This window comes from Chroicocephalus ridibundus, chromosome 7 (assembly GCF_963924245.1).
Source record: "Chroicocephalus ridibundus chromosome 7, bChrRid1.1, whole genome shotgun sequence".
In the NCBI taxonomy this organism is placed as follows: Eukaryota; Metazoa; Chordata; class Aves; order Charadriiformes; family Laridae; genus Chroicocephalus; species Chroicocephalus ridibundus.
Genome location: NC_086290.1, coordinates 23,307,279 through 23,379,367, shown reverse-complemented (window position 1 = coordinate 23,379,367; position 72,089 = coordinate 23,307,279). Strand labels below are relative to the sequence as shown.

Below are 72,089 nucleotides of genomic sequence, written 5' to 3'. Positions count from 1 at the left end.
AGATGCTGGCTCTAGTGGAACCAAAATTAATCCCCAAACAGAGAAAAAAAAGAGACTGTGACATAATAATATGGGAATGTTTGTCCTTCACTTTGCTAGGAGCATTGCTGGAGACATTGGAAATGTAAGCTCCTAGGCAAAAATATCAAAAGCAAGACAACTCCAATGCTTTCATATAAGCTACAGCAACACTGTAGACTCCGTCTCCAGCAAAGGAAAAGTCCAGTACAGCCCTGGGGCTTTCTGTATCAGAAGATGAGTGTTAATGCAGAGGAGACAAATCTCATCTGAAAACCTTTCCTGTTATTAAAATGATAAACAGCAACGGACAGGATCAGAATCTTTCTTCAAAGTTATAGTCAGTCAATTGGTTTCATCCTCTCTTTTTCTGGCCCAGAATCTCCCGTACATGGAGGTGTACCCACCAGAGAGCTAACACCAGCTTTCCCAACAGCTGATGGCAATCTGTCAATGGATGAACACCCTTTCCAGCCTTCAGCATACCATCTCCATCCTTGCCTGAAGGCAGAAGCAGCTGCCATAATGGAAAGACTGGGTTGGGTCTTGCAGATCAAAAAGGAGGAGAACAATATCTGAAAAGAATCACTTCCATTTTTTTTTATAACCATCAAACATTTCCATCAGGAGCAAAGTGGGAAGCAAATCTAACTCAAAGCAGCAAGACCTAACTTGTCTCAAAGTAAGGCTGCAGTTTAAGAAGCTGAGGGCAACACAAGTCAGAAGAAAGCAGACTACCATTCGTAGGATCTGGGTTCCCATCGCTGCCTCTAGCTTTTTGATCTTTGGCAGGTCTCTGATACTTCCTGAGCAACTCCCCTGCCGTCAATGGGAGGATGGAGATTTCCTAACCCCCATGTCATGGAAAGCAGAGCTAGAGATGCTGAAAAGGGCACTCAGCTTTCATTCAAAAATATATTGTGGCCTTCATCCCTGGGTAGAAAACTTTGAAAGTGTGAACGGAAAGGCAAAAATGAAAGAACTAAATACATGGGTTGTTTTTAATCTGATGCTCTGCAAAATCAATTTCAGATCAGGAATTAGGGTCAGGAGAGACCTGACTCCTGATTTCCCAATGCCTATTGCTGGCAATGCTGGCATGACACTTCCTTGGCCTTGTGGCTTTGGCTGAAGGTCTCTCAGGCACAGAACATGGTTTGTTCTGTGAAGGTTCAGTGCTAGACCCAAAGGGAACAGGAATCACCCTGAACTACTGGCATTTGGATGCATCTGGGTTTTCTGCATGAGTCTATCTACACTGCACATTGCCAGGCTCTCATACTTCACTGCAAAGATGCAAAATGTCCCAAACCAGCATTTGTCTCCTGACACACCGAGAAGTCAAACAGTGAATATTTCATAGAAATCGTAGAACGGTTTGGGTTGGAACGGACCTTTAAAGATCAACTAGTCCGACCCATCAGGACATTTCAGGCAGTGCAGATCCAAGTCCATGGGTGCATCTCCCAGTGACTTGGAATAGGCCTGCTGTCTCAGATGAGGTCTGCAGTGAAATTTGGTCTCACCAGCACTAAGCAACAAACTCATACACCTGTATTAGTGATGAAAGGCTCACCGAGTCCCTCGTGGCAGCAGCTACACCTCCACCTCCTTTCAGACCCTGTGCTTTTGGAGATGCCAGACCTCACCGCTGCATCCAGCTAGGAACAGGCACCAGGATCTCCATGGTGTTGCACGTCTACGGAGAGAAAGCACGTTGTGAAGGTGGCGAGTTCTGACAAAAGCTAGAAAATGCCATTAACTAAAACAAAAAAAAAGCACGGGGCTATGCAAAAATAGGAGACCGTTTCATAATGTGCTCACATAAACAGATGAATTAAGCCTGCTCTCCAGACAGCTGTAGCTCTATCTGCCTTGCGAGTGCTTGACTTTCCCACCTTAACACTGTGCTCTTAGCGTGCTTTTTTTCACCCTGTGCGTTGTATATAGAAAATACAGCCTCCCACCCGCCTCCCCCCGGCCCCAGCTCTGCAGTAAGGGAATCCCAGTGTTGAGTGAGTGCAGGCACTTACCAGCTGACACAGTGTCCACGCTGCAACCACAAGGGTCTCTTTATAGAGCAGGTCTCCGGGCACACGAGGCCTGGACCAGCCTAACCGAATCAGCGGAGAAAAATAAACATCCTTCTCTTGGAAGCGCCTAGCACAATTTCATTAAGCCAGACTAGGACTGCAAAGGAGCCGGATGTATATTTATTGAATTGAGCCCTAGGAGAATAAAAGGGGGAAAGAAGCCCCCAGCTGTTATGGTGAGGGGGGATTTAAGGAAACTAAACAAAGCAAGAGTTATCCCCCCCCTATTCAAACCCCAACACTAAAAAAAGAAACTACAAAGTCTTTTTCAGGCTCGATTTCTGCAGAGGGTAACGTGAACATGCTGCGGTTTTAGAACAATTAAATGAAGAAAGGTGTCTTTTGGAAAGAGGGGTACAAGAATTACGAGCGTGTTTCCAACCAGCGGCATTCCGGCCTGGTTTATGGCACACTCTGGACGCCGGCCCACCTCTGAGGTGGAGTGTGAACATAAAACATTTCCCCAATTGTTTTCCCCGTTGAGATGCGGCGATGCTGAGCAGCTGCGAAGCGACGCATGGGCAGCGGTCCCTGGCCTGGCTTTCCCGGCGGTGGCAGAGCGTGGGGGTTTAGGGCTAATTAAGAAATGAAAATTGACTCTCGACTCCACACGTTTAACCACCTCCCCTTGCTCCCAGTCCTTCCCAGGGAAGGGGTTTCTGTTTCAAGGTATTTCAGATCAACGCCAGTTCATTTTTCTCTGTTTCTTTTGTCTCTTTTTTTACTTTTGGTATTGGAAGGGGCTCCAGAGAGGCTATTTAAAATGGTTTGGTTACCAAAATTCAGCTTCTAGTAAAGAAATAACAATGAATGTTCTGTCAATCCTTACAGTATCTCCCTCAAGCGCTAACAGCAATGCAACGTTTCTTTTAACAAGTGACCCCGAATTCTTCCTTCTCCCCTCAAAAAGAGGTCCTGGACTGGAGATGCATTAGAAATGTTGCTCTGCTGTGCTTGAGAGAGACACAGAAAATATGGCCAGCCATGCCTGAAGGACATGGACATTTTTTTATTGGTGATCAGAATAACAATATAGCAATAACAGCAATAAAAAACATTTTGTAGTTATACTGGTATAAAGGTATAATTTTGGCTCTTATCTTATATCCCTACTAAGAAAGAGTAAAAGGTGAAGTAATCAAAGAAAAACTAAAAGGTACCCAGTCAGGTATAATAAATTATAAAGCAAGTGATGGAGATGGCCCGTGTAGGGAGCAGGCGGAGAAGATGCAGGCGGGGATGTTTCTTTGCTGCTGCACTGATTCTCTCCTGTGAGAGCCCATCAGACGCTTCCCCTGGGCCCTCCAAAATTACTCCCTGAAATGACAGCGCAATGAGCCTCTGCCCAGCCCCACCGAGCCCGCGAGGGCTGCAGGAGCTGGCAGACAACGGTGCAAGGTGCCCCAACACAGAAACATCGCAAGATGCCCCAATGTGGACAGCATCTCTAGCACGTTGGGCTGTCTCAGCCTGCGTCCCTTTCTCAGGTCAGGAGTATCGCGTTACACAATCCTTCTGGTGCAAGAGGTGTGAAGGAAAGACAGAATAGCCTCTCAAGAAGATTTTAGCTGGGCTATAAATACTGCTGAAGTGGGCTGCCTTCCCTTCCCCTGCTTCGCCAAGCTTCTCCAAATGCAGGAAAAAACATGAGGAAAAAGGGACACTCCCCACACACCCCCTTGGTTTCAGGCTGCAACATCTCCGCACCCCTGAGGATGCTTTTCCAGGCAGAAAAGGGGTGCTGTGGCCCAGGCGCTTTGCAAAGCTGGGTGAGTAGATTTCCTACACGTTGCCAGACTGAGCCAGTGGGCCCTGGGGGGTGCAGGCAGGGGCCCAGAGATAATTATTATCCCTAATTATCTGAGGAGATTTGGGAGCACCGATGCACCCCGCTCAATGCGGAAATGGATCGATACAGGACTCTTAAGGCTTTGGTCCCCAAAGTGTGAAAGTTAAACTCTAATGCAATGCAGTTGCCTCTTTCTTTTTCAATTTAAACAAAAGCTAAAAACAAAGAAAATGGCAAGAAAAGCAGAAAAAAAATAATACAGTCATCAGCACCTGGTTATTGCCAGAATCCATGGGGTATGGAATCTGATACCCATCGCCTTTATCGGGTCAGGGTTTGACAAGTAAAAGAAGTAGATTATGGTAGATTTTCAAAGCCCTTTTAACAGCGCAGACAACTGCAAAGCTGAGTATTCCAGTCTCAGCCTTATTAAAGGCTATTTTCATAACCATAAACCATCAGAACAATGTCTCATTTTATAATTAATACATATTGTTATTAATAGATTTAAACAAAGCTGGCTTTCATTCCTTTATTTAGTGGTGCATTTGGTGAAGCACTTAAAGGGTGCCATTCCAGTGTACACATATAACTGTTTTAATTACATCCTGTGAATTTATTTTTCCAGGGAGAAATATTTCTCAGGGAAAACGTCTATAAAAGTAACTTTAGAAGCAATGTAATTTTGTGTGTGTTTCCTATAGGAAATCTGTTTAGTTTAAGTCCCAGGTTCTAACACTCTCTTTTATGCAGCAGTGCGACCTGAAGAATGCTGCTGACAGCCGCGTTAAATCCTTCTATCTCTTCTGAAATGAAATTGCTGATGGAGTTGCGAGTCATATCTTGATGGGACTTTGCCTCCTCCCTCTCGAATAGATTTCATTTGCAGGATGACTCCCTCACAGACACACACACACCCCCCCGCAAAAGGAGGCATCTTACCTTAACAGGCACTCCAGGCGTTGATTTACGTGCCCATGTCGGTGTTGCATTTGTGAGTTATTTTTACTGTCACTTATTTAACCAAGGACAGCCCCACCAGAGCTTGACTGTAGTTTCCCAGATATAAGAAGAAAAACTTTATGGGTTTCACAGCCATCAAAGTGAGAGTTCCCAGGAAACGTATCCTCCAGGAGGGGCTCTGGTCAGGCGTGAGCGTTTATTTCTTTTCCCTAGGAAGCGATAAAGACAGCTGGAAACTCCAGCCCACGGCCACTTTGTCACCCTTAAACTCCTCATTTCTGGGGCTTGCACCAATCATTTCACCTTCTAACTTCATCCTGACCTTGGAGAGTTAGCAATTAGTGACATTTCATACCTCTGCCAAGAAAGAGTTCGTGTTCCTCTGGGCAACTGGACACAGACTATGGTGACAGCCACGTGCTGAGTCCTTGGCCCTGCCTGTCTCTTCTTTGCAGAACACGGGCTGCTCCCCATTTGGCACAAGTCTGTCTCTGTCTGGAGACTTTGCTTGGGTTCTGCTTGCGGTTCTGGTCATGGATGGATCTTCAGCAGCTTTGACTTCTAACAAAAGCGATGGAAAAGCTGTTAGCTCCCTCCTGCAAATCAGCTTTTTCTACTCTGAGAACTTTCTCTATAGCACTTAGCTCATCCTGCTCAGATTTTGCCCTATACCTCATCATCATGGAAAAGCAGGCATAACCCCCAGCACCCCGCTGAAAAGACGCTGTGATGTACCAGCACTGTGCTGTCCTGCTTGGAAAGCCTTTCTCTGCCTTACATCTGCTGGGAGCTGGCCTGGGGAGTTGCACCAGGTCACCTCGGAGAGGAGAGCATCTTTCCTTACCTGAGGAAAAGGGCCCAGCATCTAAGAAAGCCAAAGGAAAAGCAGCTTTTCCTCTAGGTAATGACAAGGAATTGGGACACTCCAGAGTGGCCCCGTGCCGGCGAGGGATTTCTGGATTTCTAGCACAGAACATGTGTGACCCTCTCTGACCTTCAAATTTTGCACTTGGTTTTCTTCTCGGAGGCTGAAACAAGGGCTGCTGCTGGGCACTCAGATCCCAGTGCTGCAGCAAAGCAAATTAATTAGGATGTGGGACAGTGACAGGTGGAATGCAAATAGGCCCAGGTTAAACAAGGGAAGACCTGATTGTCCTTCCCAGACTCTGGGCTCCAGAAGAGTGGCCAGCTCTACGGCTAGAAACATAGTCCGGGTTTGTGCATGGTCCTTGAAGGCCCACATGGTTGGAAGTTTCTGATGGTAACAGTTGTTCTAAAACAAGATAGTCCTTCAGCTTAGGCGAAGACAGTGTCTTCAAGATTAGTTATGTTCTGCTGCATCTTTGGTGCTAATTGCCTTGGGCTGATTGGGCACTGCCTTCGAATCTTCCCCACCTTACATGCTGTGCTGCCAGAGCCTTTGTCAGGAACGTCCCCTTCCTTTCTTTTCCTCTCCGTGGGTTCTTGCAAGTAGGTGTGATCAGCTCTCTGTGAACTTACTCAGCTCCTGCTGCTGTGAGGTTTCACCACCTTGAAAATTACATCCTTCCAGAACACAGAGGAAAGGGTTTGAGTTATTTTAGACATAGGAAAAATAAAATAAAATACAGAGAAATTAGCTTTCCCATCTGCAGAGTATGGTGGATCAGCTTTGCCAGCTATAAAAACCTATCCTGGTTACTTATTGTGGTGACAGGATATTTTCACTGTTCACTTGAGGTAGTGCATTAGCAGTACCACGAACTAGTCTGTAAGGACCATTCTTTAACTCCAAGAAAGTGAGGTTTTCAATGCCACAAAATGTGGCGTGGCATTTCACGCTGCCAAATACATTTATGCAGAAAGTGCTGCAGGCCAATAACACAGGCGGAGAAAGACAGTTGTACCTGATCACATAAGAAAGCAAGTCTCCAAGATGGAGAAATAGTCATTATTAGCCCGTACTAATTCTTCTCTGTCATTACTATTGATCTCTACTGGCACTATTTCAAGCCCTAGCTCCACTGCTGAAAAAAAAAAAAGCACAGAGATGGTGCTTAAATCAAAGGGATGGAAGGGAGATGCCTGCCACAGACTAACAGAGATCTGTTGCACAGCTGGAGAGGAAGCCAATGTCGTGAATGTTATTTCATTCCCATGCCAGTATTGCTTTGATCTACAAGTCTTTGGCAGGGCTTGATGTCTGATCTAAATTTATCTGGGTCTTGGACTGGCCTGGATCAAGCTGCATAATCCAGCAGCCCAGCTGAGTGGCATGATGCAAGAAAGTCCCATCCACTCCTACTTACCTCTGAGAAAACCTGGGTGGTGGACTTGAAGATATCTCAAAAGGCTGCACCTTCACCACCACAAGTGATCAGAAAGTATCGACTCACCTCATCAACGCCCAAAACTCAAAGAGAATGGAAAATACTGTGTTGAACAGATGAAATGTGGACCAGCAAGGCTAGCAGTTCCTAAACACTTCCCAGTTGGATAGGTTGGAAGGAGAAAGCCAAGCTTAGAGCTAAGGCAGGAATAAATGGCCTGGAGTTCTCCAGAGGGATGTGAGCTCTGAGGCTGAAATGGAGCATCCCATCCCCCTGCAGCAGGTTTCACACTGACCTCAGGGGGATACTTCAGGCTCACACTTTCTGGGAATTTTTTTTTTGCCAGGCTTGGGTGTACAAAGAGAAATCCCAAGCGGCTGGACAGTTATGGGCCCTTTGGATGCTGTGCTATGTCTGTCTGGGCTTGGAATGAGAGATGCTACTCCGAGTCAAAAGTAGGTGGCAGAACAGGGCCCTCCTTGGAGAGGCTGGTGGAGAAACCTCAAGACCCATCCTGCTTCACAGAGACTGAAGACAAAGCTGTGAGGGACCAAAGCACGGTGGTGGGGTCCTGCATTTCAGTCAGGGACATGTGAAGAAGGAGTAAGACAATAGGGAAAAAAACAGATTATTTTTATCTCCTGAGCGCACCGGAAAACAATCTGCTTTTGCAGGAAAACAGCAGACTTACAACTTCTTTCTTACTAGTAAGGTTCCAGCTTCTCTCCTGATGAGGACAAAAGCTCGTTTATTAATTTTTTCATGGTTTGACTGTGAGGGGTCCAAAAGAGCCCCTAAATCTCAAGCCCTCTTTCCACTGCTACTCAACCATGCAAACTGTACTTTACAGCCCAGACACTTGGTTACCCAACCTACACCCAGGACGTGGAGGAACCCTTCTCATGGAGCCCACCACTTCTTGGTCACTGGAATTTCCAGGAAGATGCCAGCACACAGTTCTTTACCAAGGCAGAGAGCACAGAGCCCGCACCCATGCTCTCATGAGGTAAGAACTACAGAGAAACACTTTTAACCAACTTACTCTGTGGATGATTAAAAGATTTATTGTCTAATGTGAAAAGAAAGAGTGGAAATGCTTAGGACAAAGTGCTGCAGGCTGCAACTCTTCGCCTTAGTTGAGGTCATCTTTAATGGCTTCCATGCACCAAAGTGTTCAGGCAACAGGCAAATTCTCCATGCCTGGTACACCCCTCCTGGCTCTCCTGACAAGGCAAGGACACCCACCTGCTCTGCAGCCGGGGGGAGAGGAGAAGCTAAGGCTTTACCTCCCCATGGCCCAAGCTCATCTCTCCAGCCTCTGGTTGGCCTCTCCCTTGTTTTGTCCCCGGGCAATAACCATCCTGGGACAGCACTGGGAGTTAGGTCATTTCCTTCCCCCTCTTCTCTCCAAGGGGTTTTAATTAGTATTGCCATTGTACTCCTAAATGGAACTATACTCCTGGCTTCCAGTTTAAGCCCCCCCCCCCTTTTTTTCTAGTTATGAGCCTTTTAAAGGCGCAGCTGTAAAACTCCGCAGACCGTATATCATAACACTTCATAATCACACTTACATTCTAGTAACACGACAGAAATCAGCTCATTCCAAGTGACATGGGGATCCTAAAAGCTGTATGCCAGCGTGCGTTAATAGCGAAGCTGGGAGTGAGGCATTGAGCTGGAGCACCCTTGCCCCCCGCCTCAGTGGTCCTCTGGGAGGATCTCGGTGGTCCTCTGGGAGGATCTCAGTGGGACAAGGCTGAACCCGAGGGAGTCAGGGGACTGGGAGCAGCTTCTCATTCCCTGTCAGAGCCTTGCTGAGCTACGTCAGGTCTGCACAAAGGTGGATGCGTCCTAGCGCGCATTCTCTCGGTGGGGCTCTGAGGCTAACCATTGGGATGAGCTGGGCTCCCCAAGGCACGCTGGGGAGGTCCTATGGTTCTGTGAGGACATGTGAAGAAGGGATAAGACAATAGGGCAAAAACGTATTCTTTTTATCTCATCAGTGCATAGGAAAACAATCTGGACGTGTGAAGACCATATTCAGTCTCCCAGTATAGAAAACGGAGTCAAGCATCCTTCACAGCATATACATACACGTGTAGGCATGTTCATCCACAGAAAAGGGACTTTCACAGATCATTCCATTAATTGAACAAGCAAATGTATTTTCTTACTTATTTTAACTTAATCCACCCAGAAGGCGTGTGTCTGAGGCCCTGGGCTCCGCAGGAACACAGTTCATCACAAAGAGGACAATGACAGCTAAACACTGCGGTCGCTGGAAGCCATCCCGGTAGCTGAAAAGCATCACTACCCCTTTTCTGCACTGACAACCACGCTCAGCACAGGACGGGGTTCCTCTCCTGTAATGTGCTTATACGGCACCTCGCACAGCAAAGCCTTGATGTAATTAGCCCCTTTAGCTGCAATGACACCAATAATGGCTGTAAAGCGTTTCCTCCCGATCGCTCGCAGCTGCAGACCTCCAACTCACTGTGACTTTCTTCTCCCCAGGACCCTATTTCCACCTTCAGCCCTACATCCGTGGGTTTTCACGGCAAAGGGCGGTGTGGTTCTGGTTCTCGTGTAGCACCAGCCCTTCCTCCACCATGCAACGTGCTGCAGTACAGTCCTGACATGTTTTTCCTCCCGGCTGCACGTTTAAGGCCCCGATCCAACACTCGGAGAAGTTCGCAGAGCGCTTGCCATTGACTTGAGCAGGTTTTGGATCAGGTGCTGCAAGTAAAACGTGTCCCAGCCAGATACCACTCACTAGGGTGTAGTTTTTGAGGCTGAGTTTAAATAGCGAAGCCCAGGCCTGGACTTGGCTCTCTCGCTGACCTTTCAGAAAGCCTCTTCTCATTTTGCTTGGCTTCTTTACCAGGTATGGAGCCGCCTGTGGGTTTGGTAGTGGTTCATGTTACTTGCTGATGGCCTGTTCTTCTACCTCTGCCTTTCAAGAAGAGTTCACTCCAGGATTTATAACAGGTTTTTGGTAGCACCCTCTGTACTTAAATCTGTAAAACCATTTCAGTTTAACCACCTGTTTTCACACGCTCATAATTTCACAAAGCATCCACCTTTTGGGATAAAATTTTCCATGCTTCAGTTCTTGCCCAAGGCGCCTTTTTTTTTTCTTTAAATAAAATTCCAAAAGGAAAAAAAAATAAAATTGATCCAAATCCATTCCACATTTCTGTGCTTGGCCTGAGGCATTCAAAACAAATTCTAACCACGCTTCTTGTTGTGGAGCTCAAAGGAAAAAGGTGGTGCTCGGGAGCTGCCACAAACACTCTAGGAAGATGACTGGAGCTGAAAACCCTGATCCACCCCAAAGACTGGGAAAAGAGGCGCTTCTCCTTCCCTTGCTGTGAGGCAGCGGGTGGTGCAGAGCTGGTGCAGCTCCACCAGCTTGCGGTGCAGCAATGGTGTTATAAAGGTGGCTCCTCCATCACCAGAGCCCAGGGCCAGGCTGTGACCCAGCCTCTCCTGGAGCCAGTTGGAGGTTTTCCACTGAAACGGACTTTCGGTCATGCTTGCAAGTGCATCAGTATAATTACAGGTGGGTTCAAAGCCCCCTGAAGTCGGTAGGAGCCTTTCCAGTGACCTCAGCTATCTGAGCAGCTGTGGTTCAGGAGGTTGATGGGGTCTGTGGAAGAAGCCAGCACAGCTTGTAAAATACGTGCCAGGTTTTTATTTTATTTTTCGCTCTCTGCTCTCCAGGATGTCTTAGGAAATGAAATGCAAAGAAATAACGCCAGGGCAATACTCAGGCTGTAAGATCAAGCAGTCAAAGTAATCAGGAAATTGTTTAAAAAAACCTTATGTTGCTCCAGAAATGTTGTCTCAGCTTCCCTCAGCCACTTCTGTTTTCCCCAGCGTTAAAGGTAACGTACCACTTGTCGGATTTGAAACTGTCCTCATTCCTGTTACTGCAGCGCACTGGTCCCAAGCCACCCCCAGGTCTCCAGACGTGGCAGAAAGAACAGTCCTGACCCCAAAGTCATTTTGCTCTTCCTGCCCTGGAAGGGCTGCCCTGGAGAGTTGTCCCATTCATCACGCCCACAGATTAATTTCTGGTGGCACAAGTCTGTCTTTCACTCTGGATTGGAAACCCAGATGTCCAGCTTGCAGCTGCCAGAAGACAGGAGAAAAGGATATGGGAGAAAGAGATCCCTGGTACCACCATTGGATCAGAAGAACTGCAAGGCAGGAACATTCATGGACCACGAACTAAGGCTGGGGCACAGCAAAGAGCTAACTGCAAAGCTCTTGTGTCCCTGGCCATCCTGTCAGACCATCCTTCCTCCAAACCGAAGGCTTGCTGGGGCAGGCAGCTTCCCTCCCATGTGCTTACAAGATGCACAAGGTCCCTGCTCACCACGAAAGCTGCTCTCAGCAATCAGGAGGCAGCTTAGCCACTCTCCTAGAAGATGTGTTGACACAGTCCTTTAACTGAACATCCCCCCTGTGTCACCATCCCCCTTTAAATCCACCCTGCTGTTTTGGATGCCTTTTCTGCCAAACAAGACAGTGTCCATTGAACGGCCTCTTCTGCATTTTCCTAAGGATGGCCTAGGGCCGCTGCAGGATTCCCTCCTCGTGAGTCCAGTAATAAATTGCTCTTCCAAAGACTGAGACTTTGGCTGCCTCTTTTTGGATGTCTGCAGAGATGTTGATCTTCTTGGCCAGATAAAGTCTAGCACCATACCTAACACCTTGTTTCCTATTACAGCAAAAAAAAAAGGGTTCAAGATATCAGGAAGAAATTCTTATCCTGATATCAGGAAGAAATTTTTTACTGTGAGGGTGGTGAGGCACTGGAACAGGTTGCCCAGAGAAGCTGTGGCTGCCCCATCCCTGGAGGGGTTCAAGGCCAGGCTGGATGAGGCTTTGAGCAGCCTGGTCTAGTGGGAGGTGTCCCTGCCCAGGGCAGGGGGGTGGAACTAGATGATCTTGAAGGTCCCTTCAAACCCGAACCATTCTGTGATTCTGTGAAGACCTTTAAGGCAACCACCCCTGGAGGAGTCAGAGCCAATCACATATAAATGTACACGTCGAGGTTGATTAATCTCTGCTTTTGATCCTAGGAACACTCTTGGGATGCTCCAGTTCCATCTCCCAAAGCTTTGGAGAAGATACAGCTCAAAAGAGATCAATTTCTTAAACAACTTCAGCAGCATCACAGTCCCATAGTGGTCTTTACCACCCAGGGACTTCAGAGCGAGCAACAGGACCATCACCAAGTGGATGCATCAGTGGTCAACCTGCCTGACCTTGTAGCTTTCCAGTCAAGTGTGTCTACAGCCTTGACAACGAGTGCAAGGGTGTAAAAAGAGAGCCGAGCTCCAGGAGACAGTCAAAGCAAAGACTGTGAGTATATGAAGGTGTGGGAGTCTACCACAGGAGAACCAAAGGGGTGGCAGGAAAGCAAATTACATCTTCGACATGAGAAAGGGCACTTTGCCCTTGCACAAAATAATTAAGGATAAATTTTTTGTCCAGGCCCTTGGAGTGAGGTGGAGGTGAACTCTAGTGGCCATTAGACACCTGACACAAACCCCACTCCCTTCTCAGCAAGTTTCAGGCTTCATTGGGCATGGGAATCTGCACTTAATAACCCAACACTTTCCAAAAATGCTGTTGCCTTTAACAGTGCAATGAAAGCTCGCACTCCCCCGACTCCTTTTCTGCAGAAGGACCAGCAGGTGACTGGGACTCAGCTTTGCGTGGCCACCATGCCATCCCATCCACCTGGAGGGGCTTTCTGGAGGGACTCCTTCGCTCTGTGCACACACTTTTCTCCCACTGGGGAGACATCCTCTCCCCTGCATCCTACGGTGACTTTCCCACAAAGCCCAGCCACTGGCAGAGCCAGCCCGGGTGGCAACAGACCCGGATGCTGAGGCCAGCAGTGGAAGGTTCACACATGCCTTCCACCGGGGGCTGGGACCCCTTTGCGGCACTGCACTGGAAGCAGCTGGATGCCTTCGGGTGGTCCCCTGCTCCAGTTGCTCTCTGCAGTCGCATACTGAGAGCCCGCAAGCCCCATGCAAATACAGCGCATGATACTTGAGAAAGTGACATTTTAACGAAATAACACATTTAACGCACATTCCCACACAGCTTCTGGTCGCTCCTACCAGCGGATATAAAATGCAGCACAATAGAACAGTATTTAGCTGCGAGAGACCCTGGTCTCTCACCCTCCATTTTGGCTCCGAAAGACAAGTATCCTATTAACGTGGGCTCTGAGTTTACAGCCCTCTAACAGAGTTAAAACATAAAACCAGCCCTTTCTTGACACTTCTGTGGACAGGAATGGAAAGCTGAGAGCCAGGGAGCACTAAAACTGGAGGAGAACACCTTTCCTTCCTCCTAGGCTACCTGATCGGCACAGGGCTACCTATGAACCGCAGCCGTTGGGTGGCCCATGAATTCCTCCTGGCTCCAGGGCTGGTTTCCATCACGAGGTGCTCCTCAGCCGAGCTGCCCTTACAGCCACAAGGACCCCATCTGGGATGCTGAGGCCATCAAGGGGGCATTTCTTGCTCTCCTCTGCCTTGTCCCACTCCAGCCATGCCTGGCAACAGCCACAGCTTCATCACACTGAAAATCAGTATTGGAAAATCTCCTCTGGCTCTTCTCTGCTCAGCAGCTTCCCTGCATCCAGGTTGCTCAGGAGGGGCTTTCTGGAGGGGCTCCTTCCCTCTCTAAGCACTCCTTTCTCCCACTGGGGAGACATCATCTCCCCTGCATCCTACAGTGACTTTCCCACAAAGCCCAACCACCGGCAGATCACTTTAAATCAAGGTCTCTTAGTGCATCTTCCAAAACAGGCGTCCCTTTTCTTTCCTGTCAGGACGTTTTTGGTTGGACCCATGGCTGTTTGCTGAAGACCCATACTGTTGGGACAGAGAGGTGTTTTTGTTCAGCTCCTGCCCTGCCAGGAGCAACAAGAAGCATGAATAAAGCTCTTAGTGTAACTAGAACAAATAAACCTTCCCGCTACATCAAGCTGCATGCCCCAGGAAGCACTATGCATCTCTGTCCAACTTAAATACCATCTATCCCTCCTTGCACTCCTCTTCTCCCACCTCCAAGCCTAAGTCTCAGTGAAGAGACCTGCCTGCAAGAGGTAAGCACAATGGAGTGAGATCTGCAGAGGATGCTAAAGAGAGGACAGGGAGAAAATCCCTCCTGCAAGAACTGCGGAGGAAAATCCAAGCGCAGTTGGGTTTTACAGCTAAGTACAACACAGCAAGAGTCATCTTGAAAGACGGACAAACTCCACAAAGGAATTCCAGATCTTAAGTGATATGTAAAAAGGATGCATTTTTCTCCTCTCTTGCCCTCTCTCTCTTCCAAATCTCTGCAGAGACGATGCACAAAAAGCCAGGTGTGAGCCTGCAGTTAGGACGAACCCAAAGAGATTTGGTAGGGCAGACACATGTGTTGCACTAGGCAGTGAATTGGTGATGTTGGGGTCATGGGTGGCCAGGAACCAACATGGCTATAAAACCAGTGCAAAAAGAAATGAGGTCTCAGCTTGTCCCAGTAGAAGCTGGAGTGAGATATGCCAGGTGAGAGCTCCCCAGGCTCACTCTTGCCTGGCTTTACAGCTTTCTAAAGTCAAAGCCACCGTTTCCCAGTACCTCCCGGGACTTTCCAGATACAAGCACCAGCGGGGTGAGGACATCTTTAGCTAATTTCTGTCAGTGCTGATGAAAAGTCAAACTGCTCCATTACAGTGATTATTCTCAGGTTAACATAAATGTTGAAATGCTCACTTTTACAAGCATTTTGTTCCAGTTGCCCAAATTTACAGACTTCAATACCTGTGCAAGTGAAGGCCATGAGAAAGGAGTTCATCGTGGCTTTTTTATATTCACTATTTGTTGTCAAGCTGCTTACTTTCGCCTTTGTCCCCATGATACAGCTTATGTACACTTTTATACATGCATTTAACCATAAATGCTTTGTTGTCACTGTCTGTTTCAAACATACTTGATTCTAATGCCGTTTTTTGGATGTCCAGTCATCAGACTCACAAGACACTCCAAGATATTGGAGGAGCCATTCTTTGTTCTACGCATCGTCAGAGATTATAGTAGCTAAGAACTATGAAAACAGCTCTCATTTCTTTCCCATTTATCCTTACAATGAGAACTGTAGCACAGAAATCCATGATGGTCAATGGAGTAACTTGGGTATCGTAGAGAGAAACGTCTTGGGCTCTTCCTCTTTCCACTGCCATCTCTCCGGTAAAAAAAAAAAGCATCATGCAAATGTTAAAGGTTGCCTGTCTGCCTTTAGGGGGATGGGATGAGACGAAGCCTGGCATCTCTGTGGTCTGGCTGCTCATTCACAATCCGTCAGTGTCACCTCTGGTTCTTTCCTGCTCTCTGTGCGCCGATACTGACCCAGGACCTCCCTCAGGTTGATTCCAGTTTCCAGCTTTGTAACATGCACTGGAAGTACTGCTGAGATTATTTGTATTGGATGGAAAGACTTCCTCCCTCCTTCTTGAGGTTAAAGCCAGACCAGCTTGGAACCTCCTATTCAGAGCAACTGCTTCTTATCCAAACAGCATCTCCTTCCCAGATGGCTCCGCAATACACCATGTGTCCCCAGCTCCTCCCAAGCAGAGGACTCCAGCACTCGGAGTCCTTGGAGAGAACCAAGCTCTTAGTCTCCAGCATCAGCAGACACTGTTCCAAAAAACAGAGAAACCTGAAAAGCACGGAAGAAATCAAGCACCTCTTGCCACCAACCTAATCACACGTAAAGCTGCTAGACAGAAAACCATCCCCGTGGCCAGGCTGCCAGCCCAGGAATTGAGAGATACTGTGCAGCTCCTCCACGCTGCTCGCCTCTACCACTTCTCATCCATTTCCTTCTAGACTGAGTCAGTCTTCTGAAACAAAAAGAGCTCTGTTAAAATACGCCTTTTCCGTTAAATCGATAGGAGCCCTTTCAGTTTGTATCCTGGTCATCTGGAACAGGCTATTCTGGCCTTTTGGGGAGGGAGGAATTTACATCCATAATTAGACTGTCAAACAAAAGCAATTACACCAGATGGAAATCAAGGGCCGTTCCCTTCCACGGCATTGCAGCATGAGACCTCCCTAAATGAGGGTAGGCAGGAGACGGAGAAAGACAGGTCCTGGAATACCCTGGGCATGCAGTCTGTATGAAAAATTAAATCCCTTCTGTTTTTCTCCGGTTTGGGGTTATATCAGTTATTTTAGGTATTTAAGTAGTTTCTCCTGTGTAGTTTTCCTTCTCTGTATTATTTATGCTATTAACCTTTAACAGACCTTGCAGTAAAGATGGGCATATGGCCTCCCCGTGGTAGACTTGTTTCAGTCGTTGTCTCTACAACACCCTCTTGGAAGGAAGGAGAGAAGCAGGGAGCGTCCCCAGCCACACATACTGCGGGAGGGTCCACGCTTGGGTTCCCGGGCTCATCCTGCTCCAGCAGCCGAGCGCCTAGACTCACGTAAGCCTCCACATCCCTCGGAAAAGCACCGTGCCTCAGCACGTGACTGCCAGCCCATGGGCTTGTAGCTGTTTTGAAGAAGGGAGTTATCTAAGCGATGCCCCATGCACAGGGAGACCACGTCCTCTGCCATCTCTGGCAGCCTGTCACCTGCGGGGTGTGGAACAGGCAGCAGTTAGCACCAGCCCTGTCCTGTCCCTCTGCAGAGCCAGCACACCTGGAAGTACTTCCAGAACTAAAAAGGACAGAAATCATCTCGCCTTTTCACATACAAGGGAAAAAAAGTCGGAAAAAGAGAAAAAGAAAAAAAAAAAGTCCACTAACACTTTTCTTTAAAAGAAATGTCAAAAGAAGGCTGTCACCATATGTGTTCAAAGTGCCACTTTCCCTGTAAGGCCAAAGATGGCATTTCCACATCACCTCTGCCTCCTCCACCTGATCCACTGCAGGGCAGAATGAGAGATTTGGCACTTCAGGGCATGCTCTAGTGGCAGAGATTGTAGGTTGGTTGGTTGGTTGTGGGTTTTTTTTGTGGTGGTTTTTTGGTTTTGTTTTGTTGTGTTTTTTTGGTGTGTGTATGGTTGGACTCGATCTCAAAGGTCCTTTCCAGCCATGAAGATTCTATGTCTATGTCTAAATAGCGCAGCAGGTGGAGTCCCTGTCCTCCAGGGCTGGATGCATTTTCAAAGGTGGCATCTGTACTTCCATTGCATGTCCTGCGGTCCATTTCCCAGTGCTGCACTTTGGGTGAAGTACTGCGACCGACAATAGCTGGGCACCCTCTTCCCATGTGTCCTGGCTGCCTCTGGTGCAACATCTGGGGAGAATGCCACCAAGTGTAGATACTACAGTAGCATCACTGGGTCATTTGGTCCAGCCTCACATGCCTCCCGGCCGACCCATTTAGATCCTGCCACATTGCTTCCCAAACTTCCAGTAAATGGAGGAGGCGAGCTCCACCCCAGTACCAGCTCTGGTGATCAGCTTATTCCTTGGTGCAGAAAGAAGGCATGACCAGGCTGCCAGGAGAAGGATTCCCTGTACCACCTCAGAGCAGGGCACCCCTCCCCACCTCTCGTCTCTGAGTAAAATAAATGGCACAACCAAAGATAATCAGCACGACTCTGCTGTTACCTTTACCATAAGTCTCCCTGGTTCTGTTGAAGTCCTGAGATGTGCAAAGATTCCCCAGAGGTCATTTTAGGGCAAAAACAACGCATCAGGCTGCGCCACAAGCCTGACAGATCCTGAAGGAAGAAGCCACATGTGGGTTCTCCCCCTGAGCACTGGATGTCTGCTTCGGAAAGTCTACCACAGAGAAGGGCTGGAGAAGGGACCACCAGGCAAAGCGTTTCTCCTGCACACCAGACCTTACTGCCCAACTGGCTTGATCATGGCAGGGGGGAAAACCCTACAATGCCAGTGTCCTTGGGGCCAGACCCCTTGGGACGTCTTGCCTGATGCTCCTAATCACTATCACAAGCCAAAAAAAAACCCACCAAAAAGGTGAAACCACCTGGGATGGAAAAATACCACCTTGCAGGGTCAAGTGCACGCTCCCCGCACGTCTGAACACACACTTTGCCACATACACACAACTGAGAGCCCCAGTGGCTCAAAATAGCACCTGAGCACACAAGTGACCTGCAAAAGCAGCCAAAAAAATCAGTTTTCAGCCCATTCCTGGGCACACAACAAAGTCAAGTTTGTGGGAGCCAGTGCAACATAAAATAAGGCTAACCCATGCAACCTCTGCTTCGCAAGTCATAAATCTGGGATGGAATTTCTCTCCCTTTTCTTCTTGGTAAGCATTTCCCTTCTGTGGATGCAATCGGAGGCCAGGCTGCCATCATCTCAGGTTGGGATTTGGGTAGGAGGGGGAGGGAGCTAATCCTTTTTTCATCACATTAAATTAAACTATAAACTATAGCTTTTAATTCCTTCTAATTAAATTTCTCACTGGGAAGCGGAAATGTTATTTCTTAATATTTTTTCACAAAACATGGCAGGAAGCGCTTTGGAAAAGGCATGCCTCAGCGTCGCAGGCAGCTCTCCGGGGCGTCATGGGACATACCTGGGGCTCTCCGAGAGCTGAAGATCACTCCACATCTGGCAGCTCCCGAGTCCATCACACGAACTAGACTGACTCACTTCTACACCTGCATTCAGAGCCCAGGAAGAGGGGAGAGGGCAAATTCAGCTGAGACTGTGTCCACCTGTCTAAAATATGCAAGGTCCCCAAGCTGGCCCACCCCCTTGGACTCTTCTGTCAGAGAAGGACGCATTCCCAAAACCCTTGGAACACCCAAACAAGGCTTTCCACAGCCATGGTCCTGCCCTCTTCTGCAACCACAGCAAGCAGTGTCAAGCCGCGGTAGTTGTCTCCTCAGTGGATAGATCCAAGGTGCTTTGGTAAATAAAAAATAAAAGAAAAATCATTAGGGCTTTTTAATTTTTAAAGGAGAGCTGTTTGGGAGCCTAGTTTCAATTAGCTTTCAATGGGCTGCATCCCCTAAATCATGAAGGGGCTGGCTGGGTGGCTTACAAATGCCAAGCTTTTCTCTACCGACACAGAAATATAGTCAGTGCTTTGCAATTCTAAAGCATTTAAAAGTAATTGGCATTTTCCCCTTTACGTTCCAAGATGTGCTCGTGGGAAGTAACCCAATAGGCAAGAGACTGTCTCCAAGGCCTCTGAACTATTCTGGCTTCATGGAGGAAGAAATCCAATACAGCAAATTGCAGCGAGGAGTCAGCCGAAAGCAAGAGCAGGCTACAAAGGAAGCAACGTGTCCCTCTCAGTCCTCCTGGCTCAGCGAGCAGAAGGAATTTCCATCTGCTCTTCAGATCCCCGGCAGCACAGCAACCCAGTATCGCCGAGCCAGACCAGAGGGAGCTACAGCAACACTGGGCACCAGCTCAACAGGGTGGAGAAACCCAGATCTGACGCGAGGACACGTGCACCAGGGCTGCATTGGAGGCACTGTGTCCTGGGTTGCACACATGTGATCAGGACTTTCACGTGTCAAGGTAAAAATAATGACGCTGGTTTTCCCTTTGCCCAAGCTGGTGAATATAATGAGATGTGAACGGTGGTAGAACTGCCTTCCCTGGTCAGCAGGCAGCCTGGGGACACAATTTGGGAAGAGACAAACCACACGACATTAGCCTCTGAGGCTGGAATACAAACACTCCAGTGCTGGCTCTGGCAAGAGCTGCTCATTTGCAAACCTGTTAATTCCACATCTACAGGCCTCCAAGCATAACCACGTCCCATCAGAAACCAAACCAAGAGTGAGCTGTGCCCCTGAACCAGCTGATTGAATTAGATAACCTGTCTCCATATGGAAGGTACCAGTGGGGAGGGAGAATTTGGGGAAGGAGGAGTGTGCAGAGCCTGCTACCTCGAAGCATCCATCTTTGAGATGGATGAGAAACCCTGGCAGATTGCCTCCATGAGATGGACGCTCTCTTATAGAATCATAGAATGTGTGGGGTTGGAAGGGACCTTTAAAGGCCATCTAGTCCAACCCCCCTGCAGTAAGCAGGGACATCTTTAACTAGATCAGAGTTAACTGATCTTGGAGCTAAGGTGTGGGATCTGAGACCGAAGGACTCGCAAACTCATGGGTGGGTGAGACAAATCTCACAACTTCAGACATTGGCAAAGCAAACAGTTTTACCTGAGCTTTCTGGCCCAAGGCTACTCGTGAAGGCAATGCCGAGAAATGAGGTTTTCTCGGGAGCCCTGTTTTTGAGCTCAGCCTGACAATGAGGTGAATTAAAGAATGCCCAAGAAATGGGCTGAATCTAGAAGCAGCTTCGATGGCCAGCGTATTTGGACTCCAGACACATGGCACTGGTGTCTCAGGAATTGAGGGGTGAGGTCCCAGGTGACCAGGGGGTCCCTCACAACCACAGTTGGGCCCTCCGGTACCTAAAACTCCATCCGAGTCCCATTCCACACACTTCAACCCTTCAGAATTCCTTTCTTCTACAACGTTGAACACAGAACTAAGCTTCTTCCATTCCCATCCTAGGGAACAGTCTCCAACACCCAGAGCACTCACTGATGTCCTCAGATGGAGACACCTCTGAGCTCAACCCCACCATCCCCTTCCAGCCTCCTCTCCCCCTGGACCTGAGTCCTGCTGATCTGGCGAGGTCCCGTTGCCCCAGTGGTGTCCCTGGCTGGCTAGCCACTGCGTTTGGGAATCCTGCCAGCAGCTCCACCTTTTCAGTCGAGAAACATTCCCCAGCCTTAACCCAGAGGGGCTGGCAGCCACCTCCTGACCTGCGCAAGAGCGGAATGTCAGGCACGTCGTCAAATGCAAGTCTTGCTTCCCAGACCTGTCAGGCTCCATTAGCGCCAGAGGGGCCTGACAATGTAAGGGTTTTAACCCCCAAACCACAGCACCAGCAAAGCTCCCTTTGCTAATGAACCACCCGCAAGCTGAACCGCAAGCCCAAGGCACGGGCAAGGCGTTGCGTACAAGAGAGGTGCAGGCAAACGTGCGCACAGAGACATTCTTCTTGAGCCATTTTCAGAGAGGCTCCTTTCCCCTGCACGAGGCGCAGACGTTTATTTGCGTTTTCAGTGCCGCATCCTCAGCCTGCCTTTAAACTTAAACCAAGCCTCAGCTCCAAGGCAGTAGCTTTGTTCCATCATCCTGGAAAACAAGGCAATCCTAGACAGAGAGCCAGCTAAGACTGCGGGAGACTTCAGACACATTATGAAACCCTAACACTAACCAATTCTTGTTTAAAGTGGTATTTGATGCAGAAGGCATAAGGAATAAGTGCATAAAGATGCAAGAAGCCATTCCTAAGGTCTCCCAGGAACCAAATCAGTGTCTCCAAGCCCCAGGTTTATATGAGCCCTGGGCTTTCCACCCCAACTCAGGAGACAGCCACTCCTAACACAAGGACAGATGAATGCATGGGTCATGCCACCACGCAAAGAGCACGCAGCACCCATCAGCAGCTGGAAGACAAGGAGAAGGGGTCTGGTAAGGGAAACTTGGTGAAATGGAGTAGCCAAGGGAAAGGAAAAGTCATAATTTAAATCCTGTTTAACCCAGGGCAGAGTGAAGTTACTTCATGTCCCTGGAGAACACCTGAAACACCCTGCTACTGGTCTCCTCTTACTGCTTTCCTGCCAGCCCCATGCTCAGCAGCACTGCGCTGGAGGGAGGCCTTGTCTGTGGATGCAGAAGGGGAGCGGGAGAGGCAGAGGACCGGTAACAAATCTCTCTGCGGTTATAAAGGGTGGCTTCTAGGAGTGGCAACAGAAGCACCCTTGGTGCTCATGGGGTCACACACCAGCTAAGCAGGGGTCTAAGCAATCCAACCAAACCTGTATTTTTGGATGCAATTAGTTAAAGGGAGAAGGGAGGGAGCATTCAAAACGCTCTGGAGTTATATATTGACCATGCAGGCTTTCACCATCAGTTCTGGGCTCTGGGGAGTCTAGTGGACACCCTGAGCCCCTTTCCTTCACGTGATGAGACCGAGGACGCAGTGGACAGACTTCAACCCCGGGTGAGAAGCAATGCACGGTAGGAGAGGGTGGCAATGAAGGGCTGGGTCACTGCAGGACTCCTGCTTCGCTGGACCCTACCCAGAATATTGCTTCACCATTTAAGTTCAGATATTTAAATAAAAAAAATTCTAATTGACAATTCAAAAGCAAAAGCATAGTGTCATGTGCTGTTAAGAATAAATCAGAATATTTCTCCTATTCCTTCACAAGTCCCCTACTTCCACCCCCACCAAAACCCCATGCAGCAAAGCATCCTGCCCTTTAAAATGTCTGTATTTAACATATTAAATACTCACGCTATTTGGTAGTGATCCATTTGGTAGGTTTTTCAAGGTCCAGATACCAGAAAAAGAAACCAAGAAATAAAAACCCTACAGATTTGCCAATCAAAGAAGGAAAAAAAAGGACACCAGGACTTCACACACAATCCAAACAGCATGGGAGGAGAAGATGTGCTCGTGCGTTATAAAAATCTTGAGAGAAGAGCCTTGCGGGGGACTAAAGCCTTCTGCGCTCAATGCAGTGTCACACAGTTGTGTCTATGCTAATACTCTTTGCAGATTTAGGAATAAGTGAAGCTGGACTCTAATGTGCAGTACACTCAAGAGGTCATTAGGAAAACAGTACAGACATCTGCAGTTAACTAAAAAAAAAATCAGTGGAATTATTCATGTACAAAAAGTTACAGGAACACGCATTTGGGAGGAAACAGGTACTTAAGCTAATCCTTTCCAAATGAACATATGCAATAAAAATGGAATTAACACCTGTGCAGATAAAATACTTCTGCTCCCTTACATGGTGATGCTCGTAGTGCACTTTCAGTTGTTCCTAATAAGATTCCTGATAGCTCTGAAAACATGACATCATCTCTGTAATGGTGCAAGGAACCGCAAGTTAGACAAGGCTTTACTTCTTGATCTTGTGCCATTGTTTTGTAGATAATTTTCCCTGTTAATAACGAACGGGATTCAGGAACCTTCTGACCTGCAGAAGTTTGGAACATTTTTTTAAGGGGGCAAACAAGTATCCAATACCCATTTTTCATGACAACGCGTTCAAAAGTAACCTCAGTGGAAATGAGAAGGAGATGCAAAGAGAACTGGCTCAGAAACTGTGCTCAACAGGCCTGGGAGGGAAAGAAGGCTGTGAAGACCTGGTGAGTAACAGCAGTTCACATCTAAATAAACAAGTTATTTTAATAGCTCTGCAACCTGAGCATTCAAATGAATATAATTTTATCCCGGATCATATCAACATCTATAGATCAACGCAATAATGGGATTTTATACAATTTTTAGGCTTCTGGTGCCTAAACATTTTATATCTAAACAAGGCATATCTTAGTTTTTCTCTGCTATTTTGTTTATTTTTTTGGTAGGAATGTCAGTCAGTCCCAAGGCTTTTTCTTTTTAATTCCTCTTCTTCACCTTCTCGAAGACAGGTTTATGTTAAGAACCATCCTCCGGATTTTTTCTTCGTTCTTTAAAATATTAGCTTTTACAGCACAGATCTTGTCTTGCTGGTCTTTAATCAACTGTTCCAGTTCAGCCAGATCCGCTTTTAATGGTTCTACAGCACTGTCCGTGATACTGAAAGAGACACAAAGAGCGTAATGTTATTGGAAACATTATGCTGCTTCTGTCTCCCAGAAAGTACATTCAATACCTGAAAGTCTGCAAAGAATTTAAATTGCGCCCACCCTTCCTGAAAGTTAGTTTAGAATAAGAAGCACAAGAGCATAGCTAACAACACGGACAGAGAATAATACTGTTCAAGAGAGATCCCCCACAACTCAACAGGAAACAGTCACTTCTTGGTTAATCGAGCTTTTCTGCTAAAACCTCTTTGCTTTGCAGTTATTTCACCCCACCCTATGTATACGTCAAGGACTTCTTTCACGTTACCCAGCCAAAAGCTGCAACCACCTGGCCCAGGGGTGAAGCAGGATTTCCCTAAGTCTGTGGGACAAAACACAACAAGGACCAGAGAAACAAGAACCACCCACCAGAAGTGGATGCCCCATTTTTGGAAGGGTTCAAAGTTGGGTTGGATGGGGCTTTAAGCAACCTGATCTAGTGAAAGATGTCCCTACCCACGGCAGGGGGGTTGGACTAGATGATCTTTAAAGGTCCCTTCCAACCCAAACCTTTCTATTATTCTAAGGACACCCACCTTTTACAGGGGCGCCTGGGTCCTACCATGATACACGTGGTAACAGCCATCCCTCTGGGCCTCATCGCAAGAGCTTAGATGAGAGAAGGACATAGCAGAGGGGGACAAAGACAACTACTGTGGAGGTTGCTGACCTGCTACCAGTGTTTTCTTGCAATAAACCAGCAAACCAGCAGCGACCAGCAGCACCAAGCTGCAGCAGGTAGATATCTGAGAAGAAGCCAGGTATATGAAAACGGACCCATCACTAGCTGCTGACAGGGGCAGGCAATCCAACACTAATAGGAAATTTAATAAATCCCATGCTAATAAACCACAAGCACACTAACACATCTTAAGTGAATGAGGCTGTTTTGGCTTTAAAACAAATGTGCCCCTTTCTGTAATGCTTTTCTGATCTTCAAGAACACTGCTCAGCCAGGGAAATGACAGACCGAACTAGCCTGCTGTCATTTTGAATTACCCAGTCACTTTGAGGGCTCATTAGCTAAAGTCCGCGTCTCAAAATCATTTAGCTTTCCCCTCCTTTCGACCACATTAGCATAAATCACAAAAAGTGTGGCTAGAAGCTGCACTAACATTTCCCCAATGGGGATCCTTCAATTGTCTTCCACAGAAGCAAAGAAAACACAGACACGCATCCAAATTCCAGTACATATGGGAAGCATTGTCTTCTTCATGTCTGATACTCTGTAATTCTTTCCCGAAGGATCGGACATGACTTAGCACGACACTGATCTGATTGGGATCTCATACAAAACCTTGTGAAGTGCTGGGATACGCCCGTGAGAGGGAAGCGAGCGGCTCTGCTGAAGGGATGCTAGCCTGCCCGCAGTCTCCCACGAAACAGCCAGCCATTGTAAAGCCCGGTATGACATAAATCTGCAAGGAAAAATCAGCCAGGCAGTTCCTTCTTCCCACTCCCTCTCTCCCTCTGCACCAACGTCAAGGAGACAGTCTTGTCCTCAGTATGCTTTGCCTGGGAACTCAGGGGACGTACAAAGCCAGCAAAGCATGTAGAGTCACCGTGCTGGGAAACCAGCTGAAGGATAAATGACTTGTTTGGCAAGGCCAAAGTGGATGCACTGAGTAAGCACATGCCTGGAGAAAGGCCCAAGACTTGCTCCCTGTCGCTAGGTGTGATGCAAAGGCGAGTGAGTCAATGCCTCAGTTTCTCCGACTGTAAAATAAAGCCCAAGAGCATTTCCTTTCTCTCTGCAGAGGTGGTACATTCAGAGCCCAACCACAGTGTTAAAGCTCGTCAAGGTTTTGGGATAGAAGGTGCTATGTAAGTGCAAGGAATTAACATCATTACGCTTTATATGTGAACCAAAGCCCTAATTCCCACCCCAGCCAGTGGACTAAGCCAGCAGCTGTAAATTTCCAACATTTAACACATTTCTACCTACCAAGATAGGACTTAGCTAAGAATACCACACATGCTTGCTCCTGCCTGAATGAAGCACGTGGATCCAGGGAGCAGCAAATCTACCTAGGCTGACTGTGAATCCAAGAAGATTGGTATCTAGCTCATGTTTAAGATCAGGACACACAACTGGAAGGAACATTGTGTTTTCAAGGAGCATAAAGACACATTGGTGAGATAAGCAGGGTCAAAGAAATTGTTTCTAGGCTTGACCTCCTTGTTTCTCTTATGCATGTCAGCTTCGCTCTCATGTCTTTCCAACGTTGTTTTTTAACCTTGCATAGACAGCAACAACTATAGAACATGCTGAATTCAATGGCACAAAGCCAGCAGGTTGTGATTCCGGAACACACTGCCAGTCTGGATTCAACAACTAGTTTGTTTACTAAGCTCTTCCCCCATTGCTCCTTATATATTTGTGAGAAGACAACAAAACATCAAGCCCTCTCACCTCACATAAACATTTGCATCTCTGCTGTCACGGACATTGTGCGAAATTGAGATGAAAAGATGGTAAGACTTTAACACTTCAAAAACCAATTCAGACTGCAAAAAAAAAAATTCCCCAAACCACAAAAATGACTGATAACAAATTTGCTTTGAAAAGTGAGCAAAACCCTCCCTTCTCCTAAAAGCAGAAATCTGTCTTGAGACATAAATCAAACTCTCCCTCACCACACTCACCTTTGCTCTTTCTGTAGAGCTTCTGCATGCTGTCTGTTCTCCTGCCGCCACATCTGCAACTCATTCTTCATGGCATCCATGTCTTCCTGAATGTAATCCATGATCCTGCCAAGCGTAAGGGCACTCCGGCACAGAGTCTGGATAGAGACCTGAAACTTCTCAATTTCTTTGGCTACCAAGTCTCGCTCTTTCTTCCTAGCTGCCTCCGACACAAAGGGCTTCTCCTAATGGAAAGCATGAATAAGAGAGCAAGTATCAAAAGTAGGAAAAACGTTTGTTGCATGCGAGGTATGGAATGAAGAATGTTTTAGAGCCTGCTAACTGTGAAGTATCTGAGGAAATGTTTATGACCTCCTACAATAAAAGAGAAGAAATAAAGCCATAGTCTAGCAACAGATGAGCAGGAAGCATACCATATCCAGGTCACCACTGCTACAAAACTGTGCAATAGCATCAGCAATATTAAATTGCTTTTCATTTGATCACAGATCACAAGTGGACAAAAGTAAAATTAGTATCTGATCCTATAAATTACCTCACTGGTGTTCTCATTCTCAACATGGTCTTTCCCAAAGTAGCGGGTGTAAGGGGTGGAAAACCTCTTTCACATTCAATCATCGTTTATTTCAACTTATTTCTATATATTGGAAGGGAAATTTCTGTGGCTTAATGTGGCATTATTAAACAGAAGCTCTCAACAGACACGTAATACTGTTGTTATCAGTCTGCTGCTGCCACTGGCTGCCAATGCATTCACTGTGTAAATGGCACATCCATCCATTCATCCATCCATCCATCCATCCATCCATCCATCCATCCATCCATCCATCCATCCATCGTCCCCTGCAGACTCTATGCGGCGAGGCTGGACTGTCACAGCCATCACTCCAGAGCCCTGCACTAGGACTTGGTGGATCGGCATTCACTCAATACTGCTGCAAGTCACAGGGCATAATGACACTGAAAAAAAGGTTCACGTTAAACTCTCAAGGAAGGCGATTAGAACATCTGAAAGGCAGTAATTTGGAGAAGCAGAAGCATCCCCACTCATCATGTTGCAGGCTACCACACCGTGAACATTCATTGGACCTGCTTGCCGTAGTCTTTTACTGCTACTTAGGAGCTACAGCAGATGCTGAAGAGCACAGCTTCCTTCTAGTTCTCTAAATTGCTCCCTTCAAGATGCTCCTCTCCCTCCCCTGCCTGTATCTGGATTTTCAGCTCCTAATGCTGGTCCTAATAATAGCGCTTCATGCTGCACAGCTAAAAGAGACAGTGGTTATTCCATGCCTTGTACTTCTGTTAACAGTGGCTGTAAAATCATGCAGGCTGCAGATGTGGCCTCAATAAACTCCACTGCTCGAAACTAATTTGGTCTTGTGCTCGCTTCCCTCGTGTGCAGCCAGCAGTCTCTGTGGTCAGCCTCCCGAAGCCTCCCAGCTTACTGCACGTTGAATACAGGGAAAGTGCTCACTAAAGCGGCGAAGTCACGAAGAGCAAAAGCATGCCATAAAAAAAGCAGTGATGCCACATTACTAACACACTGTAACAATCTTATTCCAGGAAAGCCTTCCCTGAAAACAACAATCACCATTAAAGAAAAGTCTGCTGTTTTTTTTTCTCCCCCATCAAGAACAAAAACCTAACTTTTCTTTCTTTCCAAGAGCCCTACAGCTCGAATTCCCAAACCGAGTTTTTCCTTTAAGACACACACAGCTTTAAGTAAAGTTTATTTAAAGTCATTTTGGTCATTTAATGTATGCCAGAAAACTAGAAAGGTCTTTCTCTACCACCCCAACCGCAACATCAGCCAGTTGCTAAGCGGAGTTCCTAGCGGCTACATAAAGACAGAGGTGGCAGTGTGCTTCTCTCTTGTGCTGGGACACCGAATCTGCCACCCTGTCCCCTCCTGCCCTCCTACCCAATTGGCCCGTCTTCCTGTGCGAGCTGTGGGCTGTTTGTTCAGCTGCATTTGGCGGCAGCAGGGACTACTGCCAAACACATTTCAGCAGCCCTTGGCTTACCGATGAACTCAGATATATATATACACACACACACACACACATATATATATATAATTTTTTTTTAGAAAAATACTTGTAAAGATTTGAAGGCTGAGATTTACTTACGTCTGATGCTTGTGTTTTACCACACACGTGGCGCTTGGAAACTGGGGGACTTCTGAGTTTACTGCGATTTTATAACGTTAAAGTTCTTTAATTAGGAAGTGGGCTGAAGTGAAAAATGCTGCTGAACTTGTGACCTTCACTTCCTAAGTCAATTCATGAGTGCTGGCTAAACTGTTAAAAATAACACTCATCTTAATTCCTTCTCACTCGATCCATACCTCTCTCACAGAAGCAGGTGTTTCATTATACCACATTACATAAAGCACGTTATTTAGATACTTTCTGGAGCCACCCATGTGTTTGCTACCCTTTACAACACAGACGAAAGCACTGCTTCTTGACCCATTTCATGCCCCGCAAGCTGGTGAGCACCCTCCTTCCAAGCACAGCTGCTAAGGGTTGAGCAGTTCTTCTCCCCTGGGCCTCCTTGTTGGCCAACCTCTGAGCACAATGGCCACTGGCGTTCCCATGGACATCCTCAGCATTCTCTCCCATCCTGATCTTGCAGCTCCCCAAAGAAGAGAGCTTTTGTCTGGGTGCCCCTGAAGGCACAGATGACAGGACAGGGTCCTACACACCAGCCACACACATCAGCACACATCTCAGGTCAACAGGAGTTTCGCTTCTGGAAATATTTTTTTGCCCACCACCTTGCTGCAGGTAGTAAAGATGTACGAGCAGATCTGCACGCTCACAGTGTTTCAAAACCCTTTGCTCTCTATTCTAACTGTTTTCCTAGTCCTTGCTACATGTTGTGTTCCACCAAAGCCATAGGGAAACCTTAATCTATGGCACCACACTTTCCACATGTAATCGGGAAGTTACCTATAAAGACAACCACCTTCAGTTCAGCAGCAGAGCAGAGCTGTACCAGATCCAACAGCTTCCCAGGACAAAGTCCCATTGCCTTGTTTTTCCTCTCCTCCTAAGTGCATCAAACGCTTACCACTTTCCTCCCCACCATCCATTATAAGAAGCCACAGACAAGAGATACGGAATTTGTTTCAAATACAACTATATCAGAAGCGAGAAGACTTAGCCAGTCCATTATCTGAGGATATAGTTGGGTGTGTGAAAACCTGAAGAATGCTTCGTTTTTATTTTCCAAATGCTGAGTTCAATGTTTTACATTCTTGTAATGCTGGTGTGGCCTCCCTGATACCTACATAGTCCAAGTAACCACACCGCTCAACACCAGCAAGTATAGCATGAAAATAAATAATAAGTGAAAATCCCTCACTTCCATAAACAAGCAAACCAGAATTGTGTACTTTAAAATACAGATCCAGCTAACAATTTGAAATATTCCATGCTAAAATACACAGCTGAGATTGAAAAGCTCAAGTGGAAATAAAACACCATGGAATATTTTCTATGAATCAGGAAGGTGCCCTTAAAGTGTATTAGTAAATATTCAAAAATAATTTTAGTGTCCCTGTAGCTCCAGCACACTCTTTGTGCGGTTCAATTCTTCAAAACTGACATAAAAAGGACAAAATATGATCCCATCCAAAGTCATTTCAAGTACTGAAATATACTACCACTAAAAATCTATTAAATGCTATTCAGACTTAACCCGGTACATCAATAGGCTTGTTAAAAACCCCAGTGTCTTTGAAACACATACGATATGATATCGAAGTGGTGTAAGAACACGCAAGAGTTTTAGTGCATCTCTCTAAAGGAGACGTGCTTAATTTCAAGTTCCCAAGAAAAATTTCCCAACACCTGAAGGTGCAGTACCTCCACTGGCATATTGTTGTCCCTCCTCACACACGTTAAAAAATAACCATCAATTCTTTCTTTCATTTCACTAACACTTGTTCTACCAAGATGCCACGTTACATTTCCTGCAATCTACAGAAAGTTGAGCCCAGGACAGAGAATCATCCCCCTGAAGCACTCAAGCTTTGCCAGCTATTGCTGATTATAAGTAATTATGGGGGAGGGAAGCCATACTGTCTGTTCTCAGTTTCATAGTTACAGTTATAGGTTAAAATCGACGTGGGACACACTTTTAAATCACTAAGAATTATGGCAGATGTCTTATTACAACAGACAACGTGGGTGGTAAGAGTCCTGAGTGCCACCTTGCTTCATTTTGCACAAACATGTAACAGGATATATTCAGTTTTAAGAAAAACGCCAGAATCCGAATTGTTCCAGTCTATTTAATTAGGCCATACACCTCAATGAACTCTCCTTTCACAGAAGCCCAAGAATCAATAAATTATCCCCATATAAAAGGCTGTATCACTTCTGTAGGCCCAACACGCTTCCTTTCCTTCGTGTTTTTCATAAGGCACCAAGATAAATGTTTATTTTGGATTCCCGGAAAAAAGTCTGCCTTTCCCATTACCTCAATGTGAACAGAACACAACGTGGACTCGGATGCAGGGACCTGAGAAATTAAAAAGCAGGAATATTTTATTTTTTTTCATCAATAAAGGGGAAATTATCAACAGGGCTCCAGAAACCACCAGAATTTACTTGTGTTTAATTTACCCTCGCTAAAGCAATTAGTATAAATATTGACGTGTGCACAGCTTCATAAAAATGGATCATTCATAGGACATCCATTTCCGATAGCTGGGCTCTTGAGGGCATTTGAAGTGCCTGACATCTACTAAGCTAAAGAGGGAATATTTCCCCCCCACACACACTGTTTGAAAAGTTTATTTCTAGAAAAAGTATTTGCTTACTTTTATATAGCTTCTCCTTTGTCTCCATTTTTTAATTAACAGTTTTTAAATAGAAATCAAATTAGAACAAACATCCATCAAGCACTTTATAGTTTCTACAGCCCCTTTTAACTATTATATTATGTCCCATTATGAAAACAGACCCAAGTAATCACAGTTTTATTGAGCTGTACCATTTCCCCCCTACCTCTTTCTATAAGACAGGACAGAAACTTCATTTTGGACAAGTAATTTTGATACATTCAACGCAAAAACAACAAGGTGGGTTTTTTATTGTAAAAAATACTTTTTGATCATAAAGAGTGTTTTCTTTTCCTGGTTTTTACAGAGTCTGCATTTTAAGTAGATTGTAACTATCCACTAGGGATCACCGTAAGAAACTCTTTCACAGAAACAGGGAAAACAGTAAATGTTAAATCATTTCAAATGAACAGGATGCTTTTTCTGCTTATGCCAGGTACCAAGTTCAGTAACAGGCCAAGGAATTGGAGACACAATGTTCTTTACCATTAGATTTACCAGAGTTAGTCTGACCTGCTTCTGAGTTGGAAGGCACCAAAAGAAAATAAAAGTATAGCTTTTAAAGGGAGCTTTTTTTCTTCTTTTTTTTTTTTTTGGGGGGGGGGGGTGGGGGGGTGGAAAACAGGGGTGTGGTTTTTTCCCCCCAGTTCACATTCGATACTTCTAAAGAGAGCTGGATTTTTCAGACATACATAAATACTCCACCCCAGCCCCCAGAGCCAGCCTGCCTCACTTCACATTCAGCCCGTGCTGGGGAGAAGTCAGTTCATAAAACCTCACATATTTGGTGCAGTATTCAGCACGCTAAGCAGAATCCTACGGCTCTGACCACACACATGCCAAGAGACAGCTCTAGCGGTCATTAACGATAGCAGATAGTATTAATTTAGCTATAATGGCATATTGGGGGCCAGTCCTGCCCAGCTTCCCTTTTCTGCGCACACTTCTGAAACTCTGGGTCCATGACCTCCTTTCTCTTGAAAGAGCAGTCTCTTTCCTGTTCAAAAAGAATTAGCAATAAACATGTTCCTTGTGTCAACCAACTGCTTTCACACCGACCTGTGCCCCAGAAGAATATCCCGGCCAAATACATTGATAAGCTTTTTGAAATACATGAAAGTCACCTGTACCGTGTCCTACAACACACTGCTGCTACACAACTGGTGCAACTGCATCATCTCCTAGGGATGGAAATCACAGCTGGCTCACTGCACTTTTATGTGTCGTTTTTTCTGTTTAACATATCCATCTGCTGTCTCATGTTGGTACCCACAGGAGAGAACATTTTGTATGCAAAGACCACGCAAAGGAGCCATGATATCAGGAACATGCCAAGAGTGACAAAAAACCTGTTCCTGTGTTCACAGCTTGTTACACAATTGCTTGGGGACCACAGGTGTTTTTCCTGAGAGGGCAGATAGTAGTGTAACAAGGACACTCACGCAAACACTCATTCAATTTAAGCTCTTATGGTGCTTGTCCATAACCAGACTGCTGGGTAGAGTTATTGTTTTTGAGGAATTGCATGCCTGCACCAAAAATTTCTCACTGCAGCTTTATTCAGATCACTGCGTTAACGTCACATCATCATAAACAGAGCTGTCACAAAAAGATGAAAGCCCTTCTGCAGGTAAGTCCTATTAAATTTTACTGTCAGCATTTCTTATGACATATTAAGCTGTCAGAATGCTGAGAAGCTGTGGTCTTGAATGGTGAGCGTCTTCAAAACACTTAAATTGTGGGACGTATGAATACATCTGGTTAACATGACACGTTACTAATTGCATTGACTGGAGGGGACACCCAATGTCATGCAGCTGATGTATTAACGTAAAAATCAATGACCTGAAGAACTTTAAACAAACAGAATCAGCAATGATTGTATTTGTTCTAAGCTTAGAAGTACATACTTCATTTATCACATTTGTAATTAAAGTTAATATTATCCAGGTGCTAAGCTATTTAATATCACTTGTTCCTAGCACAAACCTCAAAGCTGTTTCTTTTCTGAAGCCTGTGAACTGTATTTGGTAGTGCAAAGATGGGAATTCTGTGATCCCACTTGCTTAAAACTATTTAATAACCTGCCTACATTTTCTACACATCAAATAAATGAAGTGGAATACAAAATGTAACATCTGTTTCTTTCTCTGTTTAACATTAGAGGGTTAGATTCTAAACAAATACATTTAGGAAGTCTTTTTAGGAATTTGTTAGGCTGAACACAGCTAATCAAGGCAGCAAAAATCTTGTGTATTTCCAGAATGACCTCTTTGTTTGACCTGAAAATTGTGTATATTATTTTAAGTTTCTGCACATGCAAAACCTAGATGATGAAAGTCCCAGTCGTCTTTTCTTTCCTCATCTTTTTCTTTATTAAAACTTCTTAAAAAGCAAATGCATGTTTGGGAAACGCAGCACATAAAAGGTTTCAGAGGAATGCTTTTAACCCAAATAAATACTCCTCAGCAATCCGCAGTTAGAAGTAAAGGTGTGAAACATCCCCAAGAGTTCACCAGTGTTACATTTGGATTAAGTATTAATCCACCAACTTCACCTAATTTCTAGTTGATTAATCCACAATAGATCAGGTAGATCCATCGAACGTTTTTTTGATGAATATCAGACTTAATAATATATTAGCCAACAGTTCCAGCACTCAGACTACAAGTATTTTTTTTTTCTTCCTTCATTTTCCCAATGGGCAGAAAAACGAGGCTTTAAAGACTTATGAATATAACTGGGAAAATATTTCATTTATTTTGTATGTATTGAATAGTTCAGCAAAACAAGGGAAGACGAACATTCTTACTGACAGACACAAGGATAACCTTAATTCCATCAGGCGTAATTTCCCAAAGCAAGTATTCTTTCAAATTTGCACTGGATTTTTGGTTCCCTTACTCCAAAATACAGAAGTACGATTACATTTTACTCTCCGACGCATAATACATTTTGGAATACAGTTGCATACTGATGTAGAAGATATTTCTTCTGGAGAGTTTGATGGAAAACAAATTAAATGAAAGAGCTGACAGTCTGGGGAGAAATGGTCAAATCCCAGACTGATATGGCTTCCCAGCAGACTGCAGAGCCAGACCTGGCACAAAACCTACGGCCATTTGAACATAGCACTGGCCAGAGTTCATTGACCCGTTCTCCCAGTCCCATCAACATAACAGGACGTGGTTCCACTTGCCTGCCTAGACCACTTGGCAGGAACAAACCACTTGAAACTCTTCCTTCTTTTTAATTACTTTTGCTGCCTCTCTCCAAAGAGATTCCACAGACCAGTAACTATTCCTCCCAAAATTGCTGGTCTGCAGTTTCACAAGAATAAATCTTACCGCTGCCTTTCTCGTGACGTTAGGAACATCCCTCAGAGATGAGACATGCTCGTGATGCTGGGGCCACGCAAGAATGCCGGACCCCCACCTGCTACCCTCCGCATATCTGGTCCCTGAAACATTCCCAGAGGCAATATCACATTGGAAATGTATTTTTTACTTTTACTGTCTCCCATGTCACAGTGTCTCTATCCTCTAAAATAAATTCCCAGGATTCAGTAATGTCTCCAGCTCATGTTTTCGACATGAACTACATCTGTCAAGTCCCAGTCACTAACTCCGAGCATTTTTAATAATTTTTTCCTCTGCTATCAGGAAAATTATGCTTCTCCTCTCTGGATTGCAATGACTTCTTCAACATAATTTGAAAAACAGTAGCAGCAAAGAAACCTACTGCAGTAGCAGCCAGCTGCTTGGATATGAGATCAGATGATATTCCAGGAGCTTAGTGTTGTACGCAGGTTTTCACATGATGGACTAGGAAGTCAGCACGTTTTTTTTCTAGAATTAGTTGTCTATTATCAGCGCTGCTAACGCAGATCAGTGCTTCAAAAGACGCAACAAAAGACAAACAAGGACTGAATGAATGTTTTAGAGACTCAAAACAGGCAACGGGCCTAAATGGTTATTGTAGAAGGACACAATTGCCCACGTGCATTTAAAAAAATATAAGGGGTTAAAAGGGAATCATTTTAGTTAGTGACTCTTATTCAGAAAAAAACCCAGAAATTTTAGCACAAACACTGGAGGTAGCTTCCCGAGCATGAAATCCATGCAGTTTTGTAAACCCTCCCCCATTGTCCCTTTCTATGTCCAGCGCTTAAGCTGACAGGACACAAGAGCGAGCAGTACAGCTTACAGCACAATTACGTACTGGTGGAAGATATTATTAAATGAAATACTAATGCTGTCCCAAAACTTAGTCTCAAGACTGATGATTCAACAGCACCACCTAGTTATAAAAGCAGGAACAGCTGTATCTCTTGTTCTCGCAAGTGCCAGCTCAACACGCTCTCCAGTAATGAGCTTTAGAGCTACTGCATAAACAGCGATATCAACTTTTAACCCTTCTTTTCTCCAAAGAGTTATATAAAGACAGAACTTATTCAAGGAGGCAAATTTTCACAGACGCATTCGTTAGAAATGGCCAACAGTGTTTCAATGATCAGTACGCATATGTTACAAGCTGCAGATTTATAATAAACGGTATATAAATCAGCAAGTTGGATAAAGCCGTAACTATTCATAACTGATTATGAACAGGAAAACTAAAGGTGTTTTCCTATTTTAAAAATTCATTTTCTTCTGTCATCTCAGCCCTTGCAATGCATGAAAGGAGTTTTCTTCCAGCCAAGCAGGCCCAGATCTCGGATAGTCCCAAACTTCAGATAGGAAGATACTCCCCCAAGGGTCTGATCTGCCATCCCAGCTTTCTCAGCTTGCTGGGGAAGGAATGAAAAGGCTGGTCTGTGTGGCAGCATAACCCATTACCACTGGACACAAAAGCATGTGGGAGTATCTCTATTTAAAAGAATTGTTGATTTTACCCTTCCAAAATTCCAATCCTAAAAGTTAACACTGTGTCACTTTTGCTGCAGATCGTTGAAGCAATTATAAAGTCATACAAGTTCTAGATAAGACCAGTTTTTTAAAACAGTCTACTGTCTACCAAAGTCCCTCGGGGACTTTTTTTTTTTTCCTGCTGTACACTTTGCTCAAAACCCATCATAACATCATCACTCATTGCCAAATTACTACAGTTGATAAAGCTGAAAGAGGCAGGCAGGTAGTCAAGGCTTTGAAAGTTATTAGTGATTTCAGACAGCTATTTGAAAGAGCTTCGTGCTCTGTGAAAAGCTGGACTCTTTGAGGTCTGAGTTGCAGCATCTTAAAACAGTATGCTAAAATATAGCTCGTTCCTGAAAAAGAATACAGGTAGTAAAAGCCTACAATACTGAATTATCATTTGAAAACAATGAGAAGATGTGATCGAAACTGAGGATTTAAGAGTTCATGAAAAGCACTCGCCTTTCCAAAACATGACGTACCTGTCTGTATTTTTATAACAGCACTCTGCACTGCATTCCTCAGTGCCTCCTCACCAGCACATCAAACTACTTCAGTGATTTAGAAACTTTCCAAATGGCCAATGGATCAGAAAAGTCCATCTAAATTCTCTGCCTTTTGCTGCTTCTTGTAACATGAGCTCTGCAAGGCTGAAAAAGTAAGAGCTCTCCAGTTGTCACAGGAAGACACTGAAATCAGGAGGCTTCAAACCTTTTGCTTTTGGTCTGTGGTCACTGCTAGACCCTTTCTAGACCCTTTATAAGCTGTGAAAACAAAACAAAACAAACCACCAAAAAACCAAACCAACAACAAAAACCCCAGCAAAAACAAAAACCATTTTGCCTTTCACAGCTACTGATGGTGGATAAACTCAAATCAAATCACTTCATAGACTCAGACCTGAATGCTGGGGTATGCTAGGACATTAGTATGGAAACATTTGGTGATACGAAAATACATTCTATGGTTAACGGCACCAGAGATCCCATTTTTTTAGACAATGATAATGATTGCTGAGCAATAGGATACTGCTCTTCAAATACCGGGAAGACAGCTAAGTTTTAAAGAATAAAAGTACAGCTTTAGGGAAGAAAGAGAGAGCACTACACAGAGAAGGTAACAATATCTGACAGAGATATTGATGGAGAGAAAAAGCAGCGTAACACATCAAGAAGAAAGTCTTGATCATAAATGGAAAAAACACATTTAAGGCAGAGAAAAAGATCGCGATTACAATATTAAATATTCACAGTTCTTTGAAGTTCATTACCATCTTACCCTCTCTGTCATCTTTGATGATTTCTGTGATGCCTCATAATCTTTCTTTGTTTCTAGGATTTTTTTTACAAGCCCACCTGTTGAAAAATCAGTATATTTCTCAGCATTGGTTGGAGTTGGCACTAAAATGTTGTTTTAAACATTCAGACAAAACCAACTGCTTAATTTTTTTTAATGTAACAATTTTTAGAGCAACATGAACAGCATTCTGTTATGTATTTTAATTACTGAGATACAAAGTATTTGTTATTCGACCTATTTTCTCCAGTGTCCTCTAAATCAAACTGTATCATCAGCGGCATTTACTGAATGACTCTTGGTACAGAACCAGATCCTTGAGCTGTATTAACACAAAGGCTTTTCCTTTGCACCCCTCTTTTGGAAGAATTCAAGGATTTCACATGACAGCTATAGATAGAAATATACATATATTTGTTTGCAAGGAATTTTTGGATGCAGATAAATATATCTGCCTGAATCACATCCAGTGGAACCATAATGGAAGCCCCTGAATCAGAGATCTGAGGTCAGGAGTAAGCATAGATGTTGTTAAGAACTGGTCTGTCAATTTTTCTAAAAGCTCTTCTATGACTTGCCTTGAACAGCCAATACCATCTTATATCTCAGAGCTGACAAGCAGTACCTGACATTCTAAGAAACCTTAATTTATGACATTTATGCAGAATTCTAAAACCTGCTGACTTAACATCAGTTGCAAATCCAGCTTCTCAACTAAACCAGACTGCATTTGATAAATAATTTCTGGTTTTCTTGCAAAGGTTGCAAGCTCCTACCATCAGAAGGTATTCTGCTGCTTTATTCAGCATTTTAAGTGTTCAGCATTTGGTTTAAACTCATGGGTTTATTTTATATAAATATATATATATAAAAACATGTAAAAGCAAACATACCATGCTTTTCATCCTCAAGCAGCTCCACTTCTGGCTCCTATATATGCAGGAAGAGAACTTTAGTTGCAATAAGTTGGTACCGCTACAACATACAACTATGCAAAAACATTCAGCTAGAAGCTACTTAAACAAGTAAATTACAAACAAAGTGCGTAAGATTTGTAAAATTAACAGACCGCTTCCATCTCTGGCATTTCTGGCAGTGGCAGTGCTGCCTCCACCACAAACTGGTCATCATCATCAGAATTCTGCTGGTCTACAATCACATTTGAGACTGCTTTACCACCACCGCTCCTGAGAGAGACACAACAAAATGAAAACTTATTAAGATCTGTCCAAACCTACTGAGATCTGAGAAGCAAGAGCCGTTCCCTCCCTTCCTCTCTCCCACAAAATAAAACAGCAGCAACTAAGAGCACATCAAATTCTCGCTTCCATTCACAGCTCAACTCTGAAAACAGATATCCTTCTCTTGCAAAAGGATGTTTATTTTCCTTCTAAACACACTGCTTTAGTGAGCAGCACTTACCAGATATCACCTGTAAACCATTTTGGACATAGTTACAAATGGCTGTTCCATGCTTTTTTTGAGCATGGGACATTTACTGCATGTTTCACAGATACATTCTAGTGGTAGTTTAGATTAATGTTCTAGGGTTATCTATTTCAGAGTTCTCAAAGGCAGAAAAAAAAAATCGTATTTTTTTAACTTCCAGATGGTACTACCAACCATAACTTTTAGATAACGCCTGGACGCGTTCCTGTGCAACCTGCTCTGGGTGACCCTGCTTTGGCAGGGGGTTGGACTAGACAATCTCCAGAGGTCCCTTCCAGCCCCTGCCATTCTGTGATTCTGTGTGTGATTTGCAGAAACAATAAAACAAATAAAGCAGGCTTGAATTTTCCAGTCTAAATCAATGAGCAGTGAGGTGACCCATGCTAAAGCTGTCGAGCAGCAGGTGAGGCACAGAATATCAGAGAATACTGTGGCACGAGCGTTAGAAACATCTGCTCTGCATCTCCCACATTCTTTACCTTTCCGGAAGTAAGACCTCTGCGCTTTCCTGACGTTTTACTCGGGGTGGTGCTGGTCTTGCACTGCTAGGACGGGGAATACGCCTGCAATAACAAAGAGGCTTTTTCATTTATACTATAAAAGGAAGCCTCACATGTTCCCCAAAGGAACAGACATGTAAATACACATAAGCTAAGTAAATCAGCCGATGCATAAAGACATCAAAAACATCCCCAGTATACAATTCAATATCACACTACTTGCTATCCTCACAGGATTCTAGAAAAAAAATCTAGAAAACGTTTCCTAAAATAAAAAATTATGATTCTGTGTAGAAACCTCATGATTTGTTTCACTAAAAAATAACCCGTGTATAGCACAGTTATTTACTGCTAACAACAAATTTAGCATTAACAGTACACACTGCAATGTAAACAGGAAAAAATAATTTTCACAGGTGATACAATTACATAATCCTTCACTGGGCAAAGAAAAAGTAAATTGGACTTTTTAAAGGCAAGTTCATCTTATCCGTTACATCACACTTATGAAAGTCATGTATGTAATGCAATGTTCTTCTCATTAGACTCGCCACACGTCCCTCATATTTTAATAACATTACATCGAAGGATTTTATGGATTAAGAAAATAAGTCCAAAACACTTCACAATGTTCAAGTTTTCTTTATAGAAGGAAATGAAAGTGAATAAAGGGAACCATACGTGGGATAACATTTATTATTTGGTACCACTAGCAGAAACATACTGCTCCAAGTTTCCTTGCTGTTTTCAAATGGACTGTATTACCTCCAAACATATCATAGTTTGATTCAGAGTAAAGGACAGGAACAAACCTTTGGATGGGCTGAGGTGGAAGATCATTAGGTACTTCACCATTTTCAGATACTGCAGGCTTTTCAGGAGCCACATTCTCTGCTTCTCCTTCTATTAAATGAAACAAACATACACGTTTTGGCTCAGCTGGCAAGGCAAATCTAACTGTTCTTACAACAGTATTTTGAATCTTATCAGCACTACACTTGAATGCGTGCTCATGAAATACGTCACATGACAAACATTTTAAATTAGAAATAAAATTCTATAAGCTTACATAAAAGTTAAGTGTCTTGTGAAATTCCAGTTTTTAAACATCTCAGAGCATTCACAATTCAAAAGGGACACTGGAAAAACATTTAAACTTTTATTTTTAATTTGTTTCTTAATATTGTGAAATTCCCTCATCTGTGCAAATGACATCATCTCACTCAATTCTTCCACAGTTGGATGGTAATATTTGCAATATTTCAAGTTGCTCATTAGACAAAATCGTAAGAGGAAAAAAACATATTAAAAATGCTATATTCTCTATGCTGGAGTTTTTTTAAAGCTTTCTTTTGTTTACCTTACCTTATTATTTTCCTCTATTGATATTCTTAGTTGTCCAAGATTTGAGCAGGGAGTTGGACTGGCTTACCTCCATCTGTCCGTCCCTTTCAACAGCAAGGATTCTATGATTCGAGGATGAGGCTTCTTCTCTAATCCCACCACAGTTGACCCCATTTGCAATTTAAATCAGACAGAACCAGTTTAACCGCTCCCTCCTAGTTGATAGGTTTCCCACTGAGTTACTCTGCCCAGTCCAGTGCAGTTAACACCATGAACCCCCACCTGCCAAACTCAGGTGAGACCATTATCTATAATTGCAGAGAACAAGATGAATGATATCTTTGCCTTGACGATCTAACTGCGCATCATTCACCACTTTCTGCTTTAGCGTTTCTACGAATAATTTTGGTAGGTAAAAAGCATTTGATGTTCTTGGATTCCACCTAGAAAGCTTGCTCAGATGAATAATCTATCGGTAAGTATTTCTTCCATATAACGCCACACACGGAAAGGACTCGTCTAACACTATTGTCCACTTCAGTGTCCCTCTGCTCTGAAATAATTTCAAGAAAAAGGCTGAGGCAGTTGGGTTTTTACCAGCGTAATCTTAGGCAAAGCAATGCAAGCGTCTCTCCCGGCATCTATTGCATACCACTTTCCTAAAGCGTTTGTGCATATTCTCTGAACAGCCATCTCGCAGGTAGGACCTTCTCTTTTAAAACTAACTAACAGAACATATAGTACATTTTGAAGGAAAAAAAAAAATGTTTATACAGTGTATTAATTCTACATATGATCTACTGGAAAACATAAGGAAGATACAAGAGAACAAGTCTTTTGAGGAGCGGCTGAAGGAACTGGTGTTCTTCAGCCTGGAGAAAAGGAGGCTGGGGGGAGACCTTCTCGCTCTCTACAACTGCCTGACAGGAGGGTGTAGCGAGGTGGGTGTCAGTCTCCTTTCCCAAGTAACGAGTGATAGGACTAGAGGAAACAGCCACAAGTTGTACCAGGGAAGGTTTAGACTGGATATTAGGAAAAATTTTTACACTGACAGTGTTATTAAGCATTGGAACAGGCTGCCCAGGGAAGTGGTTGAGGCACCATCCCTGGAGGTATTTAAAAGATGTGTAGATGTGGCACTTGGGGACACGGTTTAGTGGCGGACTTGGCAGTGTTAGGTTTACAGTTGGACTCAATGATCTACATCCTGACGTGCATCACACTGACATAACAGCTGCACGTGAGATAGAAAGGCCGCAGTAGCAAGGAGTCCTGCAAGCATTCATTTACTCTGTGTGAAATGTGAGCATCTCTAAAATCTCACTTCCCTGGTTCATCCCAGCCCCACGGCACCAAGGGAGCCAGGACAGCGATGGCATCACAGAACAGCACTGTGACACTTGCACAGAACAAATTAAGAGGTGCTTCAGGAACCTCACATATATTAGATTTCCAAGAGATTTCCAGATTCACTGTCTGTTACTGGCCCAATTATCCAGTTCTTTGAGGAAACGTTTTGTGGATCACTTTCACTTTTAAAGCGAACAGAAGCCACAAACACAACAAGTAATACAAGGAAGGAAATAATGTCATGTACTGTCATTAAGAAAATGGGAAATATATGTTTTATTAATCTCATTGTTGCAATAACTATCTGTAATATATTGCAAAAAGTTCCCCACAGGTTCTGCTTATTTTCAAGTTAGAACCCATAAAGTGCTCATAAACTATTACTTCTTTTTTTTTTTTTTTTTTAAACACTTAACCCAAGCATAAAGCATTTTCATAGATAGCTTTTTGGTATTTTAAATAGAAACTACTTGAATAAGGTCTACTCAAACCATTCGAACATAACTAAATTATGCTTTGTTACAGTTTAAAAATTCTTTAATACATAGCATAAAAGGGGAAAAAAAAGGCACTAAACTAGAGAAGTGCTTTATTTATTAAAAAGCATTGTTTTTTCTATTAGAGCTTTTATAACTATCATTGGTATGTTCAGTGCTGGTCTTTTGTCACTATAACATTCCTGAGTTGCTGGCAAATTCACCTGGAAATAATAAATAAGTTGATTTTTCAGAGAAGTTCTATAAAATCTTTAATAATAATATGACCGGGTTAAGATATGAAGCAGACAACAAGAACTATAGCTAGCTTATTACTTGGGAACTACTGCTGGGCCTGGGAGAACAGGGACAAACCCATTAGGAAGCGTTTTCAACAAACTCACACTTCCATGCTAAAGACATTGATGTTCTGGTCACCAAGATGAACACGCTCATCAGAAATGAAACATTTTTTAAAAGTCAAAAGACATTGCAAGATTAAAATGTTTGTCTTGATAGAATATCTGAGTAGACACTCTTGAAAGCTAAATGAGATGTGTAAAAGGTACAACAGATTTGAGACATGCAGTCTACTTCGAACTACTAAAGCACAGGGACTGCTCACCCCTCAAAGGAAGTTTACACAATCCACAAATATAAAAATAAAAGGCCAAGAGGAAATTCAGAAGCAGTACATAGAAAGTAAAAACTACTTTTTGAGTAGTTCCAAGTACCCCCCTAAACCCTGGAAAACCTTGTGGAAGAACCATCTTCATCTCCTCTCTGACTCAGCTACTCCAAAGGTAGGTTTGAAGTTGTGGAATAACAGCGACTGTGATTTTCAAACAGTTTCAACATCCAGTTTCCATTTAATTCCACTAGAGTTAGCTTAAGAATAAATCTTAATGTGCAATTAACCAACCAAATGGTATCATGGACCAGCTACACAAGCAAACAAGACAGTGCCTAAGCATTTAGGATGTCAGGTAATGGTAGGACTAGAGGGAATGGATTAAAACTAGAGATGGGTTGATTCAGACTGGACGTTAGGAAGAAGTTCTTCACCATGAGGGTGGTGAGACACTGGCACAGGTTGCCCAGAGAGGTGGTGGAAGCCCCATCCCTGGAAGTTTTTAAGGCCAGGCTGGACGGGGCTCTGAGCAACCTGATCTAGTGGGAGATGTCCCTGCCCATGGCAGGGGGGTTGGAACTAGGTGATCTTTAAGGTCCCTTCCAACCCGAACCATTCTATGATTCTATGATCTTGCAAATGCAATTTCTAGGAAGCTTCAAAGGGCACTGGCAAACTAAGTGGTTTCCTAAACCCTCCCTCTACTGTAAACTGGCACTACCACCAAATAAGCACTCCTGCCTTCACCCTCCCATTCCCTCGCATTAGCACATGCATTCAGACACCGCCTAAAGAACTGGATCAGCACAACTCCGTTTAAGACACTGCCCTCCCAGCCCCTCTGCCAAGACTGTAGAAAGGACGTTCGTATTTTACGTATAACACCAGTTCTCTGCAGATGGGTGGCAGGTGGCTACAATGGTTCAACTGAATGACCGACACCACCTTAAGGTTACTTTGAGATAAAGTTTAGAAAGGAGCCTGGCATTACTCCTCTCAGAGAAGTGTACCTCAATGTAATTACCGAAACAGTGAGAAGATAAACCGCACCAGTGAAACCCCCAATAAAGCTCATTTTAGAATTTCACAAGGTTCGGAAAAATCTTACTTAACTACCAGCTTCTGAAAAAGTCTCACGCATGCCTACACTTTATAGAGTGACCACGAAATCCAACTCCCCTCTTGCCACAGTGGGTGCATTTACATGCACATGTCTTAAGAAAGTAGAACCTAAGTAACTTCAGGGGTGTATGAGCAAATAGCTGAGGCGGGCCAAAACACCCTTTTGCCAGAAAGCTTTAAACATATCCTTCTTATTTAAGAGGCTGCTATGAACTAGCCAGTGAGGATCCTGAAGGAGAACACAAAGGGAGAATAATTGATATGCTGACAAATCCTCACTTATAAAGAAAAGAAACCAAAACACAATGGAAAGGTTAAGAGCCTCGGTGCTCAGAAACAGAATATAAGGCTGTAGTAGAATGCAGAAATAATACTCCAAAAGATCCAGGAAAATAAGTTTATTTCAGTCAGTTAACATTGGTGGGTTTTTTAACCCAATAAATGATTCTTCCTTTGGAAACTTTCATAACTTTCATTTGCAGCTAAAGACACAAGAACACAGCAAGAAGGGACATGTGATCACTGATTTACAATTATGCCAAATAGCATCCAACTTTGCTATCTCAATGACTGTTCTAATTGACTGTCACAATTGATTTTACATTTCAAGTGTGAAAGCTATTAAATGTGTGAATGACAATTTATGGGAACTTACAGAAAATTAAGGTTCACTAACGCAGTACTATGTTACACTATCTTATTGAGTAAATTTGCAAACAAAGAACAGTCAATACAACATTTGGTTTTTATACCAGCTGAGAGTCCAATCTAAATCAATAATGAACCTGAGGGTACTCCTCTTTCATACCTTCAAATTAGAAATAGAGGAATAGAAAGTTATATTCCATAACAGATACATTCCAATAGACAAGACAGCTCCAAAAGATTAAAAGGACTTAGCAAGGAAGCTCTCCCAGTTGTGCAAGGTCACACAAATGTCTTGGCCAACCACCTACATTTCATTAGGCTGACACAGCTATGAGGCCCTAAAGGCCACAGGTGGACTGGGAAACAGCCTTTGACCTCCCACATACATGGCATCAGCTCTCCTAACTGGGTCAGGCATCTGGATCTGGAGAAAACAAAAATGCAGCTTTTTGCTTAAATCTCAGTTCTTCCTCCTACATTTTGCTTCTACAGCTCCACGTATACTGTAGCTGGATACAAATACCTCATTAACAACATATATCTTGGGAGCTATATACGAACAAAAAAAATAGAGAAATAAGAATGCAGAAATGGAATTTTCCTCTAAAATCCTGTAAAAGGCAAACACTAAGTAAAACTCCCAAATACTTGTACAAAAAGGCAACGTGCGATGATTCAGTTCTTGCATAGAAAAGTCACCAAGGGACTCAGGCGCAGCAGTCTTGCATTTTCCTTGGGACATTGTAAGCACTGGCCTCGTTGAAAACTTGCATAAGAGTAAGGAAGGAGAGAATATAAAGTAACTGTTTATCAGGGAACGTACATTTTTCAAACCAGGACATTAATCACAAGATGTGATTAAAACACAAGGCAGCAGCTGGATTAAGTGTAAATCGCCCTCCTTAAATCATTTAGCTGTGTGGATTCAAGTTCGATCCCGAAGCACTCAAGTTAGACTTTCCAAGGCAGTCAAATTTTTATTCTCCCTACCTTTCTGTTTTACTGCAAGTCCTGATTCAGCCTTCTCTTGCAGTTTAGCAACATTGTCCTCCGAAATCCTATCTGCCATGCTCTTTGTTTCCACGGTTCCTGTAACAAAACAGTTTATAGTCAAATGAAACCAAAGATACAAGAAAGATTTAAAATAAAAAGCCATGCTAACTACCTGTTACACTTACCAATTCTTTAAGGGCTATCCTAGTTTAATAAACCGTGTAACCAGTGTGTAAAAAAACGAGTGTAAATAAATAACATTCAAAGTTCATAAAGACTTTTTACATTACTGCTGATTGGACTTGTTATGTTACTGCAAACTAATGCCAGCTTCTTCAACTCAGAAACGATTTACAGATATTACTTATTAGCCTGATATCTGGTGAAACAATACAAATTTACCTAATAAAGTCTAAGTAATTAATAAAATACACGGTATTGTTTGTATACTACTTAGAATGCATAAGGCGCTTCAGTTTGTTTCAAAGGCTTTAGCTTTAAACGCGTTTCATACTAAAGCCACTAAGAAATTTCAAGCGAGAAAAGCTGATTTCTGGTAGCTGAACTCCAAAATTTGCTGGTAATGCCACAGAAGAACGTAGTCCACAAATGGTGCTCACTTTTGATCCTACCTAAAACAGTTTTATTTTTTTTAAAAAATGAAAGACCATTTAATCTACCAATTATCTTAAATTAATTCCCCCAGTTACAATAGGACAACGCTGACATAAGCAAAGTAACACACAGTGGGAGAAAGCTGAAATATTCAGGTATATATCTGATTTCTAAATTATCAGCCCAGGGAGAAGAGGCATTCAAGGCGGAGGGATGCAAAGAAGAAACAATTCAGCATCATTTGTAAATCATGCCTGAAAATATACCTGTGCATTGAACACACATGGTCAAGAAAAGTTAAACTACTCATACAGTTTGCCAAGATATGTACGGAATGGGTAGAATATTTAGTTTTAATCTTGCCATTAAAAATATATAGATACATACATACACCCCCCCCCCTTCACTTGGAGTGATATGCTTAGTTCTCACACTCCTCAAAATGCAGCAGAACAAATTCAGAAATAGGCAAGATTACAGATGCAGAAAAATCACATGTATTTAAAACAGAGGTACCCAAAGCGCTGCCCAGGAACTGAACATAGTACTTCCAACTCTCCTTATCCGCGAACAGGTAACTGTAATGCAAAGGTAAAGAACAGATCCATTCACAGGGTCCCCCTCCACAGCCAGGACACTTCAGGTAACATTTTCTCTACCAGAACAAGTCAGCAAACAGTTTTGAGCACACAGGAAAAGATTTACTAGATAGAGCCCTGCCTAATGCTTGGGTTGAAACATCCAACACTTCCAAAGCAGGCCATGAAAGTACTGCATGCAGCATAAAGCTGAACCTTTCAGGACATACAGATCAAGAGCAGAGGGTCTACTCTTCCACCCATGCCACAGAAAGCACACACAAGATATATAGTTCATTGCAGTAGAAATACTGAGTTCTACTGGTTTAGGAGGAGATTAACACGCAGCAGAGAAAGGTCAACCAGCACGTTCATTTACCTGTGCTGGTTAAGGCCAGGATGAGTTGTCATTTAATAAAACTGAAACAAGAAACATTCACCACCAACCTTTACAGCAGTGCTTCAAGTTACCCATAAGGTCTAAGAGCTTAGCAGAAAAGCCAAACCAACAGTGGAATGTGAAGCACTTTACTTCTTTTTCATTTAGAAACTAATTCAGTGCCTGAAAGGAAACCTATTAGGATCTCAATTAAGAGCAACTGCAAGTTAAAAAAAAAAAAAATGTTCAATGTATCAATCAACTTTTAAATTATCAAAAATGATCTCTATTGCATGATACAAGTTTTGCTGCAAGGCATGTTGCAACGATAAAAGCAGTCATTGCCTGAGTAGCAATAAACATAACATTAACTATATTAAAAAACCTAAAAAAACCCCAAAACATTTGTTCCAATACTATTAGGAATTTGTTTGTAATAAAGATGAGAAAATGTTGGTCTAAATAGTTTTAATTACTAGGATAGCAAATACACCTGGTTTTGCTTAACTAATCCTCCATTCACCACTTCTGTTTTATTGATTTAGAGTTTAGTCATGACACTAGCCCTTATGTGTTCTCCTGTTGCATATTTATTTATCTCCAGTTAATATTAGAAAATATAGAAAGCTCTGATCATCATCACCAGTAACTACAGAGAGCGGTGTGCAACAGGCATCGGCGCAGCTCCAGAAGGTTTTTACTACCTTCTGGATAAATTACTGAAGCACCTCTGAGCCTTACTCACCTATTCCAGTTCTGCTGCATTAGAACAAAAGGAGGGCTAATGCTCCAAAGTATTTATCACTTAGCTAAACTGAAATTTGAGTGCGCTGGCCTGTTGCATCATAAAAAGAGGAGTATTTTAAAATATTTACCTAAAAGCCAAAACACAGGATAAGTGGTTAACCATATTTAATTTATCAGAAAAACTGGATCTTGGTTTTAAAGAAGGGATGATCCTATAAAATGGGGCGTGTCTGGTCACTGTAGTTTAGTGCCAGTTCAGGCTATAAAGCAAATTTCAAATCTTGGGAAATAAAAACAGTTATAGGATCAGCTAAGGATGACTGAGTAGTAAAATAAGACTACGTTTAATTGAATCCAGATGGTATTTTTCAGCTGCAAAATTATTAAAATCTCACAGCACATAAGTACATCAGATGTGACGCAAAATTTTCAATTTTCAAGCACCAACTGGAATTAAGCTCCTAAGTCAACAGACATTCACACCCAAAGTGCTAGATCTTTTCCAAGGTATTTAAGGCGCCTAAACATGTTTTTACTTTTTTCCCCAAGTCCTTTTGAAAATATGGCTATTGATTGTTCTGAAAACACTACCCATGCTCTGATACAACTTCAATATTTTGCCTCCGACACATGGAAACCTACTAAAACAGAAACCCAAAGAAAACGTGGATGCTCAGGAAGACACACAGCAACACACACTCCCTTTACATAAATTAATAATAATAATGATATTGGCAGATTAAGTGCATGAAGATCTCCACACTTCATTAGTCTAAACAGTACCAGTCTTTAGGCAGGATTAGCTATTTTAACAGGTGTCAATTCACAGGTGTTACAGTATCCCCTGGACTGAGATGTTAAACTGATTTACGTACAGTGGCTTCTTCATTAGAAATAAAATATCAGCGCCCAGGGCACAAAACCATAGAAAGAAAACTCGAACAACAGCTGATAAGTAGGTCACTGAAATAAGAGTAGGGGGGAAAAGCCACTTAAATACAGACAGAAATCGCAATTAGACTAGTCATTATATGAGATCTGGTTTGCAGTCTATTTTATTCCTTACCTACGTGTTTCTCTAGGCTCTTTCTCTTAGCTTTCTTATACAAAGGGCTAGCAGTACCAAGTTTAGATTCCTCTCTTCCTGATGTAAAAGTATTAAATACTTGGGATATTCCGAAGAGGATCTAGTTTCCAATTACTATGCAAATGTAATATTTAATATAATTACTATAAAAGCCGGTGACATAATCAATTGCAATGAAGCATCTTAAAACATAAAATAAAATTATTTACTTATTTGCAAAACTGTCTATTACTCAGTTAAAACTATCTCAAGACTAAAATCTTCACTTAAATCTTGTCCAAAGAGACAATGAGAAATGACCAATGCAGGTGCGAGGCAGATGAGGAGAGATGTTAATTGATGATTGTACCATTTGTTACATAGCTCCAGTCAACAAAGACTCAGAAGTGGTTATCGCCCAAAGGCTGGTAAAACGGCCTGTAATCAATACAACTACCGTTTACATCAATCCACTAACGGGCAAGCACAGATACCACAGATCTATTACCACAGGTGACAGTCTTGACAGACTTAGCACTGAAGCAAGGAAAAGACGCCTACAGAACTACCTCCTCGCCTGCTGTCAAGACCAGCACAGCCAGGATTCAGTCCAGAGTCCTGGCTCTGCACATCCATCAGGGGCGATTTCACACCACTACCAGGGGCGACTCCTGGCTGGCACAAAGAGATGGGACTTTTACAGCTTCTCATTTCCTGCTGATAATTCACCTGTAACAAATAAATACCTGTCCTTCCTTCCCCAGCACTCTCAGCAGAAAAGCACTGGGGCTTGGTTCCTTACACCTGGTTGAGCTACTGTGGAAGATGATGTGGGATGGGATTCAGTACTGACGGCACCCAAATCACCTTCCCTGTTCCAACTCAAATCACAAGGTCCTAGCCTGACACCAGTCCAGGCGCAATACATTTGACCACATCTGTAATGACAGATGTTGGAGAAAGTCAAAGATCTACAAAAACGTGCCATTGTTTCAGTACTCAAGAAGAATCTTCTCTAATCATCAAATGGGCTGCAAGCCAGAAGTGTTGCTTAACACCTTATCTTCATCTGTTCTCCAGCTTACACCTGGAGTCTTTTAAGCGCCACAAGCTATGGAAATCACTCAGAAAGGTTTGGCTTCACCCAACCATATTTTCACTGAAGAAACCCCAGAAAGTATGAGTGAGATGTGGATGGTTTAGTGTACTGCTTATCAAACAAATACCCAGGGAAATTCCTTTTTGTGCTCACCAGTACTCAGTAAATCTCAGGGAATATGCCTTTTTGTTCTGTTGGTTGGGGGTTTTTTTACATATATGATCTTTTCATTTATAAACCCAAAATTTCTAAAGACCAAACACTAAGACTTCAGATCCTTGAGAAATGACTGAAAAAAAATCAGAAAATAAGTGAAGTTTGGATTCCCTAGCGCCAAATTTCAGAAGAGCACTCTTCCCAAATATTAATAAGTGATAAAGTTACAAATTCAGGGTTCGCGGCTGTATGATTTATCCCTACAGGAAAGCACATCTTGCCTTGCAAATGTCTTTCATCTTACTAAAACAGCCTTAAACAACAGATCTTAAGCCTTACTAAAACAAAAATACTGTGCTGAATACTGCTGTGCTGTAAACATTTAACAGACCTTTACATGTGACTTTATGTAAAGGTAACATGCAATAGTTTTATCTACTCAGGCATACTGTCCACTAATCCTCAGCAACAGAAAAAAAAAGAAGCCAAAGCTTTGCAAGGCATATTTTTCTAAACTTGCTAGATTATTAAGCAAAGAAACAGTTCTTATGAAACTAATAAAAAAATAAATAGTTATAGATGACCTAAAAAAGCCCATTCAGAGAGAACACAATAAACATCAAGAGCAGGCTGAATTTCTATCTACAATTGTGCATGAGGAACATGAGCCAACTGAACTGTGCATCACTTTCTATGTATCAAATCCATGCAGAAAAATTGCCTATTCAATTCATAAATGCAGACTGGGAGTATAAAACAAGCACTGAAAATAATAAACACAGACATTTAAGTATTTATGCTATTCCTATTCAATAACCCTCCAGTATATTTAATAGAAATAATATCCTCCCTCTAGTTACCTTCTCCTCCGGGTCTGGCGCGTTGCCTTGATCCTTTTGTTGAAGGCTGCCTTGATATTCCTGCAGGACTTTCACTCTTTGAAAAAGAAAAAAGAAAAGCCCACAAATTTATATAATTTTGTATAAAAATTATGGGGTTTTTATATAAAATTTGCTTACATATATTGCTTTTTTATCTACGTGTATTATACATGAAAAATATTCACTTACAAAACTGACCCACACATACAAAGTTAAGAATATGTCAACTCTATTTTCCTCAGAGCCCACAGGTATTTTTCCTGGATACGTGCTAGCGATTTTCTTTTAAATGAACATATATGATTAGATTTCATTATTAAAAAGACAACTCCCAAACATGAAGTAAGAGTATCCAAGGCAGAGCAATATTGTGGAACCTGTAGAGCACCTGTGATGCCACTATTGGTCTTACGATACAGTGCTTAGATATCAATGAGCTTCCAAAAATGAGCTTCTATATGTTTCATCCACATCAAATACACGGTTTCTCTTTAACCTTCTGGTAAGTCTTTTAAATTTCATTCCCAAATAGAAGGAAAGACAGAAAAACTGTGAGACTAGACTGGCATAGTCCTTTACTCAAATGGCAACTTCCCTGGACAAAGACCCTGAACAAACTAAGGTCCTGCCAGAAAGTCCAGCAAACAAGCAATGGATGATCTGAAGGCACCACTGGTATGGGAAGGATGATAAGAGTTCAAAAGTGGAAAAGATCAAACTGGAAGAAAATTCACAACACTTTTAAGAACTCTGACCTTAGTCAGAAAGTGATTCAGAGAGGCCAGGAAATGAAAGCAGGCAAGTATCCATGAGAATTACTTTGTTTTCTCTGGATATAGCTTGCACTGCCTGAAGTCAAGAACACCTGACTGACAATACTTTCTTCAAAGGCACTAAAGTTACATGTTTCAATGGTCGTACCTCCTTGGAAAGAAGCAAGTGAAATCAGCAGGTCCACCTGGCTTAGGTTGGGAAAAAGACATGCATAAGCAGCAGCCTCTTGTCGGATGAGATCAACATCGGTCCCAGGAGACAAGGCCAGGGGGACTGAGAGGTCCCCTGGGTGCAAAGGGAGACCTGAGCCTATGCACAGAAAGCACTAGAGAGGCTGAAGGCAGCTACAGCACTTGCATGGTGTAAAGGAGGACTCATGCCAGCCCAACAAACCTCCGGAGTGTGAGTGGGAAGGAAGCAGTCCATCTCACACCAATCTTGGCTGGCAGAAAGGGCAGACTTGGTAGTAGCGGACTTGGTAGCATGAGGTTAATGGTTGCACTCAGTGATCTTTAGGGATTTTCCAATCTAAATGATTCTATGACTTCTGCCTACGTGTAGACCAGAGAACAGAGCCAGCAATGGGACCTGGCCCACAATGCCCAAACGCAGGGCGTCCCGATTCTTACAGGACTGTACATACTAATAAACCAGGAGCTTCCAACAAGACAAACATGCTTCTAATAACTTTCTGGTCCTTTCATCTAACTCCCTGATTTTATTAGCAACATTTGTTGCTAAACAGGAAGTAGCCACCTCTGAACACAACTAATGAAGTACAGGTGATTTATAGAATACCATTTTATGTTTCTGTGTTCTCTATCCCTACAATATATCTCTGCATTTCGTTCAAAATCCTGAAATATGTTTAGTACCTCACAGGATTTCCTCCTGAACTGCTTTTTTAAGTTTGTGTGAATTAACAGTACATGCAGTTTGTATCCATGCAGTTTGTATCCAAGATTTATTGCTGATAATGACCATATTGGTAACATAAATGAGAATTACAAATTCTTCCATTTCTATGCAAATGTTAACATTATAGGTTCCAATAATCTGTAAGAGAAAATTGTCAAATTCCACAATGTAAATCATTCATTTTCCATAATATCTTGCATATAGGACAATGGACCATACATGTCATAATGCAAAAAGAACATTACAAGATGTTTAAAAATACAGGGTACTGGTAAGTATTTTTACTCAAACTACTTTAGGTGACCATGCAAGAGAAACATCCCACCTCCACGAGCTTATTACAATCACTGGCCCCAGAGACACTGCTACGTGAAGGAGGGGAATGAAAGTGCCATGTCAGGAACACGGTGAGAAGTTTGCTTTGAAGGCAAATGTTGCTTTTTTTTTTTATATGCTGTAAAATGCATATAAATTCTGTTGAGCACAAGCTCAACACAAGTTCTTGACAAAGGGGAAATGCATCTTAATAACAGACAATCACAGTATGCAACTGTGATAAACTGAGAAGTTGACCTGTTTGGAGGTGCTTTACAGGAAAGTGAGCCGTCTATGCAAAAGTCACCTTCAACAGTTAGTTTAGGTGCTTTAGAAACTACATCTCCTTCACCTCCATGATTGTAATCTAACATCCATGCTCAGAATTTCAGGTATTCAATCAGCCAAAAGACCCACATCCTGCGCTTCACAAAAATCTAGCCAAACGGACAGTACACTTTCCTGCTTCGACATAAAGCAGTTTTCACCTGCACTGTCTTCACTGGATTATTACACTTATTATTTGACCCACAACCACAGCTACCAATATTTTTGTTTTACTCTTTAGAAAATGCTGGCCTGTTATAAAGAAAAACAGACAGAAGTCCAAAATGCATGGCTAATATTGAAGTGATTAATCTTAATCTTATTTCATCGTAATTACTACCATCTTTCACAACCACAACACTATGCAAGGAGCAACAGTAAAGCTCGCATACCGTCAGAGTCTGGCTCTGTGGGCCTACAGGCCACATCTGGTACACTCAAACTTCAACAACTCTTTGGGTGATGTAATTATTAGCACAGGTGGGGAAGAAGTTGAGAATAGGTGCTGAGGCTTCTGGAGGAGTGGATTCAGTCATTTATTTATGTCAGGTAGTGACTACAAACACCAATTAACATTTTTGTTGAGCCACATGTGCACACTGGCAACAGGTGCAAAGTAAAAGCTAAAATTTAATCACTATGGTAGCATACAAAAACATAAATCCCACAATATTTATGATTTGAGTCTTTCCAAAGGGAGATAAAATAGGTCATTCTTCTTCTTACAAATTCAGAGTCTACAAGGCTTTGAAAAGCAGTCACTGGAGCCATTAAAAAGAAATCGTACACTTCATCTCGCACCATCCTGGAAAAAACATATTAAAGTGGAATCCTAGATGGATGCATGCACACTTCCCTGTTTTGAGAAATTACGTTTTTATTTGGAGAGGATAAAGCAGCCTGCTGTAAACTGTCCAGTCTCCTGCTTTGTCCTCATTATTAACCTTTAAATAGGTTGACTTTCACTTTAAGACATAACAAAAGAATGATTTGTAATGTTTCAGCAGGTCAAGAAGAGGAACATGCTTTGAAAAGACATCCTGCCAAGCTTAATTCCTCCCCTTTCCATGCAACAACTAACCTCTGTATTCATGAAAGGATGCCACGAAGAGCTTCTATCAGTGACTTTTATACTGCTCTCACAATGAATTCTGTACATGCTTACAAACACCTCCTCTAGCCATGGCCACTCCATGCATCAACAGTCAAAGGCAGAAAAACTCATCCACCTAAGCAAGGGAAGGGGACGACACATTATATTGATTGGCCACTGGGATTTTCCCCTTCTAATTCATCAGATCCACTGATAGTTCGCTAATAATAAACAAGAATTAAGTCTGTGGATAGGAATCTAATTCAATTAACCCTCCGCAATATTTTTCTTCTAATCAGATCCACAGTGCCAGGAGGTATATTTTCATGTATACTGTAAAAAATGTGTGCGTGTATAAGTTTATATAAATAAAACTACATATATAAATGCAACTGCATATATTAATTTTTTTTTTATTTTGTGCAACAGACTATTCCTTAACAAATAAACACAGCTCACTTCTAATGCTTTTACTGAAAGCTATGTATCCTTCAAAGGCTTTCTTTGCTCTTTCCCTCAAACTGTCTCTATTTCCAGTATTTATTCCTAAAACGGCAGTCATTACTAACAGGTAGAATTTATTGGCGTGCAACAGCACCAAGGAAAGATCTCTACTTGCTAAGGTCAATTTGACTGCTGTTGTGATAAAACTTATTAGGAAAATATGGATAAATTATCTTTTCCTAAAGTGAAGGCTTGCAAGATGGTGTTCTATTTGTGTTAGCATCTGCTAATTAAAACGTTTCAAACACAAAAAGAACTATTAGAAAAATCCCACTTTTTAAAATGTAAGTTTTAATGATGGATTTCTATTATATGAGCCAGTTATGAATAACTGACACCAAAAAGAAAGGGTCATTCACAGCACTGGAACAAAAATAGTTGAGCCACGTCCAGCAGATTTCCATGGAATGATTCTCTCTACTGCTTCTAGGGAGTTATGTCTTTTTTCTATTCAGTAGTTGTTCCATTATATAGTTGAGATGAGTCCCAACAGAAATCAAAGTTCATTAGATATGACTTAGAGGCTGATTCAAGTGACCAGTTCCAGAGCAATACAGTTTGTAGGGCAAAAATAAAAGTCATTATAGAGTGGCCAAAAGTGACAGGATATTACAAAAAGTTTTAGCCAAGAGTTTCAGCAGACATCTGTAAAATGGAAGAGACTTTTCCAATGTGTTTGGCCTTAGGGGTAAAATGGCATACCTGTTCTGCAGCTGCTTTTATATAAACAGCACCATACGCTCAGAAGCTCTATGACCTGAATAACCTCTTGTCAAAAGACAAGGTTGTCTTTATTATTTAGAAGGTCAATCAGTCATGCTATGAAGCATCCATTTTAAACAAGACTTTTACCTGAGGTGGACTGAGAGCTAATAGAATACAACTCAACTCGCTCTGATCACAAACAGTGTAGTATGCGACAGCTAGCCTTGACAGCAAGCAGTCTTCTCCTGATTACCATGTGTAAGCCAAAGGTCTCCTCTTAATTCCTACTTGTACTCGCTTTCCTTTAGTTCCAGAAAATTATAGATACCCATGTGATGACGATTACATACTGGATAACGTATAGAGTTTCTTTAGTAGCAGAAAAATAAATTTTAGAAAAAAAAGTCAACCTGTCGAAATTTAAGTAGCATTTTAAAACTAGCCTCTGATAACTGGCAGTAAGAAAAATTGACTTCTATGAATACAGGTAGAATCTTATTTAGACTCCTAATCTCATAGGAGCAAAGCTAGGAACTAAACTTTAATTCATAGCTTTGCTGTACATGCAGAGCACGAAACAAAAAAAAAAAAAACCAAAACCAAAAACCAAATTAGTTTGTTCTCTAATGTAAATGCAGCATAGAAGCCAAACAGCCTGAATATTCCACAGAGATGTCAAATAAAGTTCCCATTACCCCAGTGCTTTTTCCCCCCACTGTTTCCATGTCCTTATGCTGCCAAGCAGCGTGTCTGAAGAAAGGGCCTAATTCAAATACAGAAGAAACATGATGACAAATAACTCATTACGATGTGAAGCCACATAAGAGCAGGGTTGGAAAGAAAGAGAAGCTGTAGCTAGGAACATGAGGATAAAGAGAGCAAGACTAGGAGCCAGGGTAAGTGAGCATGACAAGAACAAACCAGAAGTAAGAAGAGGATAATCCTCAGGGCAGAAAGGTGACACATCAGGTACTGGCATATCAGCCACTGCTTGAGAGGGGCTGCTTCAAATTGTTTCGCTTGTACTATATTTACAAAAAGCTAAAGACAGATCCTGAAGATTTATTAATTATGCAGCAGAGACTACAAACTATGATTCAATACTCTTCATGTGCATAAAGACATAAATTGTTTTCCTTTTTCTTTTTTTAATACACTTGTTTCACTGCCACGTGACTTAAATGGAGATTTAGTAGTTTAAATCAGGGTAAATCCCTGGAAATAAAGGCATTACCCTGCTGTGAAACTACTGTGAGGACAAGAAGATCAGCCCCAGTCCATTAGACGCACTTTCCAATTATTTCATGCTGGAATTTCCTCTAAATCCCTTTGCGCAGCTATCCCGCTCTAAAAATTCATTGGGAACATTTTCATTTCATTTCTCTCTTCCACAGCCTTAAGAAGATGACCATTTGTCATGCACTGGTCTAAAGCATGTGTTTTCATCACCTAAAACTTAAGTACCATCTACTGTTACGCAAGCAAGTAGACGAAAAGCATGTCATCTAGATTTAAGGTAATAAGCCCACATGCCTTGGAATCCCTCCCAAAAGCACTTAAGACGGGAAATGAAACTTTACTGCCCTAGTGTATTATTGTGGTGCCCAACAGCACTACGAGAGTTTGGGATGAGGCTCAGAATTTCCATTAGAGACCCAGTTTGCAGGAAGTTTAACTTGGCCATGAACACTTGCTTCAGGCTAAAAACTATTTTATAAGCTCTCCCTCCAAGTGCCAATAATTTAAAAAGTTTACTTGGATTTCAGTCAATGAACGGCTATAAATTTGTCATCTCATGCAGAAGACAGGATGATGTCAGTGGCCCATAGACTCTCAGAGACTCCTGTTAGACTTGGGATCCTGCCTATTTTTTCCTAGTCTGAGCTGCTTTAGGTTAATTTATTGAAGTCTCACTCTTTAAACATTTAGCCATATGGCTCCATAATTCCCCAGATTGCCTCAGGTCATCAGGAAGCAGCAGATGGAGACACAATGGTATCACAAGCAACAGCTACTGTTCAGAGGCAATCAGTGAGTTGCTATTCTGCCCTACCATCATCCAGCTGCAAAACACAGGCCCAGACACAACATTGGACTGATTTTCTTTCCAAAACAGTAACTTACATTGAAGTACCCCCCAAAAAAAAGCAGCAGCTTTCCAGGAAAGATTCAGAGGAATAAACAGAAAACTTTGAACAAATAAATATTTTTCTTGACATACCCAACACATCAATACACAGAAATAAACCTGGAAAATTAAATAAACTGAGTAGACCTTCTTTTGTCCAAGCTCAGAGAAATTAAAAAAAAAAAATACAAAAACAACCCCAAAAACCAAAAAGCCAAACAGCCAGACAAGCATCTCTTTTACAGCCCTAAAACTTGTCATCTGCCTACCTTTCAATCCTGCATTCTTTTCATGCAGGCTCCCAAATCATTCTAAAATGCAACGCTTTCAATATTCACGTCCCCAGATTGTCTATGCTACTAACCTCATTATCCGGCTGGCACTTGCTGTCTTTAGTTGGCCTCTGCATTTTCCTAAGTGTGGATTCCTCAGAATCTGCAGACTGAAAAGAAATTAATTGCTTTAGATTTAGTGTGCTGAGATGCGAGCTACTTACCTGAATAACGTGAAAGGGGAAATTAGCATAGAGTAGAACTGAACATATTACAACGGTATTCTTATCCATCTACCTGCCCTCTTCACCTTGCCTCCCTGGCACAGGAGACTAACCATGTAAAATCTACAGTTAAACGTTGTTCTCTCTGAGCGATACTAGGAAGGCAACAATTCTTAAGGCCAGCAGACAGGTACTGACAGAAGTGCCTTCTCACATCTAACAAAATTAAACTACTCCTTAACACAAGCACCTTTGACGTCCATTAATTCCAAATTTCTACCACGAACCAGCACGCAACAGAAAACAAGAACAGGAAATATTTAGAGGAGGAAGAGAGAAGATTAAAAGAACAGCAAAATGAAAGGCAGTGAAGAGATGGCTATTAAGGCAGTTTAGGCCTTTAGTCTGAGAAGGCCTGCAGTATGGGGAAACAGTGGATGTGTTCATTCGCAAAGATGCAAATAGGGCACCATTGCAAGAGGGAAATGATTTCATCTAGATAGCTTTCCCAACAGTTCTTTCAGGGGGGAAAAAAAAAAAAAAAAGAAAAAAGATAATCATGCAGAGTTCAGAAAAGAAAGCACTTATTACATGTTCAGGAAGCACAGTCCAACGAAGTCTTATGGCTCAAGTCAAGATATATCATGAGAGAGACATGAAGTTACACATACAGCCTCAATCACACTCTTACCAGAACAAATCCACACTAACATTTTCACTTCATTAGAGTAATTGCTGTTAAAGTACTTAATTGTTAAATGAGCAGAGAATACAAACACGCAAGGTCATTATAACAAATGTTCGGTCCCTACCACAGCATGCCAGAAGTTATTGCTCTCTGAAGTAACATTTCAATTACCTTTCTCTCTGCTTTATCCTTTCCATGTTCTTTTAAATGCTCCCCATCTTTTTCTCTGTCCCTTTGTCTATCCCTTTCCCGATCTTTTCCTCTATCTCTGTCTTTCTCTCGGTCTCTGTCCCTAGCCTTATCTTTGTCTCTTCCTTTCAGTCTGTCTTTTTCTCTTCCTCCTTCATTTTTTTTCTCTCTTTCCTGTCCTTTATCATGCCTGAGATCATCTTCTCGTTCTACGTCTCCGTTTCCCTTATTTTTTTCTGTTTCTTTTCCTTGCTTGGTTGTTCTGCTTTTGTTTCTTTCCCTTTCTTGTTTTTCTCCTTCCTTAAAGGTGTCTCTTTCAGGGTCTCTGTGCCTGTCTTCATTATTCTTCTGTTTATCACTTTCCTTTTCTCTTTCTTCACTCTTGTTCAAATCTCCTTTGGGTTTTCTGTCTCTGCTTGAGCTTCTGTCTTTAATTTCAGTTTCTCCTCTACCCTAAAAAGAAATTAAAAACTGAAAATTAATTCCAATACTTGGCAACTCTATCACACAGTTACCTTCCACAGACAAAAATGCAAGCTAAAAAAAAAAAAACCCAACCCAAAGCATAGAAAGCAGGAGTCTCTGTACCCCACAAAAGTTGCAAATACCTACCTCTTTATCTCTATGGCTTTTTTGTTCCTCTGGTTTGGCTTCTCTGCTTTCTTTATCTCGAGATTTAGAGGATGGAGGCTTCCCTTTAACATCAGCCTTTTCCCCAGCTAAGATCCTTTTTACAGCAACATCACTGGACAGCTGCAAGGAACAGAAAAACATCATTGAAATGAGTAAATTATTTTATTAAATATCTTCTTCCTTCCAAACTCTGTAATCAACATGACCTGGGTTTTTTGGAGGAGAATTGGTTAGGGTTTTTTTAATAAAGCTTTTATTTTTGCTCTTTTGGAAACATCCTTTCAGAGAAATAATAATGTGCTTTTATGTCAAACACCTCCTTGTAATTCTTGTAATAATTTCATTATGTGTGCCAGAGCTACATAAATATATGGTACTTTTTATGTATTATAACACAATAGCAATTCTCATTGCAACAACTGAAATATTTTTCAAAGTGGTAAGGTAAATGACTATCAAATCCTCATACTACGAGTGCTAGATTGGTTAAACGCTCTTAAAACCACGTTATGTTGTATTTGCATCCACTCTTAGGCCACTCCACTTTCACCTAATACTTGCTCAATCAGCAACAGTCTCTAAAGAAAGGAAAGCTACATTAAGAATGAGTTTCAATAAGCTGCAGTTATGCTGTTCAAAAAGCTTCTGCATCTAGTTCATTTGTTAAAACCACAAGCAATTATTAATTAGATCACTTACACAGTAAGTTATCGACAGGTTTTCCTGTCCAAGTGGCAAAGAAAAAAAATCATCACATTGTCAGGGAATTCTTCCTGAAACAGGAACAGCTTTTAGATCCCTAAAACTGATATTGCCCTGGGGGTTGACTGCTGATTCTCTCTTGGTTTGTAAATGCAAAACTATGAATTTTTGTGGGTTTTCACATTTGGACACAAACTTCTGTACATTAACAACACTTACCTGAACTACCTGACTCCAAGCAGTGTGCTCAGCTCAGCACTAAAAGTATCAAGCTAGAGACTGAAGGAAATCTTTTCCACAATGCACATCAGGCGTAACAAAAGCCAAGGGGCTAATTATCTTAGCTCAAATAGGTAGACTATATCTTCTGGATATTAAATCTCATCACAACATCCTACAAAGCTGTTTCATCAAGCACATTTTCTAACTTATCCAGTATCTGTGCATATGTTTATCAGCTTCCCCCTTCCTGATCTCAAGCAATTCGTAAGGAAGAAGCTCATAGCACTCAGCTACTTCAAACAAAATAACATAAATTTAAATGAGCAGATTATCAGACAAAAGATAATCCGAACTAGACTTGCAGACAGCCTATAAACACTGCAGTATTTCACAGTTAAATATACACAATTTTTGCACATTCATTAATTTAAGGGTTTTAGATAATACCTTTGTAATTCAAAAATCTCTGTAACACCTATAAGCAAAGATTTCCCATTGCTTTTAACGAAACAATTACCTTAAGAATGCAACAATGATTTTAAGAACTGCCCCTGCAGTTATTTTTAACAGGTTATCAACTTTCTCCTTTCCCTCACTTCCATATTCAAACAAGTTTAAAAAAACAAAACAAAACAAAAGAACTCCACGCACATTGGAAAACTGACTTTCATTACAGAATTAGAGATTTAACTGAAATTTTAGAGGAGATAAAGTCAAAGTTGGGAGCATCTGGTCATATAACTAATGTGTCTGCATCCAAAATTTTTAAAAGTTCTGAAGCTTCACATTTTTCTTCAAACCTAATAGATGTTATTAAATGACCAATGAATAAGGTGAAAAATAAAAACCAGCATATGTTAAAAGCACTAAAATATCCAGAACATATTTGCCTGGGGACCTGACTCAAACTCTGCTAAGAATCATATACTATCTCTCTGTTGTTATTATTATAAGTGGTGACCCAAGATTTATCTTGTGTAATTAAAAATAGCAGATGAGTGTGAATAAAGTCTGTTGCAAGTAAGCTCTGATAATATATCTCCATGTATATAAAGTACATACGTGACATCATACCTTATTTAAGCAGCACTTCCCAATTGCTTGAAGAAATTCATTGGTTTTTTCAGGTTCATGTCCAGCCACGACACGTGCTGGTTTTACTGACAGCGGCTCTCCTGTTACCATTACAACAGCATCAATTGCCTTCTGAAGGAAGCTGATTTTGGCATCTTTATCCTGGTAAAAGAGCAATTAAGAAATAATACTGAGAAGCCAAAATAATTCCACACACGACTAGACTAGAAAAACTCTGATGGGAGGAAGAGTTGCAGAAGGCAGCCATACAACAAGAGCAGCACATGGTTTGGAAGGCCAGGAAAGAAGGCTGCCCCTGATTTATAGTTAGTTATTTATTTCTGATTAAGAAATGACAGCTTTCATAACAGATGAACACTGAACTGGAATGACCAAAGCGAAAGTATAACTTTGTCTTTTTAATATGTTTATCATTTAGGTCCAGTGCATTTTAAGATTGCTGTAAGACCCTTGGCACTCTATTTTCAAGCATTACATGTTAAAGAAGATGAAGTTTTGTTTAAGAAATGATTGCAATTATTACCAAAAGAATCACTAGAGTTATAACAGGACCGTTACACTAGATATTCAGGGCAAGAATTGTCCTTCAGAGCAATATTTTCCAGCACAGAGTGTCACAAAGTTATGGGACTTATGAGAGTCTAAACTGAGGGACTTACATACTCGTACACATACTTCACAAACCAGACTTAACAGTGAGTAAAGAAAACATACAAAAGATGGTGGGAAAGGGATACAGGCACATATTTTTATCTCAACAATTACCAGATGTGTTTTAGTTTTATAATTATACTTCACAAACAACTTTCCCCAAGTGCCCTTCAGTAGAGATGATGGCTTTTGGTGATTATGCAAAACTATAAGAAAAAAAGAAAGACAAAATAAACCAATCCCCACCAAGTAAAATTTTATTGGAGGGTTCCTGGCCCAGAGAATGAAATCATGGTGTGAAGTCTCTGCAGCTGCAGAATACTCAGGGGGTGGGGAAAAAAAAGGTTTTATTAATAAAACATAATAAATTTCAAGGAATATTTATCAGGCCCAGCACAGAAGTCTACTCACTCATCCTTTACGGTTATAAGTGTAGATAAGAAAGTATTTAACTAGCCTGTTCAAAAGTAAGCCCATGTAAGAAGAATTCTCTATGCGTGTTTTAATAAGCATTGGTTCAAAAGATTATAAACTACAGCATTCGAACTGATAACTGAAAAGTGGACCACTGCCATTTCAATTAATTCAGGAAAGGAGCAGTTGTAATTATCTGGTAAAACACCCGATTTTGCACTGCACTTACTGTCTGGGTATCTCAGGTGCACAGATCCAGAATGACCTGGATCTAATTTGACAGGCATACTGATACAGAGGAAAGCAACAGAAGCCAGGATTTCCTCAGCTGAGCACGGCCAACACTCTTTACAGGCAATCGGGGAGCACTGTCTAGTCCTGTGGCAATGGAGCTTAAGAGAGCTGTTCATGTGTTATTTCAAATCCCAGAGCCACTCTCCATGAACAAGAACTGGGTTCTGCTGCAAGCACGTAAATGATAGTTAAACGCGTGGGAAGACAGTCTCCAGAGTCAGGGTACTTCCCGTCTTTGACTCTTCCGAAAGGACTAAAACAAACAACTTCCACATAGCTGGGATTTTCAGATTGTCTCCATTAACATCAGGAACACTTCACCCTCACCAGCGCTTCCTGCATTCACAAATAAAAAAGGAAAGGAAGGAAACACTGCAACTATTAAAATAGTTGTCCATCCTTCCAAGGATGTATACAATCTGTTAATTTAGGGAAGGAGAAAGGACACTTTTCTAAATTAAACAAGTTTTCAAATAAAGATCAAAAATTTTCTCCTACATCCTTGTCATTTTCAGCAGTTAGGTTATCAGTGTGTTCTGTCCATATAAAAAATCCTCATGAACCCAATGAGAAATCTACAGCTCCTTCCTGCATCAGTAAATAAAAGTTCTATCAAAATAGAAACAAACATCTGAAACAGTGCTGAGAGCTTAAGAAAATATTTTTATTGGGTAGCTTTCAAACAAAGATATCTCCACTATTCCAAGTGATAAGACTTTATACGTACAAAAATATGGAGACTTTTCTGTGTGTATATATAAAGCTGATGTGGAAGATTAAAAGAGCAAGTCTGATATCCAGTCTTTCCATTTATAAGAGAACAACTTTTTACTAGACCTAACAAGACAAACCTTTCTGATAAACATGCAGACAGCAATACCATCCGACGTACCTGTCCTCATGCTTTTTATTTCCCTTCCATCTCTCTTTCCTTGATTGCTTTGACTGTACATCTCTGGCACAAACTAGAACTCAGCAAGATAAACATGCATGCTCTGCGGGCCGGATTTGGCTCGTCGGAAGCTTCCAGCCTGCCTCCCACCTCTTTCTATACAGAAGGAGGGGACCAGCTATCCATGCAATACATGTTATCCCAACAGTGGAGACATAAAAGGTAGCACAGAAGAAACGGCGAGTACTTTAGGACCCCACTGCTATGTCCCTGGTGGGAGAGGCGAGTTGAAACTGGAAATTAAGATGGTTGCTGCATGTACGCGTGCACAATACTGTGTAGCATGTAAGGGGATGTCCAGAGCAGAAGCCAGCCCCAGCCACCACAGAGGTTGGACCATGAGCTTTCGGCTTTACTAATTTCAGTCTACGCACCTCATGATCTGCAACAGCATAGCCAGCTTGCAAAGAGCACCTGTCCATTTTTCCCAGTCCAAAGCAAGCAGACTGTGGACTACAGCACTGGGATTATTTCACAGTGGGTACAAACCTTTTATTTTTTCTGAAAGCATCCTGCCCGTTCCAAGTCTGTGCATCTACTGCCAAATCATTACACCAGATGAGCATCATTACCTAGTGCTACATAAAGCAGATCACCATCACACAGAAATATATACAGCTATTCACAATGTGTACTCTGGCTGCTGCTCTCAGACTCTGTGGGCCATTTTGGTCTCCGCATAAAGATTACTCTCCTGTTTTTGTACAACTCCAACAGAAATCACAATAAGGAAGCATCCTGGGAGAGCCAAGTCTTTCTCCTGACCAGTGTTTTGGAAAGAACACAAGCTAAAGACATTTTCCCTCATACTACAGCCTTTTGATCTCCTCTGCCTGAACTCTTGAAAACCATTATCTCATGGACTGTGAAAGAAATTCTCAGAGGGGTACTCTTCACAGCTATCACAGTATGTAGACACAAAGAAAGACCTACTCAGGAGTTGCTAGGAAATCTGCTTTTTCAATCCACAAATAAAATGCACTGTGCTCTCCAAAGATGAGGCAGCATGTGCTAAGCTGCTCTTCATCACAGAACCTATTGACAAGCTTCAACAGGGAAAGTACCAACAAAAACAATCAATCCATTGTATAACTAATTTAGTTTCGAGTTATCCTGACAACAATAAGAACAGTCACAGAAATAAACATACATATCAGACAGATAATTAGCTGCAAGAAGTGCAGAAAACATCCATATAACTGGCTGCATGGATGACAAGCCGGGCTCACAGACCTCATACTTTCAGTTGCTATGTTAAACAATCACCAACAGATGTTGCTGTCTAACTAGCAACATACAAACACTGCGTTATTTGCCATGAATAAGCGACCAAAGTTTCCAGTCAAGTCAGTAGTTGGAGAAGTGAGCATCCCTGGCTCAGCAGAGGCGCACAGTAGAAGAGCAGCAAACAGAGACTAAAGTCACCCTTGTGCTTAAGAAAAGCATTTTTCAGTAATAACATTAACCTCCTCCTTCAGTAATTAGCCATTTGTATACTGCAATAAAACTATTGTGAAACGCGTATACTAGACAAATGCCTGGGATATTAAGCAAGAACATTTACTGTATATATGTATACAGTATATATATCTGTACATGTGTATACACACTCATATATAAAACCATAAATATGAAACCATACATTCCACTGAGAGATAACAAAACTCTTTAAATAACTATGTGTGGATTTCCAGTGTCTGTGATTTTTTTATCAATGCCTAACTACTACTTCAAGGAAACCCTGATACATAATGATTTTTTTCATCTGTAATACAACAGTATTTTGTAAACCAAGATCTGGTCATACATTAACGCTCACTGTTTTGAGATTTCTGCAGAAATAGTTCTCTGCAGACAACAGCTTATTTGTGTCACATCCACAAGTGCAACCTATAGGTATTCACCTCATGCATTGCATAACATAACCAAATTTATATATATATATATACACACTTATATATATAACCAACCAGGCAATAGCTTTTACAATTTCTTCTCACAAAACTAAAGACAGGTACTTGACATTGAACACAGAAAAGACCAAAGTACCCTGTAGCAAGTTTCAAAGAATACTAACATTAAAGCTAAATAAGTAAGGAAGTTTCATACCCACCTTAACATTATCTGATTTCAATTCAAAATCCGTGTAAAGTCCTTTCATAAAACCTGTCACTCTAATTACCTTCAAAACAGAAGAAACGGAGTAAGTTAAGAACACCTGAAGGCCTCTGTTCAATAAAGCTTATGTGGCAATAGGAAATATATTTGCCTTATTTACTTTCAGAGATGATACCTCATTTAGAAGTATTTCTAGAGCGGGTTTGGAGGTCTGCTGTGTCTCTGAACATGCTCTGGAACAACAAGATTTAATCCTTGCTTATGGCTCAGGCCTCCCTTCCTATTTAATTCCATCTTTAACCTTGATGCTTGGTGAATCCAGGAGACTCACAGGGTAAACAATAGCATATGCATTTTAAATGCGGTTCTGTATTATTCCTGTGTTGATTTCTTTACACATGACTATATATAAAAGCAGCAGATCAGCCAATATAAAAATTAAGACTTTGTTGGTTTGTTTTTTTGTAAATGGAGGGTGGAAAACAACCTACTAGCGGGTTTCACGAACGATCAAAGGCACAGAAAACTGAGGAAAAGAGTCAGGCCCCTCATCTGGCCTTAACCACCACCAGCCACCCTGAAACCCCTGAGATTTACTCACTACCCCAAACCCTCCGAGATTTACTTGCTACCCGGAGCGTAACCCCCCCAGCAGCAACCTGCGTGCACAACCCAGCCCTGGGCAGGCCCCGGAAAGGCGACAGGGTCCCCCCCCCCCAGGGAGGGAGAACTCAGGGGGTGACGGGGTCCCCCCCCTCCATGGGGAGGGAGCGCTCAGGGCCCCGGGTGTTCCCCCTCCCTGGGGAGGGAGCGCTCAGGGGGTGACAGGGTCCCCCCACCCCGGGGATGGGGCGCTCAGCACCCCGGCTGTCCCCCCTCCCTATGGATGGAGGACTCGGGGGGTGACAGGGTCCCCCCTCCCCAGGGATGGAGCGCCCAGGACGCCGGTGTCCCCCCGGCCCCGCGGCGGCCACACCCCCGCCCGCCAGGGGGCGCCCGAGCCCGCAGGGAGGCCCTGTTGCCTAGCAACAGCGGAGCGGGCCCACAGGCCGCTTCCCGGCCCACCTCGGTGATCACGTCGTGCAGGTAGCGGAAGGGCGGCTTACTCAGCAGCCGGTCCGTCAGCGGCGGCTTGCGGATCACTCGGCCCAAGGACTCCTGCGTCCGACGCACCACCGCCTCGTTCATAGCGGCGGCGGGACCGCGCCGCCGCCGCCGCCACCGGCGGCTCTGAGCATTCCCGGCCTGCCCCGCGGCGCACGGCGCCCCACTGCGCAGGCGCATAGCCGGGGCGGGCGGTTGCTAGGCACAACGCGGCCCTAGCAACCGGCCGGGCGGCCCGGTCGGGCCCTGCCCTCCCTCGCCCTGGGCCTGAGGGAGGAGCCGTAGAATAATAGAATTATAGAAAGATTAGAGGTGGAAGAGACCTTAAAGACCATCTAGTTCGAAGCCCTCTGCCATAGGCAAACTCCTTTTTTTTTTTTTTTTAACGTGTAGAAAGTGAAATGAGAAGGAGGGTGGGTTTTGTCACTTTTGTGCATGTCCCTAGTCCATCTCTCCCTCTCCAACAAAGAATAAAAAGAAAACACAAACAACACAAAACAAAAAAGAAGTAACTCAACAGTGCAACGTAACAAAACAAATAGCATTCCAACAGTTTGGCAAGTGATGAGTTCACCTGTGATTAAGTGATTTTTAGGCAGTCTGTAACAAAATGCTGCTTTGCAATAATAGCAGAAAGGCAACAAATTCTTAAAAGAAATCAAGAAAGTATACATTCTTGATGAAGTCTATTAGTTTCTTTCTACTAACTCTCTACCCCCACACACCTGATTCCCTGGCATCAGCCCCACAACCTCTCATCCCAGCCCCTTAGCTGAATACTCAGTGCTCAGAAACTTCGATTGTATCTTTTGGGTCGGGTTTTTGTTTTGTTTGTCTGTTTTTCTCTTGAAATAAAGAACTACAAAAAGTAAGAGTAAGGGATGGGGGAGAAGGAGCCAACGTCAGCCCAGGTCACGCTCCCTAGGAAAGCCAGGCCACGGCCGTTAAGGAACAGCACAGGGCTCCCAGTACCATCCTCATCTCCTGCGGGCCCATTCCCACCAGCCAGCATATGACACCCTCCCTGCAACCCCCTGCATCCTCGCCGACAAGTGAAAACCTGACCTCCACGTCGCTGCCAATCTTCCTGACCAGGTTTCTGAACCTGAGAACGAAAATTCTGCTTTTCTGCTTGGCCAGTCGTGACTGTTAAATGTTTGAAAGCTGAACTTCAACAGGGCCACATGGGGGCTGTGCTGTCATGCTTGGACTTGCAGTTCCAGCTTGCCTGTCTTGCTATACAACTTTGGAAGAATGAATCGGATTTGGGAACAAAAAGAGACACGTTACTGTGCGAGCTGAAACAGGCAGGATGCAGGAACAACACCACCACCACAGATGAAAGCCAAAGAACAAATTTAATCTCGATGCCTCACGGACTAGGGGATCTCCAAATGAGCCTGGGCAGAGGCACCACTGAGCAAAGGAGTCCTTGACAGCAAAAGAGTCCTCATTAGAGAGACAGACAGACAGAACCTGCTGTTCTCACCTGTATATCAGGGATTCAAGCAGGTGTAGTTTTCCACTGTGCTTTGATCTTCTACAGCAAGGCAGGGATGTTCATTAAGGTGCCTCTGAGTCCATCACAGGCCTATGTTATCTAAGTGCAGATGTTCTACTTGTTAAGCACATAAGACTAAACAATGGTTAGCGTGATATATGTGTTTTCCAGCACAATGCAAGTCACTTGAGGATATTTACAATCCTCCTTGCCAATCTTCCGTTACTTTCCCACAGTTACCAAAACTCATTTAACTGGTATTAGTTCAGACAAGGAAAGAGGTTATTTTTTCAGCAGAGGAAGAGAAGCGGACGGCTACCACACTGACAGGGTAATTACACCTGGGCTCCTGAGAACGGGTGGTTGCAGGGAAGCGATTTCTGTCTTCCCCCAGCCCAGCGCACTGGTGGGTTGATGAAGTTCCCAGACAGGCTGTGACTACGGGATCTGGTGAGCCTGGGAAGAAGAGGAGGTGTTGACAGCTTCTACATGCAAGGGCATCAGAAGAAGTCTCAGAGGAGGCAAGATAACTGGGAAGAAGCTGCTCTAGGGAAGAGGGTTGTTTATTTTGGAATCGTGTGGTTTATCTGGATTTCTGCCACAGGCGTCTGAGATGCCTGAGGAATCTCAGGGGTTTTGTTAGATTTGGCCTTTGGCACACTTATTTTGCTGAAGAGGTAGTACCCCGAGGAAGCACCGCTCAATTTAACTGAAGAGCCAAAAGCTAGCAACCCATGAAGTCTCCATGAATCCCTGTGGACCTAAAGGGAGGCATTGGAATTGAAAGAAGTACCCTAAGACCATAAAACAGATAGCTTTAAGTTTAGTCTGGAGACCTAGTCTTTTTGAGGACCTTGGACGAGAATTGTTCAAACCAGAGAGCTTAGCCATCACCCTGTCTCCATTCTGTTGTTTTATAGTGTGGCTTTGAAGTTACAGGTATCCTGCAGGCGTGGAGAGTCAGACACTGAGAAAATCATCTTTGTAGCCTCATATTCACTGATTCACAGGGACTGCAACATGCCTTTAGTGGCACGTTTTCAGAACCTTAGAAGTGCAATAGTTTACAGCATTGGAAAGCTCAAATCATCTTCTGTCTCACAAGAGCATCTGCTACCATACGTTTTACACGCTTTCCTCTTACTCTTACAAGGCCTCCTGCCCAAGAGTGTGTCAGACCCCTCACTACCACTTGATAACCTCCTAGGATACTGAGAGCAAAGTGAGGTTTGTCAGGGAAGTCTGTACCCACCATTTCCTAGGAAACTTCTCTAAGTATTCGTTCCCCCAAATGCAAATAGCATGAATTGTGCAGAGGACTCCTACACTCTGTAGTGCGGGGCTGCAGATAGCCAAATAAAGCCAAGGCATAGGCTTTCACGACCTGTTCAGCCACCGGGAAGGAAATATGTCTATACATCAGCACTTCAGTTTCTCAAGGACTAAACGTCTTTTGCACTTTACTTTATAAGAATCAAGTCCTCCAAACTTTGTGTGAAATGTGCATGTCAGAAAGTAGTGCCAGTCATTTACTGGTGTATTTAGAATTAATATAAGATGATGCAAACCCATGAAAAGCAGTGATCCAGACATTTTTTCCCCCACTCAAATAATGTATTTCTCTTTCTTTTAAGGAAAGCATTTGCTTCTAGCCCAGAGATCCAGCAGATGGCTCAGAAGGACTTTATCATGCTCAGTCTGGTGGTAAGTTAAGCTATATTAAAAAAAAATTAAGCCATATTAAAAGCAGAAATTGATTCACTTTGAACAGCTTTGAAGTTGTATTTGAAATTCCCTTTTTTCTCCCACTTCTCTGGGGATGTACAACAGGGTTTGCAAAACACCATCACAGCTCCTCCTGGGAGAGGGGACTGGGAGACACTTCCATACACACATACTTATTGGTATGGAAATACCATTTTATGTACTCCAACAACAGGTAGTATTCTGATACAATGAAAAAATAGCCAGTCATCAGGCTTTCCCAGTTACCTGCCTGGGGTTTCTGTCCTCATCCCCAAGCATCTACCATGGGACAACTCATACAGAACAGGGAAACTCCGTATCTGACCATACCAACCAGCTGTTAGTAGCCGAGGCAAGCTCAGCCAACTCAGTTTATTTCTAGTGCTCAGTTTCCCATCACTAAGACACTATCTAACTCTGACAGCATTCCAGCAGTGATAACAACATTGGCACCTGATGGCCATTACATCCCTCAGATCCTCTTTGTGGGTGTCTCTGGGCTCAGGGGAATAATCAGGACAGCGTTTTTTGGGGTTCTTTTCTGTGTGTTCCCCCCATTGAATTCACGTTGCTCCAAGTAATAGCTCTTATTCTTTTGACCACTGAAGCTGTAGGAATAACCCAGACTTTCAAAAGGAATGGCTTAACTGGAAAAATACAAGTTGTTTCGCAATTGGAGCTAAAGTTGGGCATACAATCCCACTACCATTGTTTTAAAAACAGAACCATGACAGTCTTGTTCCACTAGTAGCAATGAACAGCATGTCACCACTATTGATGGCTAACATATACCCTTTAAGAGTTTGGTCCTGCCTACATGACACCGTGCCACAACATCTGAATACCAGCCTCTTGCTCCAAGCCTGTCGTCAGATGAATGACAGACGCTCTGTCCAAGGGCGGAGCAAAGGCCCATCACCAAAC

General features: G+C 42.7%; 1 protein-coding gene across 2 annotated transcripts; it reads right to left on the bottom strand.

Moving 5' to 3' along the window:
- Nucleotides 1-22,542: 22,542 nt before the first annotated feature.
- TRAF3IP1 (TRAF3 interacting protein 1) lies at nucleotides 22,543-68,077 on the bottom strand. 2 transcript variants are annotated; one of them, XM_063341339.1, is made up of 15 exons: nucleotides 67,880-68,077; nucleotides 66,810-66,878; nucleotides 62,365-62,526; nucleotides 60,346-60,486; nucleotides 59,716-60,186; nucleotides 58,725-58,802; nucleotides 51,576-51,651; nucleotides 46,073-46,171; nucleotides 40,324-40,414; nucleotides 39,491-39,574; nucleotides 38,632-38,749; nucleotides 38,456-38,492; nucleotides 37,545-37,621; nucleotides 26,502-26,725; nucleotides 22,543-23,808 (listed from the first exon to the last, which is right to left on the bottom strand). In XM_063341339.1, the coding sequence occupies exons 1-15, from the start codon at nucleotides 68,000-68,002 to the stop codon at nucleotides 23,643-23,645; spliced, it is 2,016 nt and encodes a 671-aa protein (XP_063197409.1). In that variant the 5' UTR covers nucleotides 68,003-68,077; the 3' UTR covers nucleotides 22,543-23,642. The 2 variants fall into 2 exon arrangements, with proteins under 2 accessions (XP_063197409.1, XP_063197410.1); XM_063341340.1 differs by having other exon boundaries at nucleotides 22,548-23,808; nucleotides 67,921-68,059.
- Nucleotides 68,078-72,089: the final 4,012 nt, after the last annotated feature.

Excerpts from the sequence above, each read along its gene's own strand:
- TRAF3IP1 (XM_063341339.1), bottom strand. The coding sequence starts at position 68,002 with ATGAACGAGGCGGTGGTGCGTCGGACGCAGGAGTCCTTGGGCCGAGTG. Across the intron at positions 40,415-46,072 it reads ACTTGCAGTAAAACAGAAAG|AAGGAGAAGCAGAGAATGTG; the intron begins GTAGGGAGAATA and ends TTCATTTAATAG. Across the intron at positions 38,493-38,631 it reads AAATGCCAGAGATGGAAGCG|GAGCCAGAAGTGGAGCTGCT; the intron begins GTCTGTTAATTT and ends CTGCATATATAG.